Consider the following 56,188-nt stretch of genomic DNA (forward strand, 5'->3'; position numbering starts at 1 on the left):
AAAAAACAAAACACTAAGAGTTGATAAAGATGTGGAGAAACTGGGACCCTTGTGCATTGCTGGTGAAAACAGAAAATGATGCAACTGCTATATAAAATCATATGGGGCTGCCTCAAAAATTAAACACAGAATCATCACATTATCCAACAATTCCACTTCTAGGTATAACCCACAGATTGAGAGCAGGGACTTGAACAAATATTTATATACCAATGTTCATAGTAGCATTTTCACATAACCAAAAGGTGGAAACAATCTAAATGTCCACTGACAGATGAATGAATGGATAAACAAAATGTGGTGTGTACATACAATGAGAGATTAGTCAGCTTTAAAATAAGGAAATTTTGAGACATATTATGACATGGATAAATCTTGAAACCGAATGAAATGAACCAGACACAAATGGGCATATAGTATACGATTCTACTTGTATGAGATACCTAGAATAATCAAATTCATACAAATTGTAGATTAGTGGTTACCAGGGCTGGAATGAGGGAGAATCAGAAGTCAGTATTTAATTAGTACAGTGTTTCAGTCTGGAATGATGAAAAGCTCTGGAGATGGACAGAGGTGACTGTTGCACAACAATGTGAATATAATTAATGTCATGTCACTGAACACTTAGAAATGATTAAAATGGTAAGTTTTATATTATGGATATTTTACTGCAACAGAAAAAAAATCAATCTGAAAAAAGTTTAAAAATGAATATAGGTGTGAAAGATACTATCAGATTCAATTCAGCATTATAAAAAGAATAATACGTCATCCCCAAGTGGGATTTATCCCGAGAATACAAGGTTGGTTCAACATTCAAAAATCAATAAATATAGATAAATATAAATAAAACAGACAAAATTTATCTCAATAGAATGTGAAATGGTATTTGATAAAACTCAATAACCTTTCATGATAAGAGCTCTCAACAATCTAGGAGCAGAATGAACTTCCTCAACTTGATGAAAAGGATCTAAGTGAAACCTACAGCTAATATCACACTGGTGAAAAAGAGAAGGCTTTCTCCCTAAATCAGGAATAAGAAAAAATATAAATTCTCACCATGTCTAGTCAAAACTGTACTGGATATCTTAGCTGTTATAGTAATGTAAGAGAGAGAAATAAAGAGTATAAAAATTAGGGAGATAAAACCGTTTATTATATAGCCATATAATTGTGTAGAATTGTGCACATTCCCAAGAAATTTATATAAAAAAAAGCTACTAGAATAAGTGAGTTTTTGAAAATCACAAGATATAAGGTCAATATATGTGTGTGCATGTGTGTGCTCAATCGGTCGTGTCTGACTCTTTGTGACCCCATGGACTGTAGCCTTGCCAGGTTCCTTTGTCCATGGCATTTTCCAGACAAAAATACTGGAATGGGACACTTCCTCTTCCAGGGGATCTTCCTGACCCAGGGATCAAACTTGAATCTCCTACATTGGCAGGTGGATTCTTTACCTGGGAGTCACAAAACTATAAATATAGTGCTATTTACTAGCAGTGAAAAATTGGAAGCTAAATTTTTTTTGTCAATATCATTTACAATAACATCCAAAAAACGTAAAATTTAGGTATAAATCTAACAGACTACATGCAAGACTTGTTCACTGAAAATTATAAAACAGTGCTGAGACAAAGTAAAGAATACTACAATTAAGAGAGAGAGAAACCATGTCCATGGTCTGGAAAACTCATTATTGCTCAGATGCCCTTTCTCAAATTGATCACTATCTTCAATGCAATCCTAATAAAAAAATCTCAAGATTATTTTCCCCCAGAAATGACAAGTGTATTCCATTGAATTAGCCCAAAAGTTTGCTACAGCTTTTCTGTAATATATGGAAAAACCTGAATGAATTTTTTGGCCAACCCAATCAAATACATTTGAAAAAGCAAAGACCTTAGATAGCCAGAACCATTTTGAGGAAAAAGAATAAAGTTCAGTTCAGTTCAGTCGCTCAGTCCTGTCCGACTCTTTGCGACCCCATGAATCACAGCACGCCAGGCCTCCCTGTCCATCACCAACTCCCGGAGTTCACTCAAACTCATGTCCATCGAGCTGGTGATGCCATCCAGCCATCTCATTCTCTGTCGTCCCCGTCTCCTCCCACCCCCAATCCCTCCCAGCATCAGAGTCTTTTCCAGTGAGTCAGCTCGTCGCATGAGGTGGCCAAAGTATCAGATCAGATCAGATCAGTCGCTCAGTCGTGTCCGACTCTCCGCGACCCCATGAATCACAGTATAGCACTACCTAATTTCAAAGCTGCAAAAAATGTCCAGGAAATTTCCATTCACTTTTCACCCAATTCTACTCAAATCTTAAACAACTGTAGTACACTAATCAAAACCAGCAAAATGGCATTGGAATAACCCACAAATTCAGATTTTTACCAGTTTTACAAGTGTGTATGGGTGTCTGGTTCTACAGTAGCTTCATGCGTAAATGGAGACCAAACGCCTGCAAAGTGGGCAGACAAAACAGCAAAGAAACCCAAGGGGTAATCGCGGGGAAGGAAGCATTTAACACTCTGTGTAACCCTCATCATAACTCTATCCAGGTGAGCCAACAAGCTCACAGACGAGACCGTCAGCGATAGGCTCCGCGGCTACCTCGCTGAGAGCGCACAGCCAGTGTCCGCCCCGGGGACGCCAGCGCCACCGCACGGTCCGCTCCGGGGAGCGCCCCGGGTCTCTGAGAGTTCTGGCCCAACGCCCGGAACGTGCGGTTCGCGCCTCCCTTTCTCCTTCGCGGCTCTTCAATGGCTCGCCGCGTGCAGGGTTCGCCGGGCTCCGTCTGTCTCGCTTAGACGGCCGAGGAGGCGGTCCCTGCGTGGTCTGGGCCTCGCCAGGTCCCCGGACCGGGCCGAAGCGAGTCGAAGGCGCTCGGAGCAGCGACAGGCGGCCTCGGGATCCCGCCGCGGCTCGGCTCCCGAGGCCCCTTCTGCGCCCAGAGCCTGCGTTCCCGCCGCCCCCCGGGGGCCCCGGCTCCGCCCCGCGGTCCACGCAGACCCGCCCGCCGCCCGCGGCCGGAAGCCAGGGCGCCTCGCGCTGCAAATGCCTGCGCGGCGGCGCGACCCTGGGCGGTTGGGCCGGCCGTCGGGTCTTACCAGTCGGCGCGAGCAGGTGAGGCCCGGCAGCGACGGCGGCGGCGTTGCGGCGTGGGCGCCGGGCCGAGTAGCCTTCCCTGGCCGTGTGTCGGGCGGGCCCGCGTCTGCGGGGCTCCCCTCCTAGCGGCGCCGGGGTTTCGCGGGCCGGGCCGGGCGGCGCGGCGGCGATGTGCTCGACGCCCGGGCTGCCGACGCCGGGGGCCTCGCTGGTGCTGCGGGTGTCCTTCGTGGACGTGCAGCCCGAGGTGATTCCCGTGCAGCTGTGGGGGCTGCTGGGCGAGCGGCGAGACGAGTACGTGCGGCTGAGCCGGGAGATCCAGGAAGCGGCGGCGGCCGCACGCGGCCCGTGGATGCTGGGCGGCGCCTCGGCCTTGCCTGGCGAGCTGTGCCTGGTGCAGGTGGGGCGGCTGTGGCACCGCGGCCGCGTGGTCAGCCGGCAGGCGCAGGAGAGCCGGGTCTTCCTGCTGGATGAGGGCTGCACCATCGCGGCCGGGGCGGGCTCGCTGGCTCCCGGGCGCAGCGAGTTCTTCCACCTGCCGTCGGAGGTGCTGGGCTGCGTGCTGGCCGGCCTGGTGCCGGCGGGCGGCGGCGGCGAGCCCCAGCACTGGGCGGCCAGCGCCGTGGACTTCCTTAGCCATCTGCAGGGCAAGGAAGTGCACGGGCGCGTCCTGGACGTGCTGCTGCTCCACCGCCTGGTCCTCCTGGAGGTGCCCGAGCTGTCCCAGCAGATGCAGGAGCTCGGCCTGGCCCGGCAGGTGCCCGACGGCCTCTTCCGCTCCCTGCTTAAGCGCTACCTCTCGTCCCCCACGCCTGTCCTGGGCCCCAGGGCCCCGGTGGTCCCGCGAGTACCCCCTAAGCAGGAGCAGCCTGGCCTGGATTACTTCTACCCTCGGCTGCAGCTGGGCGTGACGGAGCCCGTGGTGGTTACCCAGGTTTGCCATCCCCACCGCATTCACTGCCAGCTCCGCAGCCTCTCTCAGGAGATCCTCCGCCTCTCCGAGAGCATGGCTCAGGTATACCGGGGTTCCCCGGGGACTGGGGACAAGCACTCTACCAGCGCCCTCTGGGAGGAGAGAGAGGAGAGCCCAGACAAGCCGGGCTCTCCTTGCGCATCCTGCGGGTTGGATGGACTTTGGTACAGGGCGCTCTTGCTTGAGACTTTCCGGCCCCAGCGCTGTGCCCAGGTGCTTCACGTCGACTACGGAAGGAAGGAGCTAGTGAGTTGTAGTAGCCTCCGCTACTTGCTGCCTGAATATTTTCGGATGCCCGTGGTGACTTACCCTTGCGCACTGTACGGACTCTGGGATGGTGGGAGAGGTTGGTCTCGGTCACAGGTCGGTGACCTGAAGGCACTGATTCTGGGCCAGGCAGTGAACGCAAAGATTGAATTTTATTGTTCCTTCGAGCATGTGTATTACGTCACCTTGTATGGCGAAGATGGGATTAATCTTAACTGTGTGTTCGGAGTACAGTGCTGTTGCTTGGCTGACCGATTCCTTCAGAGCCAGGGCAGAGAGGAGGAGGAGGAGGAGGAAGAACCGGAAACAGCTTTTCAATGTCAGTCTTCTGCAGAAGAAATGGATGAAGAGATTTCACTCCCCACCTTACCATCTATCAGGTTAAAGATGAACACCTTCTATGACGCCCAGGTGGAGTTTGTGAAAAACCCTTCTGAGTTTTGGATTAGGTTGAGGAAACACAATGGCACCTTCAGCAAACTGATGAAGAAAATGTGCAGTTTCTATGCCTCCGCCAGTAAGCTGGACGGTGTCATCTTGAAACCTGAAGCCGATGATCTTTGCTGTGTCAAATGGAAAGAAAATGGCTACTTCCGGGCTATGGTCACCCGATTAGACGACCAGAATGTGGATGTGTTCTTAGTTGACCGGGGCAATTCGGAAAACGTGGACCGGTATGATGTGAGGATGCTACTCCCTCAGTTTAGGCGGCTACCAATACTGGCCCTGCAGTGCACCCTGGCCGATATTTGGCCTTTGGGAGAAAACTGGAGCCAAGAGGCAATTTCCTTTTTTAAAAAGACTGTGCTCCACAAAGAGTTAGTTATCCATGTCCTTGATAAGCAGGATAATCAGTATATTATTGAGATTCTTGATGAATCAAGAACAGGGGAGGAAAACATTAGTAAGGTGATGGCTCAAGCTGGATTTGCCAAGTACCAGGAATTTGAAACAAAGGACAGTCTTTCCGTAAGTGTCCACTCTCCAGGGCATGTTTCAAACCATTTTACCACAGACAGTAACAGAATATCTTCTGCCAAGAAGGAAGTAGAACAAAAAGCCATGAGTGATGGTAAAACTACAGCTGTTCCAGAAGTAGTGACTGACACAGCAGTTACGACAAACATTTCAGCTGGATTTGTGCAGGACAATGAGAAAAGAGTGTCTGTTTATTCTCCTCTGGTACAGAATTTCTTGGGAATTGAGCCAGGCTCTTCTTGTAAAGGAGAGTTACAAGTTGGAACTACAGTGGAAGTCAAAGTATCTTGCGTTGAAAATCCCGGCTATTTTTGGTGTCAGCTGACCAGGAACACACAAGGATTTAAAGCACTCATGTGCGATATTCAGGACTATTGCAACAACACAGCTCCTCCCCACCAGGGCACTACTCCTGCTTGTTTGGCAAAACGAACAGCAGATGGAAAATGGTCCAGAGCTCTAATTACTGGGGCACAATCTTCAGAGCATGTCAAAGTCATATTTGTAGATTATGGGGACAAAGAAATGGTATCTGTGAAGAATATTTATTCAATTACTGAAGAGTTTCTAAAGGCTGAGGTTCAGGCTTTTAGGTGCAGCCTTTATAATTTAATTCAGCCAATGGGACAAAATCCTTTTCTTTGGGGTGAAAAGGCAATCCAAGCTTTTATTGAATTCATAGATAATGCTCAGGAAAACAGTCTAGAATTAAAGTGCACAATATTTGCTCTGGCTTCCATTCATGATGAAGAACTGTTTAATGTGGTGGATCTGCTAACACCTTTCCGGAGTGTATGTCATTTTTTGGTAGAAAAGAGACTTGCAAGACCAGTAAAACTTCAGAAACCTCTGGAGTTCTCTGTTCATCTCCATTCTTACTTCTATTCTACACATGACATGAAAATTGGAAGTGAAGAGTCAGTGTACATAACACATGTTTATGACCCTTGGACATTTTATTGCCAGCTGGGAAGAAATGCAAGTATTTTAGAACAGCTGTCCCATCGTATTACACAATTAAGTCAAGTTTTGCTGCATTTAAGAACATCTCACTTGGTCCCTGGCACATTGTGCCTTGCCAAGTATACTGACGGAAACTGGTTTAGGGGGGTAATCATAGAAAAAGAACCAAGTAAAGTATTCTTTGTTGATTTTGGGAACATTTATGTGGTAACAAGTGATGATCTGTGCCCGGTGCCTAGCGATGCACATGATGTCTTACTTTTGCCCATGCAAGCCATTAAATGTTCATTATCTGATATTCCTGATCATATACCAGAAGAAGTTACAGCGTGGTTTCGGGAGACTGTTTTAGATAAGTCATTGAAGGCTCTGGTTGTAGCAAAAGATCCAGATGGAAGACTGATTATTGAACTATACAATGATAGCATTCAAATTAATGCTAATATTAACGAGAAGTTAGGGCTCCTGGGTTACAAAGATGGGACAAGTAGAAAAAAAAGCAAAGCACTCCTCTCTACAACTGAAACTCTTGAAGTGAAAAAGGGAGATGTGAAGTTGTCACCTACAGAGTATTTAAGTAAATCAGAGAACAAACCAGATAGTATGGCACTCTTCAGAGAATCATACAAACCTAAGATCAGCTCAGCATGTAGGGAGCTCAAACTTTTACAAAGTTCAACAAAGATAAACTTAGTCACTCCGCACCAGGACTCTGTGGGAAATAAAAATAATCAAGTGTCTCCATTAACAACAGACAAGAAATTAGAAAGTTCGGCGGAGCCCTCTTTGAAAGCCACAAAACTAGAAGCCTCTCTTTCAGAGAGAAAACTAAGAGATTCATGTGACAAAGGTTTGCCTCTAAAAATTTCTGAGTTCCCTCAGAAGGCTATAATGCCTGGATTTAAAACAACTGTGTATGTTTCTCATATAAATGACCTTTCAGACTTTTACGTTCAACTGACAGAAGATGAGGCTGAAATTGATCGTCTTTCAGAGAGGTTAAATGATACTAGAACAAGGCCTGAATATTATGCAGGTCCACCTTTGCAAAGAGGAGATGTAATATGTGCTCTTTTCCCAGAAGATGATTTATGGTATCGTGCTGTGGTCAAGGAACCACAACCCAATGGCCTTCTCTCTGTGCAGTTTATAGATTATGGCAATGTCTCTGTGGTTCACACAAACAAAATAGGCAAACTTGACCATGTTAACACGCTGTTACCAGGACTGTGCATTCCCTGTTCCTTAAAGGGATTTGGAGTTCCTGGGATTTTCAACCATAAGGAAGTGATGCATTACTTTTCCCAAAGGACAGATGAGGCGCAAATAAGATGCGAATTTGTTCAGTTTCAAGACAAATGGGAAGTTACTCTTGCTGATGAACACGGGATCATAGCCAAAGATATGGTGAGCAGATATGCGTTCAGTGAAAAATCTCAACTAGGGTTTTCTACCCAAATAGTTCAAGGGGCCTGTTCCACATCGGTCAGCAAAACAGACATAGACACTTCTATGTTTCTTAACTGGTATAATCCAAAGATGAAGACGATAAGAGCTTATGCCACGGTGATCGACGGACCTGAATATTTTTGGTGTCAGTTTGCGGATACCGAGAAACTTCAGCATTTAGAAGTGGAAGTACAGACTGCGGGAGAGCAGGTGACAGATCGGAGAAGTCGTATCCACTGCCCTCGTATTGGAGATCCTTGCATAGTGAGATACAGAGAAGACGGGCATTATTACAGGGCCCTTGTCACCAGTATTTGTGAAGATTATCTTGTGTCCATCAGGCTTGTGGACTTTGGAAACGTTGAAGACTCTGTGGACCCAAAAGCACTCTGGAACATCCCTTCTGAGCTTTTGGCCGTGCCCATGCAAGCCTTTCCATGTTGCCTTTCAGGATTTAATATTTCACAGGGCGCATGCCCTCGTGAGGGATGTGACTACTTTTATGAAATAGTAACAGAAGATGTGTTGGAGATAACAATATTAGACATCAAAAGGGACGTTTGTGATATCCCTTTAGCCATTGTTGACTTGAAAAGCAAAGGTGAAAGTGTTAGTGAGAAAATGAAGAAATATTCTAAGATTGGTATGAGTAGCAGTGATCTGAGGTATGAAAAAAATGAGGCAGAAATAAAGGGAGCTCTTGGGTTCCCCAGTCCCGAGGTTGGATTTAAGAAATCAAGCAGTAAAGCTGGACGAGAGAGAATACTCCATGTTGAATCCCAGACAGCTGAGCTCTTGGAAAGACTCAACAAAGACTTAAACATCCTTGAAATGCAACCAGGTAAATTCTATGACCCCAAAACTGATAACATTTTTGAAGTTTTTGAAAACCCAGGCGAAGATAAGATTGGCACCAAGTTGCTGGAAGAAAAAGTCAAGGGCCTACTGGGTGACAGAGCAAAGTTTGATGATAAGTACCCAATGCCAGGATTTAACACATTCTTCCCACATGCCACCGAAGCAAAGGAGGTCCTGGAACTGAATTCTCTCGAGGTGCCACTTTCTCCTGACAATGAGTCCAAAGAGTCCCTGGAGCTGGAATCCATCGAATTGCAGCATTCCCTGGTCGGGGATGAGGAGAAAGAAGATCTCGGCCTGGTGCCTCCAACCATTACTCTTCCCCAAGGCTGTGACCCAGAGGTCACCCTGCCACCATTGCCAGGGCAGCTGCCCCTCAACTGTGGAGACGAGAAACAGCCTGAACTAGAACTGCCTACAGCCCAGCTGTGTCTGGAGGACACAATAAACCCTTTGTCTTTAAGGGTTAGTCAGAAAGCCCAAGAATCCATGTGCACTAAGGACATGAGAGGATCCAGTTGTGCGGAAAGCTTTGATGAGGAGCATAGGCTGCGCCTGGGCAGACAGACTTGCGATGCCAAGATGCAGATTGAAATGAGTATCTATAAAGAAGAATTTACAGAAGGTGCAAACAGAGATGCCGTGTCATCATTGACCTCTTCTGAAGAAGAATACAGAGATGCAAGGAAACACAATTACACCTTACCAGATCATATCCCAGGTATGTGCAGTCTTTGACCCCCCGTTCACTTTTATTTAACTTAAGGAAAAACAGTTATTTATCTTAAAGAGAAAAGAATATTTAGTATTGAATTAAAGGGGAGTTGAAAACCTGAAAAGAGAATTAGATTTGGATTTTTATGGAGGGTATTTTAAACATGAAGAAATTAAGGGATGAAATTGTGAAATAATACTTTATATGCTGTGCAAAATGCTGAATTATTCTTGCTTTTAAAAATAGAATGCTTAAAATCTGTGTCTCTAAAATGTAGTCCCATTTCAAATGTAAGCAAATCATCTCTAGATCAAGACGTTATGTTTTTTGGTCAGCTTTTAAAAATATGTAGTGTTCCTTTGCCATCCTTAATGTAGGCATGAATTTACATTGGGGATCATTTTAGCAGATTTTTAAAACAACTGTTTTTCTTCGTACATATACTTTGCCGTTCATTTTGAAACCCTTAAAAGAGTAGAGTTAGGGAGCCTATATTAACAAAGTTAATAACCATGAGTAAATATTGGCGAACACTCATTACCATTAACTTTTTAAATAAGTTTTGTATAAATTATTTTTGCTGCTCTTTTCTTGCCTACTTAATAAGATTTGAAAGTTACACAAAATGGCTTATCTTTTAGGTTTTTTTTAAAAAAGTCAGTGTTAGACTTTTAAATGTCAGTTTTATTTATTAGATTGTTGCATGCTTGCAATATTATTACAGTGTACGAAATAGAGAAAACAGTAGACTAAGGAGAATGAAAATCGTCATAATTCCACCACCAAGAAGTGGCCACTGTGAATGCTGTGATGGTGCATGTACTTCCTTCATCTGTCTGTCACTCTTTCTATGTGTCCACATACATACAGTTTTAAAAACTAAATAGAGATCATGTTATTTAGGGAGACAGACACGCTGTACTGTGCCATGATATCGATGATATGAAAGTAGTAAATGCATGGTAGGGAAATGCTTTGCTTGCATGTCAGACATTAAGAAATTAAGAGATAAGGGTTGACTCTTGCTGTATTCAATCTGGTAGCTCAACCAGAGAACACGTACACTCTGGAAGGATTTACTGTTGGATCCAAATGTGTTGTGTGGTCAAGTCTCAGAAACTCGTGGTCTAAATGTGAGATTTTGGAAATAGCTGAAGAGGGCACAAAGGTATGTAAAATTGCAGTACCTTGTCTCAAAATGTACTTGCAGATTGTTAAGGAAATTTTGCCAAACTGCCAGATTAGAAAATCCCATTGAACAGATTAGTTACCTGCTCATTCCCCCTGATAATTGATACAGTGCAAAAACCATTTAGAAGGTTTATATTTAAGCGTTCAGGGCGTTTTCATCTCCCTGGAATCCTATCAGTCACTGAGTTCCATACTTTCCACTTCTTATCTCAGTTAAAACTTACACCTAATGCCACTATTTTGGTTAAGTTTCTCATTTCACAACTGTTAGTCCAATTCTTTGCAATCCCGTGTAGCCCGCCAGGCTCTTCCGTCCATGGAATTCTCCAGACAAGAAACTGGAGTGGATAGCCATTTCCTTCTCCAGGGGATCCTCCCAACCCAAGGATCGAACCTGGGTCTTCTGCATTGCAGGCAGATTCTTTACCGTCTGAGCCACCAGGGAACCAACCCCAGACTAGATTCCTCTGATAACCTTCTATTGGTTTACTTCTGGTCTTCTAGCAGTTGTTTCTCCACATTGCCAATGTGCTGTTTGTCAAATGAGAATCTGACTCGGTCATTCCCTTGTGTAAAATCTCTTAGAAACCTTCAGTAAATGGTGTTTTTCCTGTGGTTTGAAAAACCACCTGTGTCAGAATCCCTTGGCACATTTCCTAAATGTCGATTCCTGGACTTTGCCCTCACTGGCTGGCTAATGAAGAATTTCAAGGGGGAAGGATTAGGAATGTGTAGTCTTACACCATGAGAATCTGAGAACATCCATCTTTGATGTCTAGGCGTAGATACTCAATATATGTTTTTTTTGGACTGGTGTACCATTGAGTTGAAATGTAATGCTGAAGTTTAACAAAATCATTGTAACTGCCTTTTAACATATTTAATTTGAAAAAGGATACTGTGTAACTAACATAAATCAGTGACAGTGTTTGGAATTACCAGTTTTTATTAATCTTTTTCTTCTGTAGGTTTTGCACCTTTCAAATGGCACAGAGGAGGTAGTGAACCCTGAGAATGTCTGGAATGGTATACCCAAATTGGATAAGAGTCCATCTGAGGTATGAGTATATTTAAACAGTAATTAGTGAGACTGTTCTTCATTTTGAAAGGTTACTTCGTTACTGAAAGATGCGGGTCCCACGGCTCACCGCTTAGAAACCATTAAAGAGGCCATGTTGGTGGAAAGGAAAGTTTGCTTTATTTCAGGTGCCGGCATCTGGGTTGGGGTGAGGGGAGGGCGGACGTCTGTCCAGAGGCCGACTGTCCCCACTGATAGTCAGTAGGCAGGAGCTTTTATAGACAGAAGGAGGGCACTACATGTAGAAACAACACAGTCATCTTTGGCAGTCATCCTGAAACGGGTCATCAGTGGTCTGACCAGAGTCATCTTGGTTATTTTAGGTACAGTTGATCTTCAGTTCCAGGCCCAGTTTGTTTCTGTTTCTTCTAGGCCAGTTCTTGGAATTATGTCTGGTTATGTCATGGCTACAGTCTGATCATCATGTAGTTAATTTCTTTATCTGGTATTTCAATATCTGCAAGCCAGCTCACAGGATATGGCTCAGCACATTATCTACAGCCCTTGAAAAGGAACCTTGAGAAGGTCCTGGACTACGCTTAATGACTACATTGTTATTATTTGGTCTCCTTTGACTGTTTTCCTTTGTTTCTGAATTTTCTCACTTTTCTGATTAAATTTATTTTCAGACAAAAGGCAGGCTGAGGACACAGTGGGGCAGGGACCATAGAGTCCTGCTCTGTTTCAACTTGAACTGTTTTCTAAGCATTTGTGTTTAGGAATAATGGAAGAAAAAACACATGTAATAACAGCAATGGAAAACAGCAACAACACAATCAACGTTTCTGGATTTTATACCCTGTAACTCTTTGGGCAAACTACTTATTAATATTTTCCTCCTTGATTTTCATTTTGGGATTAAAAAAAAGAAAATTGTTGTTTGTGACCTTGATAAAATACATTTGATGCAGAAAATCTGGGAAAATGGTAAAGTTAAAAAGGAGAAAGTAGCAATCACCTGTTATACATCCATCTAAAGACAGATTAATCAGTTTGATTTTAATAATTTCGGGCTTCCCTGGTGGCTCAGAGGTTAAAGTGTCTGCCTCCAATGCGGGAGACCCGGGTTCGATCCCTGGGTCGGGAAGATCCCCTGGAGAAGGAAACGGTAACTCACTCCAGTATTCTTGCCTGGAGAATCCCATGGACGGAGAAGCCTGGTAGGCTACAGTCCACGGGGTCGCAAAGAGTCGGACACGACTGAGCGACAGAACGGAACGGAACGGAAACATATCAGCAATGTATTTTGAACACGGTTAATTTCATCATACATATACACCATACACACATAAATTGTGTTTTTCAGTTAAGATTATATGATAAGTGATTTCCCAGGCTATATCTAGACACTTCAATTTATCCTGTTTGGAGTTTGTTGAACTTCTTGCTTCAAAATCTATATTGGATAGTTCCAGTATCTGGTCATGTCAGGGTTTGTGTCTGCTTAATCAGATACAGACGTTCAAGTGATCTTTGTTAAATATTCTCTTGGAATTTCTTTTGAGAGTTTTTAGTTGATTCAGTTTGTTGGATGTTCCTGGTTATTGCATGATCTTTTTCATAAGTGGCACACTGGTTCTTAGAATTGTGGCATCTGTTCAGTTCAGTCGCTCAGTCGTGTCTGACTCTTTGCGACCCCATGAACCGCAGCACACCAGGCCTCCCTGTCCATCACCAACTCCCGGAGTTCACCCAAACCCATGTCCATCGAGTCGGTGGCCATCCAACCATCTCATTCTCTGTCGTCCCCTTCTCCTCCTGCCCTCAATCTTTCCCAGCATCAGGGTCTTTTCAAATGAGTCAGCTCTTCGCATGAGGTGGTCAAAGTATTGGAGTTTCAGCTTCAACATCAGTCCTTCCAATGAACACCCAGGACTGATCTCCTTTAGGATGGACTGGTTGGATCTCCTTACAGTCCATGGGACTCTCAATATTGAGGCATGTGGAGAATGAAATCAGCTCTTGATGACTTTAGTGTTATATGAAAGTATGCATTAATGAAAGAGAACAAAGAGCTATTTGTCAACATCATCCTAGTAAAATATAAAATATGCCAATTTCATAATCTTTTAGAGAAATTTTATATGATAATAAATACAGTGTGAGGACTAAAATATTTTTAAAAAAATCATATCTGTAGGAATAATTCCCTGTAGTAGTTAGAATACACATCTATTCCCTCTCCCCATTTTTAAAGGACATGAATTTTGTCATGGTGGCACCCACGTAAATAATCTTCTTGGGCACTCCCTGGTGTTTCAGAGGTTAGGACTTCATGCTTCCACTGCAGGGGACATGGGTTTGATGTTTAGTCAGGGAACTAAGATTCTGTAAGCCACAACACATTACCCCCTACACCACCTTCCCCCCCCAATTTTTTTTTTTTCTTATTTTTACGTTTATCAACCCGAGGTTTTTCTCTTTTTGTTTCAGAAAAGAGGCCTGGAGATGATAGAGATTTAACTGTGGATCTGTAAGTGTGGTCAGTCAGTTCAAAGCTGCTCTGAAATAAGTGCCATCTCAACCAGACCAACAAAAATATTTGAGAAAATTGAGAGTGTGTAAATACAAGAAATTGTCATTTTTGAAAACTTTGTGTTGAAAACAAAACAGATCTCAGACTGCCTGTGTGGTGTATTTATAGTACCATTTCTGTATATATGGAGTTGAGATGTTTCCTCTCCCTTTAAATGTGTCATCTTTCTAATCAGTTGGGAGGATTTATTTGGCTAAACAGTTTGCTAACACATTACTCACATTGCAAAAAAAGGAGTATTTTTGTTTCTTCTGAATAATAGTTTAAAATAGAAAATTATAGGTTTCTGACATGCTACTTGGGGGGGATGGCTTTGTTAGCAGTAACTCCTTCAAAATTTTTGTTTTGTTTTTGAAGCTTTGCTGTTCTAGTTTTGACTAATACTCTGTTTGAATTTAGAAGTATACTAATATGACACAAGATTTGAATAAAATTTGTCCTTAAAAGTATAATTTCATTTTATTAAAAATATCTGGGACTTCCTTGGCAGTTCAGTGGTTAAGACTCTGAGTTTCCACTGCAGAGGGCAGGGGTTCAATTCCTGAGGACCTAAGATCTTGCATGCCACACTGTGCAGCCGAAAGAAGGGGAAAAAAAGGAAGTCTGTGGTCATGCAACAAACCACAATTCTACAATTGGGGGATACATAGTAATAATAAATGTTAGCTTTCATGTATTAGTCCCTCAGTTGTCCTTCAATGCCCGTTTTTCATGTAATCCTTGATTCTGAGATGCATGTTAATATTACCCATATTTTATAGGTGAGAAAATTGAAGCTTTTCAGAGAAGATAAATAATTTGCCTGTCAAAGAGCTAGCAAATCTCAGAGGCTTGAGCAAACCTAGACCCATCTAACTTCAAAGCCCATGCTTTTAAAACAGGGCTTTGCATAGGTGGCAGCACGCCAACAGATCCTAATATTAGGAAATAGATCTTACCTGTACGCGGCTTACTAGATATGTGACCTGGGCAGGTTATTATATTATTGTTCAGCCTTGATCTTCCTCAGCTGTAAAATGGGGACAATAAAACTTTTCTTGCAGTGTTTTTAAGATTAGAAATAACTTAATGTGCCAGAAAAGGAGTAGGCATTTGATAAATATTTCCTTCTTTTCCCTGAAAGAGGCTCAGTATGGACTATGGTAGGTTATATTTTTTAAACTTCATTGGATCCTTTCCCATCAGCGTGTGCCACAAACAGGATTTTAAAGAGGTGCTGTTGAATGGAACATCAGTTCTATTAAAATGGTTGTCCATTTCTAAAAAGATGTGTATGAAACATTATGAGAACTCTGAAGCCTAATGAGAAGAGTGAGAATTAAAACCTTAAAAGTTGGGTAAAATTTCAATAAGTAAAAAATGAGAGGGTTTTACATTAAGCGTAATTGAAGTAGATGAGTATATTGCTTGTTCCTAGGATAATGAATAGACAAATTTGGCTCATTCATGTAGGAGTTGTAGTTGTGAATTAATTCTTGGGAGCAAAGGTCAGAGAAGATGTATGAAGACCGGATTATAGAAAGCCATCAGTTTCATGATAAAGAATTTAACTCTTCATTTTAAAATATTTACTCTGAACAGTTATAGGAGAAATCATATTTCTCAAAATGAGTGATTTTGCATGTTAAAACATTAAGGTAGGCCTGAGTGCCAAATCAGAAAACGCAGTTACTTATTAACAAGGCAAAAGGAATAGGCATAGAATAGTTAACCAGGCTTGCTTACTAAGTACTGAGTATCCTTGTTCTCACTGGCTTTCATGAAAGTTAATTATGAAGCATTCATAGGAACACGACCATTCTTAGACCCAAATATACTTGACTGATGAGTGGCAGAAGTGTTTATACTGCTTGGGAAACAAAACATATTTTCCATGACTCCCAGAGGCGTAAGTGTACAAATCTTTCAGTGATCTTTTTACATCCATTTCTTGTGTTTTTCTCCTTTCACTACTCCATATAAAATAAAAAAGATCCATTAAATAAAACTCATGGAAAATGAAGCAGTAAACATTGTGGCCTTTTCAAGTTAGCAAAACTGGAATTTCTTGAAAGTTGAATCTTGATCTTTTTTTTCACTTTCCCTGTTTTCATGTTTTTAATTACTTTTTATTGGAGTACAGTGCTGTGTTAATTTCTATTGGACAGCAAAATGGATCAGCCATACACACACCTATATTCTCTCCCTTTTTATCCTTCGCAGCCTATGGGTGAATCAGTAACTTTCTGTTTGATGGCTCGAATCGAGGGCCACTCATATGCACCTTTCTTTAGTAAACAGAGTGTCTCTATGGTAAGGAAAGTAAATGCAGGCAAATTACCAGCTTGCTTGGATCTGCTGCCTTTGTTTTGTCACCAGCATCCATCCCCATGTGGTCATCATACTGAAATTGTGCTCCAGCACTAATTCCATGGTAAAGCAATGGCTTTATTATCCACTTGGTCTTCTCTTTCTTACTGTGACCCAAGATCAAATGGAAGCGCTGCCAAATCCTACATAGCAGACCATGATGCTAAAACTCAATTCTATAGCCTATAACAGAAAAAAAGAGGCAAGAAAATCTGTTTTTATATTTTTAGGGGTGTTAGGTCACGAACACATTTTTAGTGGCATTGTGCCTGTTTTATTATATGTGTCTGTTGAACTAATGTAAAATCAGTTTTTTTTTTACTGTGAAAAAGGATCACTTTAGTAAAACTAAAATTTAGGCTGCTATGATTTTCATATGTAGCCGTCTTTTTCTAAATTTAAAGGGAAAAAAACTTAATACAACCTTCAGTCACTATTGTGGTATAGCGTACATTTTTTAATATGAGCTATTTGAGAAAATATATTAAAATCATACACTTTTCGACAAGTTTGTAAACAAAACTTTTTAAAAGGCTCTTTAAATTTGGTCTCTCTATTCCTCTGGAGTTCTGCAGAGTGGTTTGGTGTTGGTTGTGTCAATGTTGGTCCCTGGAATAAGATGGTCATCTTCACCTTCAATTAAAGAATCCCACTGATCAAAATCTTTCTCAAGTCCTGTAAGAGAGAAATGAACATACTCAACTTTTGAGAGCATTAAACAGCTCAGTGCCTCTAGGGGGCATCCTAACCTCACAAACCACACACACCATGTCAGGATTAAGGAGTTGACAAGCCCTCTGTGAGCATGAGATAGTTGCAACATCTGAATGGGAAGACTGAGGCCCGGTGCTGTCTGAGCATGGAAATCCCCACTCCTGGCTTCACTGAAATCCTGTTAGCTCTAACAGGCAGGCTTGCTGCCTGTGACACACAGTACACAAAACAGTAAATGGTTTTTGAAGTGATTGCAGTGTTACGTTGTAAACCAACTGGGAACCATTAAAATAGGACTTGAGCTAAGTTAAGATAGGGCTTCCCAGGTAGCTCAGTGGTAAAAACAAAAACCAAAAAACCCCACCTGCCAATGCAAGAGACCCAAGTTTGGCCTTCTGGGTCGGGAAGATTCCCTGGAGGAGGACATGGCAACCCACTCCAGTATTCTTGCCTGGAGAATCCCCATGGACAGAGGAGCCTGGTGGGCTACAGTCCACAGGGTTACAAAGAGTCAGACACGACTGAACACATGCACGTGAGTTAAGATAGTTTTGTCCTGAGAATCATCCGGTCTGTGTCAGGGAAGAAGATGCCATATCTTACCTAAATGTTTTTGTAAGAACGCTAAGGAAGCTTTGTTGCTAAGGCTGATGGCTACATTGGAATCGATGTCTCCTTTCAGTGTGAATAGGTGGCCAATTATTTTGCCAGTGGCAAAAGTGAAGTCAACAAAATTCTGATGGACTGAACCCCTGAAAGAGAAAGGAGTTATCTGCAAATCACTTTGTTAGACAATATTATTTTTGTAGTTAAGGTGCAGGAAAGATGCTGGCCAAAAACTAAGGAAACAAAACTTGTAAATCTGATCTCCCTAGATGTACTCAAAGGTCACAAGACTGTTCATTGAGGGGGATGAGAGGTGGTTCTAGTGGTAAAGAACCCACCTGCCAATACTGGAGACAGACGGGGGTTCGGTCCCTGGGTCTGGAAGATCCCCTGAAGGAGGGCATGGCAACCCACTCCAGTATTCTTGCCTGGAGAATCCCATGGACAGAAGAGCCTGGTGGGCTATAGTCCATGACGTTGCAAGAGTTGGACACAACTGAGCAACTTAGTATGCACACACGAGTATGTAAGCATCCTTCCCTCCAGACAAATAAGGCAAAGATTCCTGTCTTGCTTGGCATCTTGGTTTTAGAAGAGATGATTCCTGCTTTGTAGGTCACTTCTGATTTGAGTAGATGGAATGTTTTTTATATTGAGGGTCTTTAAACCCAGAGCCAGAATCCTGCCCCTTTACCATCACACTTAACTGGATTTCAATTTGCTGTTGAGCAAAACACTTTGTATTTCAGCCTTGGATTAAGTAGATTAAAAGACAAGCAAAAATTTGCCTTGTATTATTTAAACTGCAAGGCACCTCATAAATATTGCTAATTGATGAACTTGTGGCTCAGCTGGTAAAGAATCTGCCTGAAATGCGGAAGACCTGGGTTCAATCCCTGGGTTGAGAAGATCCCCCCGGAGAAGGAAAGGATACCCTCTCCAGTATTCCACCCTGGAGAATTCCATGGACTGTATTGTCCATGGGATTGCAAAGAGTCAGACATAACTGAGCAACTTTCACTTTCAAACATCAAATAGAACAGCCACTTTTAATGCACAGTTTTTACTATCTCTGAGCATTTGACATTTGATTTTCTTGCGTTTTTTCCCCCGCTTTATTTCCTTGACATCACATCTTTCCTTCTTTGCCTGAACTGCTCTGTTCTTCACTGGCTTGTCCCCTAAACCCTCAAGATTCTATTTTCAGACCAATTCTTTTCTCACTTTGCAGTCTCAGCTCCTCCATAGATTTCATTGATAATACATTGAATACAAATTCTATACTTTTCCAATTTGTGGCCAGACACATATATCTAAAGGTTAAAACACACCCGTTCCAGGGACTCCCCTGGTGGTCCAGTGGTTAAGACACTCTGCTTCCAATGCAAGGGGTGTGAGTTTGATCCAGGAACTAAGATCCCACATGTGGTGCAGCCAAGAAAATATAAAATACAGAACAGAACAAAAAACACCTTTCCAGCCCAACCCAATGTCATTCTTCCTCTTTACTTTGCTACTTTTAAGCAAAGCCCTATTATTTTAGTTATCTCTACTCAAAATAGAGCCCAGAACTCTGCTCACTGTTTCCCACATCCCAATCCAAACTTCGAGTCAAAAGTAGAGAGAAGGGAAACAGGGTCAGGACCACAAGACAGCTGAAAGCAGAACCCTGAATGCCACCCGCAGTGGCAAGATGGCCTGAAGAGAAAGAGAGCATAGAGGAGAAAAGAAGGGAGCCGTCCACAGGATGTGAGAAGCGCGAGAGAATGGAGTTGTGGTACCCAAGGGAGGAGAAATGGCGGTAGTCCACAGATGGGAGGGATGCAGAGAGAAGGGCTGGTGCTGCCAATAGCAACGGGGCCATCTGTATCCTTAGTGGGGCCAGCTTCAGCTCATCGCCAAGGTCGGGAAGACAGACTGCAGAAGTCAGAGGAAATGGAAGTCAGGACAGGGAAGCAGAGAAGGGAAAAAACAGAGTGGTAGCCTAATAAGGAAGGTTGAGTATTCTCTACTATTTCTGTTTTAGAATTAAACAGACTTGGATATACCAATAAGCTAAATTGACATCCTTACCTTAAATATCTGGGTGCTTTCTCACCATCTATCTAAAGTCTTTTGATTCTTTAAGACCCAACTGTACCACCATTTCTTCTAAGCAGGCTTTTATGAGCACCTTACTTGCTGGCTCAAAGACTGTAAAGAATCTGCCTGCAAAGGGGAGATCCAGGTTTGATTCCTGGGTTGAGAAGATCCTCTGGAGAAGGGAATGGCTATCCACTCCAGTATTCTAGCCTGGAGAATTCCATGGACAGAGGACCCTGGTGATCTACAGTCCTTGGGGTCGCAAGAGTCAGACACTATTGAGCGACTAACACTTTCACTTAGAAAATAGCCCTCCATTCTGTCTCCAGAGTGTTTATTGCCTTTACAGTGTGTGTTTACTTCCTGGTGCCTCTTCTCTGCCCTTCTAAGTAAATCAGGTTTCAGACAGAAGCAGAAGGAGCTCAGTTTTTGTAACATCTCATTACGAGTTCAAAACCCTATGGGAATTCTTTTTTATCCATGATGTAAGTATATTGTCAATCCTCAAGGGGATCCCATTATAGCTTTGGGAATTAATAAATTCATATACTTACCAAACGAGTAAGCACACTGCAGATCTCAGCAGATCATCTTACTTTAAAAAAAAAAAAGTTCTAAGCCGAGCCTAATGATGGAATACTTCCCCCTACCCCAGTCCTAAAAATGTGTAGGCTTGCTCTCATATTCAGATAGTAGCATGCATCCTGATGCAAATTTTAATTATCAGCATATGTACTATATATATGAACATGGCTCAAGAAAAGTGCATTTTAAAAAGAGGAAGTCTAAATGCACTTGGAAACTGAGATTACCTAATAGTTCCCTTATTCCAAGTCTAAAGGACAAACTGAACAATTCTAGATGAGCTACTCAATGATATTCACTGATTGTGTATCCAAGTTTCAGGTTTCCGTTTCAGATGATGTAATGTCACTTACTGATACTTACCTGATGGTAATCATTTTTCGTTTTCTATCAGGTAAGAAGCATTTTTTCATTTTTAGGATATTAGAAGGATTTTGGAAATGTTCTGAGTTGATAAAAAAGAGGGGTTGAGGAATTCTGGAACATACTTCATCACCCACGGGAAGCATCCATGCATCCAGAGCAATGCCACACCTGATGGAAGAAGGCTGGTTACATGCTGCCTGCATACAGGGATTTCTAATATCACAGGAATTCAGAGAAAAACACCTCACCAGTTTGTTATGGGTGATCTCACTGGGCGGAAGAGGTATCACCCTTCAGTGCGGAAAGGGGCTATCATTAGCTTTGCAAGGCAGCAAACTTGTAATTACATCACCATTTTCTTTAGGAGGCATTTGAGAATTACAGCCCTTAGAAACATTTAAAATTTTTTGTCATCCTTCAAGATAAATTTTAAAATAAGTAATTCTATAGAATTGTGGGGTGTCTGAAAAGATAGTCTATGCACTATTGCCCCTGCCTTTCCAGTTCTTCTGAACCCTGTCATGTACTTACTCCCCCTGGGAGAGTTGAAGAAAAGCATTTGAAAATGTAATTCATTTTCTTTTTTAAAGTTAAGTTATCCAATGTTTCTTGGCCTTTTGGAGACTTTATTTTATGTGCTAAATGGATGAAAGAAGAGAATCTTCTTATGTTGAAGTAGCTTTTAAGAAATGTGAGCTAAAGTTTCACGAATGATCCTACCTACTTTCTACATGGTCGATTCTACGTGATCTCATCAGTTTGGGATGAAACGGTTCAAGAAAGAAAATGTTGCTTCAAGTTAGAAGACTGGGGTCCTGACTTCCACTCCAGTAGCTATGTAATTTTAGCCCATGCTCAATCTTAAAGATGGAAAAATAATTAATTTAAAAATGCCCTGCCCATCTAACATAGAATTGGAGTCAACTTCTGAGAGAAAAGGATGTCAAAGCTGAGATCCAAAGAATAAATTTTGGAGGAGGGTGGTATGTTCTCAGTAAAAATTTCATGTGTGAAAACCTGGAGCTGAGATAGTGCAAATGTGAGTTACTGTAAATAAATTAAATGTAAAACAATTTTTTTAAATGCCCTGCTGATTGGGGAATCTAGAAAATAGTATAAGATGACAACATTATTATTACAATCATTATGTCACAGATAATATGTATATATAAAGATAAATTTCCAAATGAAAATGATAAGCCCTTGAACTGATAAATAATAATGAGGAAAAACAGAGATGGGAAGAATTTTCAATAGCCAAAGTAGATGTGTCTGTTTAGGAAAATTCATCTGAAGGATTTTATGGAGGCAAAAGAATGGACTCCTGAACTCCAAAAGATCTCTTCCTCACTAAGAGCTGGATACATTCTATATTATCACATGTGTTATCACTTCCCCCCTTCCAATAACTTAGCCTTCTCTCTCTCAGCCTTATTCTCTTACCTGAATCTCTGGTCTTCACTAAGAGTCTGAATAACTGTGGCTCCACCAAAAGAATGTCCCATAACTGCTATTTTATCCCTATCAATAGAGTCCTAAGTGAAAAAAGCATGATATAAATGCATAAGTATCTCACAGGCTGTTCAGAGGATAGGCAGAGATTTTGTGAATCACAAGATTATTATTTCACAGGCATGGTTAAGTACCTTGATTCTTAAAAAAGAAATACATACACACTCACATGCACCCACACACACCCACACACCCACACATATACACACACCCATACATATGTACGTATATATACATGCCTATATATATGTATATATATATACACAAACACGTCTATACAAAAACATATATATATACACTTATTATAAAACTTATATATATAAGTTGTATCTATATATATACAAAAACTTCTTTGGTTTCAGCACCAAGACAAAAACCTCAAATAAAGAAGTGAACTTCATGGCTTTCTGCATCACCCACACTTGCAACATCAATGTCATTGCTGATCGCTCCCTCTCCCACACTCCACATTCATTAGTTTGTCCATTCTCTGAGTATTTATTGAACACCTGCTCTGCGCCAGGCACCGCGGTTCATTTCCCACGAGTTCCTAGTCTATTGGGGAAGGAGTTACAGATACACGATGCAGACGAGGTAAGGTGGTGCCAAGGAGCATGTGTGATAGATGGCTAGCCCAGTCCAGATGGGCAGTGGGGCCCGGGCAAGCTTCACGGATAAGGAGATGCCTGACTTAGGTTGATGATTAAGCAGATCTGAGTCAGGAGGATGGGGAGTCAGACCAAGGGGACCTCACGTCCAAAGCCACAGAGATAGGAGTGGCTAGTTGAGTGACGAAAACGACTCACAGTCCAGAGGACAGACCACCCTCTCAGTTTGTTCCCTGCCCTGTATTCCACCCCCCACACGCTTCTGAGTCTTCAAGCACACTATCCACTGTGATGTTCTTCCACCCTACCCCAACATTTTGTCCAAAACTTTTGAGCAGTGTTTCAGAATCAAGCTCAAAAAGACGCAGGAGCTGTCTAAGAAATTACAATACTTCCACTGTTTATATTATATTGAACATACGAAATTACCTTTTTTTTTTTTTTTTGTAGATCAAAGGTGGCTGGTGGCAATTGCACACATAGTTCAACCTAACACATTTCTCACTGTTGGAATACTTTCCCAGTACTCTTTTTTTTTTGCAGCCCTTTATCATGTTGTACCTTGTATTACAGCAGTAAAACAGACAATAATAAGAGCAATAAAGAAGTCCAGGCCAAGGGAAAATGAATTGTTTTAAGCTCACCTTCAGCTGTTCCACATCAAACTCTAAATCTAGTACATTCGTCACTGGCCTCCCGTGATCAATGTCCAGAATCAAACTGAGAGCTTGAGAACATTCCTTTGCTCGTTGCCGTAACTAATAGGATGATTAGAAGTAGGACATGACAAAGTAAAAAGTTGTAACACTTAAAGTTTGTGTAGAAGGTGAAACACTGGAAAAAAATGTGGTTGCCTATAGAACACAACCTAGCATAATGACCAGGCACCAGCTTTGCAGGTAGTTATCGCTTAGTCCACATCCTGGCTCTGTTGCTTACCCACTGTGTGACTTCAGAGGATTTGCTTAACCTCTCTGAGCTCCCATTTATTGTATAATAATGTCCACCTCAGTGAAGTGCGAGTGGGATTAAATGCAGTAATACATATAAAAGCACCCACTATAAAGTTTGGCTTGTTGTTTAGTCGCTCAGTCGTGTCCAACTCTTTTGTGACTCCAAGGACTGTAGCCCACCAGGCTCCTCTGTCCATGGGATTTCCCAGGCAAGAATACTGGAGTGGGTTGCCATTTCCTTCTCCAGGTGATCTTCCCAGCCCAGGGATCAAACCCGGGTCTCCTGGACTGCAGATGGATTCTTCACCAGTGAGCCACCTGGGAAGCCATAAAGCTTGGCACAGAAAATAACATGCTTTAATTCACTTGGTCTTCCTCAAAGCCTCATATGAGATATTGTTAATGTTCATTATTTCAGAACAGATAAAACATGGAAACAAAACGAAAAGAATAAGTAACTTGTCCAAGATAAGCCCACTGCACCTGCAGAGTAATGGCATCAGGATTCAAACAAAGCAAGTTGCATTCCAAGGCCTGAACTCTTAATAATATTCTCCAGCACCTCAGTGAAAAGTAGACTTTAGTTCTAACACAAAAGAATTCTGAATATTCACTCATCTCCTAGGGTTTTCATGTTGGTCTTTGTTTTCACTGTGATCCAGATATTTCATTAAGGGAATTTGATCACTCAGGGAATCTTCTGACATATCTGTTGGGAATGGTAAGTAAGGACACCTCGGGGCACAGTCTGCCCTCTGTAAAATAATTAAGTGAACAAATGTCATCGTTTTGCCTACACTTTTTGGTCAGCATGCCACCTCTTCTCTTCCTTAACGTACCTGCTTATTTCGGAAAGGAAACGCCTCCTCTCCTCGCTTCAGGGTTCTGAAATAGAGCCAAGACTTGTTGCCTATTTCTACAGCAGACTGGTCCTTGAAATAGTATGTCGAGGATGCAGAGCCATCTCTACAATACAAACAGAATCAATGACTTATATCACCCGTGTTCCTCACCCCCATCCTTGACTCTTTCTGACATCCCTTCTTCCCCTCTACATTTTTTTAAAATCAAAGAGGCCCCCAAGGGAGTTCTAAGAAAAAGACATTGTTGCCTGTAAAGAAGGCACTCTGTTTTCACAATTCTGGGAGACCCTGGAGTTGAACACTCTCTCTCGAATCAGATCCCAGCACCACCACTTACTAGCTGTGTAGCTTGGGGCAAATTACCCTTCCTCAGGTTCATAGTCTGCCTCCCTTGAAACAATGATAGTAACATCTTAAAGGATTGTTAAGAAGATTAAATGAGATGGGATATGAACATGACACTCAATGAACACAATGATGAACTCAATGATGGTATATGAACACGAACTCTAGAAATGTTAGCTGTTTTTTTATATACATGACAATCTAATTCAGTCTCTTTTTTTTCTCAGTCATGGGTAACCATAGTTGACAATTCTATCAGTATTTTTTTCTTTCTGCTGAGTGGCACAGCTTATAGGATTTTAGTTCCCCAACCAGGGATTGAACACGGGTCCTCGACAGTGAGAATGAGTCCTAACCACTGCATCACCAAGGAATTCCCTCTAACAGTACTTTGTATAAACCTTTAAGAAAGTTAGCGCTCAGCCACATACCAAGTGACGTACCTGTGTTCTACAGCAGCAACTATAAACCCGTGGGATGCCAGATCAATGCCAATAGCAGAATAAATCGTCCTTCAAAACAAAAATGAGAGAAGCATTCAACTACCAGTCACAATTACAAGGGATCCACAAATAAAACCTGGGAATTGGATGGTAATTATACTCTTGTAGGAGTGCCCTGGGGTAAAGCACAGGGCTGTGGTTCTCAAAGGGGGCTGATTTTAGTCCTCTGGGGATATCTGACAGTTGCTGCTGCTGCTGCTAAGTCACTTCAGTCGTGTCCGACTCTGTGTGACCCCATAGACGGAAGCCCACCAGGCTCCCCCATCCCTGGGATTCTCCAGGCAAGAACACTGGAGTGGGTTGCCATTTCCTTCTCCAATGTGTGAAAGTGAAAAGTGAAAGTGAAGTCGCTCAGTCGTGTCCGACTAGTAGCAACCCCATGGACGGCAGCCTACCAGGCTCCTCCATCCATGGGATTTTCTAGGCAAGAGTACTGGAGTGGCTTGCCATTGCCTTCTCCGATGTCTGGAGGTATTTTCGTTATCAGGAGTAGGGGCGTATATTGCTACCATCCAGTGGGTAGAGATACTGCTAAAAGCATTCTCTGATGTACAGGACTACCCCCATACAGGAAATGATCCAGTCCAAAGCATCCGGGGAACCAAGGCTGAGAAACTCTGGTGCAGTGATTATAAATATTGCCTTTGAGAGTTCTGGGTTTAAATCTTGGCTCTGCCTGTTTCCAGTTATATGACTTTAAATAACTACATTACTCCATTTCTGTCCTCATCGGTGAGGACAGATAATAAAGTCTTGGCTTTAGAATAGTTATAGGGTTTTTTGGTGGTTTTTTTTTTCCATTTTTTTGGCCACACCAAGTGGCATGGGGACTTTTGTTCCCTGGGCAGGGATTGAACTCATGTCCCTGTTGGAAGCACAGAGTCTTAACCACTGGACCACCAGGGAAGTCCCAGTTACTAGGTCGTGATAGGAAAATATGTAACATAGGCAGGTTGTACAATGTGATGCTTAAGACAACAGGACCTACGCTCTGACCACTGCAGGTTATTGGATCCTGGGTCCTTCACTTACTAGCTGTCTACCTGGGATAAATCACTTATCTTCTCTCTGCCTTGGTTCTTTACCTGCAGAAAGGTGATGTTATAACATCTGGGACCTGGTGGGATTATTATAAGGATTTAGTAAGTTAACACATGTTCAGTGCTTATAACCATGTCTAAAACAGTGGAAATACCAAACACAAGTCAGCTGTTAGGTAAATGACTAGACAGGGTGAGATGATTGAAGAGTCATATGCTAATAAGCAACTACATTTAGAATCCGTTCCACATCTTGGTTCTGCACAATCTTCTTCTCCTATCATGTATTTTTTTTTTTTTGACGTGAACCATTTTTAAAGTCTTTATTGAATTCATTATAATATTACCTCTGCTTTTGGTTTTGTTCTGTTTGGGTCACAAGGCGTGTGGGATCCTAACTCCCTGACCAGGGATTGAACTTGCACCCCCAGGATTCAAAGTCTTAACCACCGGATCAAAAGGGAACTCCTGCCTATTATGTATTCCATAGTAAATGGCCATAAAGAAAAAGAAGGTAGATGAGTATCAATTTTTCTACTCCTGATGATGGAAGGTCAACTCAGGAAGGAAAAATCATCTAGTACAGGGATCAGCAAAACCTTTTCTGTAAAAAGCCAGAAAGTAATTGCTTCCAGCTCTGTGGGCCTTACGTTATTTGTCTCAAAGACTCAGTTCTGCTGCTGTAGCACAAGACTAGAAAAGACAATGGGGAAAGTAAATGAGTGTGGCTGGTGTTTCAATAAAACTTTATACATAGATGCAGGCAGCAGGCTGAATGTGGTCCTCAGAGTCTAAGATGCCAATCATTGGTCTCATAGGAATCAAATAACTAGTTGGACTACAATTAAACAAGTGAAAATTTCTCATTGCAGATGCTAGCTGATTTTTTTTTTTTTACCAGCTAAAAGCCACTTTTTCTTTTCTAAAATTCTTATAACCCTGAGGCAGAAGACAGGAAGGGAGTTGAGAAAATGTCAAAAGAAAGCAGATGGGGTGGTAGCCATGAAAACATGCTACCTGTCATGATCCAGAGACCACAGTTGACTAAAGAGCCCACCCAGCTCCTGCCCCAGTGGGTCCAAGTAAAAGCAAGGCTTCCTGTAGGTTGGTTCCAGTGGCAGGACATGGCGTGTGTTTACCATAGGCCCTTTCCTATGAGATGCAGAAATCTGATGCGCAAATCTTGGTCAAGCACTCCCTCCATCAGCCTGGCCCAGTTTTTCTTAGAACTGTACCACACTCACACTCTTCACACCCAGCCCTTCTGTTTCCCATTCAACTGTCCAGCCTGCATCACCGGCTGAAATCTCTCCCCGTCTTCTCTGCTCCTTCCCTTCTGTCCTTCATGGGCATTTCCCAACACATGCCTTTCATAGCTAATCTAATCATAGTGTCTATTTCTTGAAGAACCTGAACTAATACAGTGAATGATGTTGAGAGTGTAAATCCTGTTATATAGAAAGACAACCACCCAAATTGCAACTGCCCCTCTTCTCTGTTGTGAGGCTGATTTCCATGGGCTGGAGGCAGGAAAAGACAGGGCTAAGGACTGATTAGTAGATCACAGCTATTTCTGAAACCCACTCCAGTACTCTTGCCTGGAAAATCCCATGGACTGAGGAGCCTGGTAGGTTACAGTCCATGGGGTCACGAAGAGTCCAACACGACTGAGTGGCTTCACTTTCACTTTTCACTTTCACACATTGGAGAAGGAAATGGCAACCCACTCCAGTGTTCTTGCCTGGAGAATCCCAGGGATGGTGGAGCCTGGTGGGCTGCCATCTATGGGGTCACACAGAGTCGGACACGATTGAAGCGACTTAGCAGCAGCAGCAGCTATTTCTGAAGGAACTCCAAGGACAAGGACCAGCCTGACACTCCAAAATCTGCTGTCCCTTTTTTTGTTTTGTTTTTGAGGGGGAATGCATTCAGTCATTGATCCCTGGAGGCTAAAATTGTTCGGCCCCTTGACATTTTACCTGAGTGCTCCAAGACCATGAGAAAAAATAATTAGTGGGTATTTTTCCCCAGTCCTCAGAGGTGCATTCCAGGCTGCAGGAGTTGTCACTGAACCTAAAGAGCAGTGGGAGATGATAATTAGTGTCTTCTTCTGACTTGAATATCACTGGTTAATTTAACTTACATCTCCTGAGTATAAAAACCTGACCCATGGAATTTATTCTTTTATGCATCAATAGTAAATTCATGTAAACAAAAGTCTCCTATTAGATACCACCAAGCATGGGCATGAACCACTTGTTTTCTTCTTAAGACCATAGGATCGTGAATTATCAGTTCTCACTGTCAGCTCTGAACTTGAGGTGAGACATTTCCTACTGAGAGGTGTATTCAGGAAGGCTGCTCCTTATCATCAATCCCAGATCTTGGCAAAACTTCAAAGGGAATATTCTGAAACCAAACAACTAGTAAACCTCAGGAGCATTATACTGAGATTCAGGATCTTCAAATGGGAAACTCCTCCCACTCTAATTTGATCAAGGTCAAGAGAAAGATGGAGAGACCTTAGATTTCACCCTCAGATGTGGCTTTGGATGAAGTTCTGCCACTGAGGAGCTACTAACCTTGTGCAGGTCAAGAGAACTCTCTGAGCCTCAGAGTCATCTTCAGTAAAATGAAGGAAAATATAGCTCTCTCATGGGGGTTTCGTGAGAATCATATTTAAGTGGGAATATATGTAGATAGCATCACTGACTCAACTGACATGAATTTGAGCAAACTCCGGGAAACAGTGGAGGACAGGGAAGCCCGGTGTGCTGCAGTCCATGGGGTCATAAAGAGTCAGACATGACTTAGCGACTGAACAACATGTAAAGCACACCTATCCAGTCACACAGTGAAGGGCTCAGAATGGAGGATATGGTCTTTTCCTTCACCTCTCACTTATTATGGTCATCATTATCATCAATTATTTGTGTTCCACTTTCTCATCAACACAATGGAGGTGTGCCCACGGAAACTGGATGTAATGATTGCTATAGCAGTGACCCATAAACTGTTCAGCATCATAAAGACATGTAATTATGTAATTAAAGACATCATTTCTCATATAAAGAGGGCTATTATGAAAACTCCAAGGAGACGTTTAAAACGAATGCCAAAAGGTGTAGGTAGTTTTGAGGGGGAAATGTGAAGATGTAGTTAACACCAGGTCGAGAGTAGCAGTATCTGGTGAGACAGATAAAGAAGGACAAAAGCCAATATTAATGAAATGTAGACATACTAAGTGAATGAATGCACATCAGATTGTCTTAGTGAGAGAGGCTGGCCCCTTGGGGGTGGTTATGGGAATGAGAGTGGAGTTTCCTCATTTATGATAAATAAGAAATTAGCTTTCACTCCTTGGTTTAGGATATGGAGAGGTATAGTGGCTTCTGCTTTCTTTCTCTCTTTGCCCAACTGTAGAAAACACTTCGGCATGTAGTATAGAAGGGAAAGGTCACACAGCCCAGTTGCTGTTCTCATCGCATTACTGCCCCCACAGAGAATGGAAGAAGGAAAAATCTGACCACCCATAGAAAGATGTTAGAGTCTGTCTGAAAGTCTGATACTTCCACTCCCTCCACTCACCCTGTCATATTCAGAACAGACAAAACAAGAACCCTTGATTCCCTGATAGTTACCTGGTCTTTTAAGAAATACTTTATCATCTTAGGAGATGTTTAGACTGGAGACAATCTACTTTGGTCTTTTACTGCCTGACACTCTTGCTGTTTTCAAGCTTTCCTTATAGTCTAGAGCTTACAAAGCAGGATCAACAGAAATCTTACCAAAGAATAAGCTCATAATTTTGCCCATAAGCCAGTGTGTTCCAAGAAATTTACTAAGACCCAAAAAATATTCTTTGTTTGGGATCCAAAGGGTGTCAGAGTGATGATCATCTTGAGATGGATAATACAAACGCAAGAAGGTGCCCTGTAGAGGAAGGAAATGAGTGTGCTTTTAGTCAAATTGCTTCTCAAACCTATTCCAACAGCTGTTTTGCATATTTAATTAGTGGGGACCCAAATACCTCTGTTGTGCATGAAGAGGTCCAGACAGCTTTTTTTGATAAGTTGCCATGGTGACTGAATATAGTCAAAAGGAATAGAAATATAACAATATGCTTTTTGAATGAAAAGAAAGTATGAGCAGCCTGGTTTCAGACATTAGAGAAGGGAGGAAAACTGAGTTTATAGATAAGTTAATCTGAAGACAGCAGTGACCTGAGGAATGGCTTCACCAGCCAAAGGCTTGCCATGAAATCATACCAATGACAACATGAGTCATTCTCAGGTGAGAGCATGGTCAGTTTTCAAAACCTTCTTATGGACCATAGCCACAGTCAATATTAGAATATAAGGATAAATGGTATTAAAACATTACCTTTTTTGTGTAATCAAACATCAAGTCTGTACAACCGACGGAATAAAATCCATTTCCTCTGGGGATTTTAGTTTGACCGATGTTTGCAGCACCCATCAGAGCTTGTATCTTACTGACCCATGCTGGAAAACAGGTCAATATTATTTCACTTGTCATCCATGACTCCCCAGACTTGATCATGCCAAGAAACTTGGAGGGAATCAAGTGACCACCCATAGTTTCTGGCCTTCATTTCTTCACTAGTTAGTAAAATACACAAATAGTTATTGAAGACCCTCTGTATGTGAAAAACTGGGTGAGGAAAAAGATGGCAGTCGGTATCCCCCTCCTCCTAAGATGCTTAAGATCATCATCACTTCCTAATGTGTAGCTTTGCCCTTACCTGCTACTCCTATCCAGAGCATATTAAAGACCACTTCCTAAATCTGTTTTTCCTAAATGTGAACTTTACCTGATATTTCAGATTTGGGCTCACATCTTCCCACTGGATATCTGCATTTGCCAACCTTCCCACAGGAACAGCAAAGCCCATGGTCCACAGTGAAATTACGTGACTGTCTCCCAGCTCCCCCACTTCACCCTCCAACCACACAGCCTGCAACAACTCCACAACTCCATAGCTTGGGGATCCCAGGTCAGAAACCTCGGAATTATGCTACTCTCCTAACTATTTCTCCCCTGCCATCTACATCCAACCAAGCTCCAATTTCTAACATTTGTGTTTAGCTTAGCATTCTCTCTCCAGTGTGTCTCTGCTCTGCTAGCTCAACTGTCTCACTGACACCATCAGCGTTTTTGACCAGACCGTCACCATCTCTCCTGAACGTCCTGTTCACCTTGGATCCTCACCCCTTCCACTGTATCCTTCACACAGTTTCTGGAAGGATTTCAAGTATGAATCTCACCAGGCAAGTCTTCAAATCCTTCAATGCCTTCCTTCCACCAGCTGTTTTTCCTTGAAAACAGCATGTATTGGAATCTTTCTGGAAGGCAGTTTGTAGGCTATATTTAAATCTACAATGCCTTCCAGTGTGGGGTGGCTTCTTTTCTCTACTGGAGGGTGGGGGCTGAAACTCAAGAGAGATTCATAGGTGTAGAAGTTGAACCCCAAGTTCCCGGGCACTGTGATAAAAACCCTCGGTGATCTGAAGGTCCATTGCTTCCTACTCTTCTTCTCTTTCCCTGTAAGTTACCTCCCTTCTATGTGCTCCAGCACTCCTGAGCAGCACAGTGGGCTGTTCTTGCATCTGCTCCTTAGTAAATGCTGTTCCCTGCATTTGAAATCCCCATGGCAAACTCCTAGAGCCGCGCCGCTGGAGGATGGCCTCGCTCGGACCAGCAGTTACGGGCGAGCGGGTCCCGGGGGCTGAAGCGGAGCCGGGCGCCGCGGGGCCGGCGCCGTCGACTTCCTCTCTAGGGCCCCTGCCGCCCCTGAAGCGGGAGCCGCTGTACAACTGGCAGGCGACCAAGGCGTCGCTGAAGGAGCGTTTCGCCTTCCTCTTCAACTCGGAGCTCCTGAGCGATGTGCGCTTTGTGCCGGGCAAGGGCCCGCCCCGCATCCCGGCCCACCGCTTCGTACTGGCGGCCGGCAGCGCCGTCTTCGACGCCATGTTCAACGGCGGCGTGGCCACCACGTCGGCCGAGATCGAGCTGCCCGACGTGGAGCCCGCCGCCTTCCCGGCGCCGCTGAGGTGAGGGCGGCCGCCGGGCCGTGACTTTGGGCGAGGGACTGCTTACCCCCCGGCCTCAGTTTCCTCCCGCGTCGGTGATGCTCGGGGAGGTCGAAACTGACATTGGTCAGTCAGGACGGCTGCCCACCTATCGTTAGGGTAAATACTAGTGTTTGGGGCCCAGGAGCTTGTGTATTCCTGACTTCCTGGTGAGTAGCAGGCCATGGCTCCTGAAAGCACAAAAATAGGAGCTTCTGCATCCTCAGAGTTTAGGCCCCAGGCTGGCACAGTGTTACTTCTGCCACGTTTTGTTGATTAAAGGGAATCAAACAGGACGAACCCAGATTCATTATGGGACAGTTCTGTGTAAAGGTCATGGATCATAGAAAGCATGATTTATTGGGGCCATCTTTAGAGATTAGTTATCAAATCATGCCTAATGTATAATGCTGTTATAATTATGACATTGCTTTTTAATCATTACCAAATCATGAGCTTTTTATGGGCAGTGTTGTCTGTGTGTGTATTTCTAGGACCTATCTATTATTATTTAGCCCTCAGTAAATGTTTTTGAGTAAAATGAATGAAGCAGTAGTGACACAGTTTCTTGTACATAATCTTATGATTTTTCTAATCTACAAAGAAGTTTGTACCGTAGTCGTTTAATTTTTAAATTGGATTAAATGTAACCTAAGTTACCGTGCGGAGAAGGCAATGGCAAGCCACTCCAGTACTCTTGCCTAAAAAATCCCATGGATGGAGGAGCCTGGTAGGCTGCAGTCCGTGGGGTCGCAATGGGTTGGACACGACTGAGCGACTTCACTTTCACTTTTCACTTTCACACATTGGAGAAGGAAATGGCAACCCACTCCAGTGTTCTTGCCTGGAGAATCCCAGGGACAGGGGAGCCTGGTGGGCTTCCGTCTATGGGGTCACACAGAGTCGGACACGACTGAAGTGACTTAGCAGTATGGCAAACTCCTATTCAACCTTTAACATCTTGATTGGATGTCAGGGCTTCTCTGAAACCTTCTCTGATTCCCCAGACTTAGTCATTTCACCCTCAGTATTAAATAAATTCCCTGTATATATTTTTTATCTTCCTTCCTATCACATTAGACTAAAATTATGTCTTACTACTCTGTCTCCTAAGAGTATCTCATAAGAGCTGCATCCGTATCTTTGTATCCTTGGATCTTTAACACAATGTCTGGCGCAATGATTAGAGCTCAATAACTATTTGTGAAAATGACCAGAACTAAACTTTACACTGTCACTGGGTCTCTTCTGTCCCTGTTAAATGCTTTATGGCATATATTCTTTTATCCACCCATTCTTGAAATATTTTCTCTCTCTGGCGCCAAAACCCTTCAACACACCTGTTTTTCCTTTCTAATCCACAGTCAAGTCCACATTTAATTTCAGCATGGTGAGACCACATATCAGTGCATCTGGACTCACTTTTCTGGATTCCGCTAGCCTGCTCCATTCCTTCTTCTGGCCTGTGAGAGGTGATTACTTTGCTGGACAGTCTTTCATGCTTCCTATCACACTCTGCCTCTGCCACGTAGACACTGCCAACTATGGTATATATGGCGTCTGACTTCGTAGGGCATCTCTCAGAAAGGTGTTGAGTCATGAGAAGAAGGTCATTTACATCCTCCACACTGGCGTGTGACACACCTGCCAGTGATGAGCCTTTCACTTCATAAGGTCTCGCCACCTCAAGCTGGTCCATGGACCAGCATCGCTGGCATCAAATGGAAGATTGGGAATGAGACTCTTAGGCCTCACCTCAATTCCACTGAATCTGATAAGTTGTGCCCTTTGTCAGAAGCACTGGGCTAAGGTACCAGGCCACCTGGCCTGACACACAGTCAGCAATTTATGTTCGAATCGTAGGCGATAGCTCCAAGGAAGGCAGTGGTTGTGATGAATGGACCCTGGTGCTGAGCTGAGGGTTCCACTTGCACATCTTACCAGCTGTGCTACTCTGCTCTAGGCCCTTTACCCCCTTCTCTGATCCTCATTTGTAAAGTGGGGATACAATCCCTTGGCCAGCCGTCAGGACAGCTGTAAGGATCAAGTGATCATATAAATCAAGGTAGCTTGACTTGACCAGTTCAGTTCAGTCGCTCAGTCATGTCTAACTCTTTGCGACCCCATGGACTGCAGCACAGCAGGCTTCCCTGTCCATCACCAACTCCCAGAACTCACTCAAACTCGTGTCCTGACTTGACTTACAGGTGTGTTATGACCACCACCTATAACAGGCAGACAACTGTGGTTATTTGCCCCTTCCCTAGAGTTAGCTAACTCTGGTTACCCAAATTCAAGCCCGAAGAGGAGTTTTAGCAGATCTACACTAGATCATGGGCTTCCCAGGTGGTGCGAGTGGTAAAGAACCTGCCTGCCAATGCAGAAGACATAAGAGATGCGGGTTCAATCCCTGGGTCAGGAAGATCCCCTGAAGGAGGGCAGACAACCCACTCCAGTCTTCTTGCCTGGAGAATCCCATGGACAAAGGAGCCTGGCGGGCTACAGTCCGTGGGGTCCCAAAGAGTTAAGACACTAAGACTGAAGCAACTTAGCATGCACGCACACTAGATCATACCACTTTTCTCTGTATAGATGTGAAATCCAAGGCATTTCCTCTGAAACAGTTCTTTAAAAAGCTTTCCCTATAAGGCTAACATCCATACATGACCACAGGAAAAACCATAGCCTTGACTAGACGGACCTTTGTTGGCTATGGTTTTTCCCGTGGTCATGTATGGATGTGAGAGTTGGACTGTGAAGAAAGCTGATCGCCGAAGAATTGATGCTTTTGAACTGTGGTGTTGGAGAAGACTCTTGAGAGTCCCTTGTACCGCAAGGAGATCCAACCAGTCAATTCTAAGGGAGACTGATCCTGGGTGTTCATTGGAAGGACTGATGCTAAAGCTGAAACTGCAATACTTTGGCCACCTCATGCGACGGGTTGACTCACTGGAAAAGACTCTGAGGCTGGGAAGGGTTGGGGGCGGGAGGAGAAGGGGACGACAGAGAATGAGATGGCTGGATGGCATCACCGACTCTGTGGACATGAGTTTGAGTGAACTCCGGGAGTTGGTGATGGACAGGGAGGCCTGGCGTGCTGTGATTCATGGGGTCGCGGAGAGTCGGACACGACTGAGCGACTGAACTGAACTGAACTGAACTGATAAGGCTAACATTGAAGGGTCTATTTTGAATTACAAAAGGCTTTTTCTCTCCCATTGAAGACTGTCAGCTGAGTGGCCTTCGTGATGTATTAGCAAGACTTCAAGTCCGGAGGACAGAAGGGTAGGCTTTCTGTGATGAGCAGCCTGGGTTCTCCTGTTGCCCTCACCCACAGGAACCATGGTGTGGCCACAGGGACTCAAACCACAGTTTGGTGAGGAGCCCCAGAGAACCCACAGCTGCCTGGGAAGTACTATTTCTGGAGTTGAGTGTTCAGTTCTGGAGCCATGGGGAGGTTCCATGTTGCACAAGGTTCCTCTTATGAGATGTCAGTTCCACCCAGGCTCTGGGAACCTTTCCACTCACCTCAGAGTAAAACCTGGTCCTCTAAAACCTGCTCTACCAAAAAGCCTTATCCAGCGTTCAGGAGCCCAGGTCAATGTGAGACTGCAAGGCTGCCAGTTCCAGGACACCTGACCCCTGAGAAGGTCTCAGAAAACTTTGAGCTGACTCAGGTTTGAGTATAGGTCTCCAGGGCCCTGTGGCTGGTGAGTGCCAGGATGGTTGCAGAAAAGGTTCACCAAACAACAAGGTCCTACTTTATAGCACAGGGAACTAGTCATTGTCCTGTGATAAACCACAATGGAAAAGAATAAGAAAAAGAATGTGTGTGTGTGTATAACTGATTCACTTGCTGTATAGGAGAAATTAAATGCAACATGTAAATCAACTATATTTTAGTAAAGTTTTAAAAAAGAAAAGGTTCACCAGCCCACAGCTAATGGATAGGATTCTGGATTTCCCATTCTCTAGCCATCGATCAGCACACCTCATGAAAAAAAAGAGACAGGTAGGAGACTTGCCAGGTTGAATGGCCACTCTCTAGATGATACTGTTTTATGGTTCAGAACTTACAGATGCCACTTCCTATTTTTCTTCAACTTCATTTTAAGAGGAGCATTAGAATCTATGGTATGCTATTAATCTTAGTATACATTTTTGGTGATGTTCATTTATCAAATAGTCCCAATGTCTATTTCTGGGGTTGGAGATGGATTGTACAAATGTGAGGAAAATGACCCTCTATGGTTTTATGTCCTCCATTAACAAATGGGACATCTCTAGCCATGCTGATAAACCTTTTAGCTATATGAGCATATTTTCTATGTATTCATTTAGTACAAATGATACAAATAATTATACATTACTTTCATCTTTTAGTGAATAAACTATTTCTAATAATTTAAAACATATTCATGCATTCTTTTTTGAGTATTTAGAATGAATGGGCTGGGATGACAGATGAATCAAGCAGTGTCCTCAAGCTTCTGCTGGCTCAATAACAGCTTTCAAGTTATTTTCAAACATGGGGGAATAGGGAACATGTTTTGAAATTCCCACTCTGTACCAATATAAAGCACATGATGCAAAAGAATCTGCTCATCACGTAAGATGCCACCTGTTTTCAACCTACAGATAAAGTAATGAGAGAATTAATATAATCAGGCTTCAGGCCCCTTGAACTTGATTATGAGCCCTCTGTGTTAGTCACCAATGAGGTATGACTCATGCCTCACCTTTCTGGTAAGTATTGTTGCAGGAATGAACCTGTGAGATAAGAGGCCATTTCTATGCAAACAGACAGAAGACCTAGTCTCTCTTCTGCTGTTGTGTTCATTTCCCCAGCTATGAAGTAGGGCCAGATTTGTAAGGCACTGGGTTATAAAAGATCTTTGGTAAATGTCACAGTCAGGAGTCACCAATCAACCCTGCACATCTAGACCCAGAGAAGTCATGTCTCCCGAAGTGCACGGGTCAGTGGGTACAGACAGTCTAGTACCTTTCAGAGGTCACCAACATTGCTCAGCTGAGCAGACAAGAAAATTCCTGAGCCCAACTCTCTGGAGTCAGCAAGAATTCTCAAGACTCCAGAAGGAATCACTTTGCAATCAAGGTCCTTTTAGGGGTCATAGATGTCCCTGTCTAGAGAAGGCTGTCCCAGTCTGGCCACCACTCCTGGGCTTGACCAAGCCTCTGCCTCCTTTTGTCACTGCTGCTCAGTCGCTCAGTCGTGTCCGACTCTTGGTGACCCCAAGGACTACAGCACGCTAGGCTTCCCTGCCCTTCACTATCTCCCAGAGTTTGCTCAAACTCATGTCCATTGAGTTGGTGATGCCATCCAACCATCTCATCCTCTGTCGCCTCCTCTCCTTCCCTCCCCACAAAAGGTAAGAAAGAGCAGGGATGCACATCCGTTCTTACCTGGGACTCCAAGTGCCTGCTGGTCCCTGCTTTTCCCCGTCATTAGCTAGAAAAGGATGTCTCCCTCTGGATCCAAACTCTGAATCACCATCTTCTATCACCTCCCCACCATCAACCAGGACTACACCTGTTCATCGAGACACCTGCCTCTTCTTCACCATCGTGGGGGCAGGTTTGGGGTTCCTCAGAGGGCACTCCAGGGGAGATGTGTTACTGTACCCAGAGGGCATGGGTCAGGGCAGTGATGCAGAAAAAAGGCAGCGTGGATCTTCTCCCCGGTGATTGCAAACTGAGCTTCCAGCAAGTCTGAAAAGGCCTCATCTGAGCAGTCCTGCAGTCTTTTTCTTTTAGCCATGCCACATGTGGGATCTTACTTCCCCAACCAGGGATTGAACCCATATCCCCTGCACTGGAAGTGCAGAGTCTTAACCACTGGACTGCCAGGGAGGTCCCTGTCTTACAGTCCTGATGTTGAAGAAGAAGGCACTTCTTTCTCTCGTTCAGTAGGAAGAAGAAAGAGTGAGGCCCCTCCACTCCCTCAGGAGAATTAAGGCTCTCCATCAGCATCTTCTTAGACAATCCCACACATAACTTCCCAGGGGCCACTTCGAGTCTGGCAACAGGTGGATAGTTCAAGCTCTTGAACAAATATACCTCTTACCTGATGATTCAATATGGGCAACTGGATTCAGGACTTGCCAGTCAAAAGGATAAACCAGCGCAAGGCAGGTGCAGAGGCAGAAAAGTGCATGCAATTTGGACGGTAACATCTCCGAAGCTGAGCTGCCGTTTCAGCTTAACCTTCTTTAAGGCAAAGAATGACATGGAAAAACAGACATGCAATAAATAGGACTTAAATGGGCTGACCAATCAGTGAGATTAAGGGACTAGTAACATGATTCCATGGGTTATGAAGGGAGAAGACGTTTGGAAAAGACAGCACATGCATTTTCTATGATGGGTTTTGGGGAGGCACTAAGGTGTTAGGGGTCCTGGTCTGGATTGCAGAGCCCAGAAATAACATTTTTAGGCTGGAATATTAGGTTGTTGGCCACTAGTTTCCTAATTTGTAGCGGTCTAGTCGGGTTATAAAGAAGAGCATCCAATTGTAATAATTATAACAATCACATATCATAATCATACACATGGGCTTGTCAAGCACATAGTAAATCCTCAATGTTTTGGCTAATGTTTCCCTATATTTGTAAAAACATCATATTGCAGCAGCTGGGGTTTTTTATGGTGCTGATGATGTTCTATAATTCTGCTCCACTGAGAGTCTCAAGGGGTAGATTGTGCTTGCTGTTCCAAGTGTCTAACAGGGGACCTAGCTGGCAGTCAGGGTGGAACAAATGTCAGTAGAACTTGTAAATAAAGTCTGACTCATGGTAATAATAAATTATATTACAGTGAGACTCTTTGCTAACATCTTATCAGCAAAAAACTATCTTGGATCTGTGCCTCATCTGTCCCATTGCACATTTTCCCCCTCAACTTTTCAGGGTGATGGAAATGGTCCAAGTCACCACCATCTATCTCCTTCTTGAATTTTGCAGTAACCTCTAACTGGTTTCCCCCAAAGCCTATGGTCAATTCCCAATATAGCAGCTGGAGTGACAATGCCATTCCTCTTGCTCAAAGCCCCCAGATGACTTCATATCACACAGAGCAGAAGCCACAGCCCTTAAAGAACAGAAAAGGCTCTACAGCGTGTATGCAACAGACTCCCAATCTGACCACCCCTCCCAGCCCCTCCTGCACACTCAACCACACACCTGCTGCAGCCACACACCTCCTTTGCCATCCAGCAAACATTCCAGGCATCCAGGCACCCCTACTCCTCCTTGGGATCTGAACCTGTGTCCCTCTTCCAGGAAGGCTCTTTGCTCTGATACCCAAATAACTGGCTCCCTCACTCCTAGATTTTGGCTTCCATGCTATCTTCTCAATGAGATCTTCCCAGTTGACTACACAAAGCTGTTACCAACCATCACCAAAGTTTCCCTGGGCCAGGAAAGGAGGTGATCTCTGACCTGGTTCCTCCAGGGTGCAAAAGGAGAAGACACCTCCCAGCTCAACGAGCAGAGCTCACCCATCTGGGCACAGTCAGGAGGCAGAACCACGGGCAGCACAGAAGGCTGTATCCTCCTTGCCCAGCACATTCAGGCCATGCCTCCATCGGGGTACTATCTGTGCTCTACTGCAATGCCCTGTTTACAATGTGCAGAATTGCTTACCCCAGTAAACTGTTAACTCCTCCAAAGCAGGGACTGGTCCCATTTGTCTTTCTATTATTGGTTCTTAACGAAGGGCCCAGGCTATAGTAAGCACTCCTAAATGCTTCCTGAAGGAGGATGAAAGATACTGTTTTCCTTTTGGTTTGGGTCATCAGAAAACAGAAACCCATTCATCGACGCTTCAGCACTAGGTTCCCAATACTGTACACAAAGTGGGCGGGGCCTGGCCTCTTGGACTTTAGTGCCTACGTCCCGACTGCCTGGGTCTGAATCAAGTATGGATTGCGATGTAACTTCTGTGTTATCTGCTCTGAGGTTTCACCCTCTCCCCACCCTTAGGTATTATTTTAGCCATCTCCTCCCTTAAACACAGAAGTTACATTGCAAACCATTCAGTTAGAACCATCTCTGATCTAGGAATGTTACTTCTTCTTAGAATTTAAAATAAAAATGGGACAACTATTCTCTTCTAAGACATTTTTTTCTCTAACTGTAAGGAAGTAGAAGTCAGTCCTCTCTCAGGAGGTTTAACAGTGAAACAGACGATTCTGGATGAGAAGTCCTTCTGAAACTGAATCACTGATGCTGTGGCCAAGGCCAACTAAGTAATAAAAAAGATTTTGATATTTATTTTGCACCAGTTTTACATTTTATGAAAAGCTGAATCAGAGCTTCTTGGACCAGGAAGGGGACTTGATGAGGATTAGATTCTCGAAGAGTGAAACAAACACTCCTGATCAAAGTGTCCTGGGTGTCTAAGAAGAGACTTGGGGTTGGTTTTCTTGCATCTCCCCTTGTTAATTTTGGTTTTGATTGGCTTTAACATTAGGCAGAAACTCCTAAAGATAAAGAAATGTTTTGATTGCAGCTCAGGCCTTCTGAATCCAAACCTTGATTATTGGTTTGGTTAAGAAATAAAAAGAAGGCGATATGAGGCATAACTAATTATCTTTTACTTAGCATCTACCACAGGCCAACACTAGACAGCTGGGTAATTTACGTAACATCGAGTCCTCACAATAAGGAGTAGAGTTAGGCAGGTGTTGTTACCTCCATTTTACAGATAAAACACAGAGGCTTGCATTTGCAGCAACATGGATGGACCTAGAGATGATCATACTAGCAAAGTAAATCATAAAGAGAAAGATAAATGTCATACACTATCACTTATATGTGGAATCCAAAATATGACACAAATGAACTTATCTATGAAACAGAAACAGGCTCACAAACATACAGAATAGACATGTGGTTGCCAACCAGGGTGGGATCAGGAAGAATTAGGAGTCTGGGATTAGCAGATGCAAACTTCCATATACAGGATGGATAAACAACAATATCCTACTGTATAGCCCAGGGAACTGTATTCAATAGCCTGTGATAAACCAAAAGGGAAAAAAATATGAAAAAGCATATATAATTGAATCAGTTTGCTGTATAACAGGAATTAACACAACATTGTCAATGAGCTATATTTCAATAAAATTTAAAAATAAAAACAAATAAAACCCACTGAGTCTTGGAGAGATTGGCTTACTCACCTACTGACTGGTAGGTTTCAGTGACTTCACTACCAAGTCCCACCCTCTGAGGCATGCGAGGAAAAAATAATCAGTATATAGGCTCTACTTTTTACTTAAACATGCACTGCTGCTGCTGCTGCTGCTAAGTCGCTTCAGTCGTGTCCGACTCTGTGCGACCCCATAGACGGCAGCCCACCAGGCTCCCCCGTCCCTGGGATTCTCCAGGCAAGAACACTGGAGTAGGTTGCCATTTCCTTCTCCAATGCGTGAAAGTGAAAAGTGAAAGTGAAGTCGCTCAGTCGTGTACGACTAGTAGCAACCCCATGGACGGCAGCCCACCAGGCTCCTCTGTCCATGGGATTTTCTAGGCAAGAGTATTGGAGTGGCTTGCCATTGCCTTCTCCGGAAATATGCACATTTATACACAAATAGAAAAAATAAAAGTCTAGATGAATATAAAGTCAGGATATTCTCAATGGTTACATTTAAGGGGCAAGATTACAGGTGATTTTAGTGTTCCTTTTTCATATGTGCTTTTCTAATCTGTCAACACTGAACAAGCATTACTTGAGTAGGAAAAAAAAAAAAGGAAACAAAACCCTAGCTCTTTCCTTGAGCAACTAAATCTAAATCGATGCTTCCTCCCAGAAATAAGCTACACTCTTAGATATGTTGGACTTCCCCAATGGCTCAGACAGTAAAGAATCCGGGTTCAATCTCTGGGTTGGGAAGATCCCCTAGAGAAGGAATGGCAACCCACTCCAATATTCTTGCTGGGAGAATTCCATGGACAGAGGAGTCTGGCAGGCTACAGTCCATGGGGTCACAAAGATTCAGACTTGCCTAAGCAACTAACACTTCCACTTCCTTAGATATTTTAGGTCCAATTTAGGGATAACGTTAGATTGGAGACTTTGCTTTAGAGCACTAATTTTAGGAGAAATGTATGCTTTAGTTTCAGTTTAAAAAACTGGAGTAGGTTTTTCAAAGCCAGTCATTGTACTAGGCTTTTAAGGGAGTCCCAGTGTGTGGAATATGAGTGTGTGTGTTCCTGCCTGGGTACAGAGTAGGGATGAGGTGTAGGATGACAAACAAAAGAGAAACATGCTTCAAAGAGTGCCCCGTTAAAAAGAAATAGGGACTTCCCTGGTGGTCCAGTGGTTAAGAATCCATCTTCCATTGCAGGGGACTCGGGTTCGATCCCTGGTCATGGGACTCAGATCCCACATGCTTCGGAGCAACTAAGTCTGCACACCACAACTAGGGAGACCACCCATTGGAACAAACAGCCAAGAAAAAACCCTCCAAAAACAGTGTGCCCAGTTTGGGACTTCCCCAGTGGTTCAGTGATTAATACTGCGGGCTTCCCCTGCAGGGGACGTAGTAGGTACAGTCCTTGGTCAGGGAACTAAGATCCCATCCCACATGCCTCACTGAACAGACAAAAATGTAAAATGTCTAAAAATTTTAAAAAGTGTGCCCAATTTTGTGATCTAGTGAAGATGGAGGTAATTTACTCTGGTTCAGGTGAAGTTAGTTAGTTCAGTCGCTCAGTTGTGTCCGACTCTTTGCGACCCCATGAATCACAGCGTGCCAGGCCTCCCTGTCCATCACCAACTCCCGGAGTTCACTCAAACTCATGTCCATCGAGTCGGTGATGCTATCCAGCCATCTCATTCTCTGTCGTCCCCTTCTCCTGCCCCCAATCCCTCCCAGCATCAGACTCTTTTCCAGTGAGTCAACTTGTCGCACTAATTAGTCCAATTCTGTTGTTTTATAAACAAAGAAACTGAGGCCCAGGGAGGGGAAGCAACTTGCCAGGAACAACACAGTAAATTAGTGGCCACTTTAAGATCAGGGCTTCCCTGGTGGCTCAGAGGTTAAAGCATCTGCCTGCAATGCGGGAGACCCAGGTTCAGTCCCTGGCTTGGGAAGATCCCCTGGAGAAGGAAATGTCAACCCACGCCAATACTCTTGCCTGGAGGATCCCATGGAGGGAGGAGCCTGGTAGGCTACAGTCCATGGGGTCCCAAAGAGTTGGACACAACTGAGCAACTTCACTTTTTAAGATCAGAAGATCTCATTCCCTGATCACCAGTCATCAGATTTGCAGCAGCAGTGAGCCCTGCCCTGTAGGTGAGGAGTGAAGAATGTGGATCCTGTGGATATCTGGACAGGGAATCTGCCCAGGAAATTCCCCTGGGCAATGGGAAGGGCCTGAGTTTGCAATCAGAAGGATCAACTCTGGGCCAGTCATTGGGTATCTGGAACCTAAATTGCCTAATCATTGAAATGAAAGAAACAACCTTATAGGGTTGATGAGATGAGAAAATGCCAGCAAAGAGCCCAACCATCAAGCAGAGTGCCCTTTTCCCTTCTTCCCCAGAAACAAGATTATCCCCACTGGAAGCAAAGCAGATGAGATTCTCGAGATTACCTTCTAAGAAAGAGCCCAGTGACCCGAAAGCCGGTAACTGTGTCCTGCCAAGCTGTCAACACAGCATCAGTGCCGCAGGCTCTGGCTCCATCAGGTTTTCCCACCATCTGCATCACTGACACCTGTGCGTGCGTGCGTGCGTGCTCAGTCCCTTCAGTTCACTTCAGTTCAGTTCAGTCGCTCAGTCGTGTCCGACTCTCCGCGACCCCATGAATCACAGCACGCCAGGCCTCCCTGTCCATCACCAACTCCCAGAGTTCACTCAAACTCATGTCCATCGAGTCGGTGATGCCATCCAGCCATCTCATCCTCTGTCGTCCCCATCTCCTCCCGCCCCCAATCCCTCCCAGCATCAGAGTCTTTTCCAGTGAGTCAACTCGTCGCATGAGGTGGCCAAAGTATTGCAGTTTCAGCTTTAGCATCAGTCCTTCCAATGAACACCCAGGATTGATCTCCTTTAGAATGGACTGGTTGGATCTCCTTGCAGTCCAAGGGACTCTCAAGAGTCTTCTCCAGCACCACAGTTCAAAAGCATCAATTCTTCGGCACTCAGCTTTCTTTATAGTCCAACTCTCGCATCCATATATGACCACTGGAAAAACCATAGCCTTCACTAGACAGACCTTTGTTCGCAAAGTAATGTCTCTACTTTTTAATATGCTATCTAGGATGGTCATAACTTTCCTTCGAAGGCGTTAGCTTCAGTCGCGTCCAACTCTTTGCAACCCCATAGACTATAGCGGGCCAGGCTCTTCAGTACATGGGATTCTCCATGCAAGAATACTGGAGTGGGTTGCCACGCCCTCCTCCAGGGTACCTTCCCGACCCAGGGATCGAACTCACGTCTCCTGGATTGCAGGCAGATTCTTTATCGCTGAGCCACTGGGAAGCCCATCATTGACACTTGGGACCGGGTAATTTGGGAATGGGGTCTGTTTAGAAGCATCCCTGACCTTTACTCACCAGATGCCATGGTAGCACCCCCTCCCTTTACTTGTGACAAGCAAAAATGTCTCCAAACATTGTCAAGTGACTTCTGCGGTGGGGAGGAACTGCCCCCAGTTGAGAACCCTGGGCTACATAATGGGCAAGCGGGCACAGGCATGGGTCTGTCTTACCTAGGAGATGAGACAAAACCATACACTTAGAAACAGTGTGGAAAACCATCTGCATATGTGTGTGTGTGCTTGCTCAGTCATGTCTGACTCTTTGTGACCCCGTGTACTGTAGCCCACCAGGCTCCTCTGTCCATGGAATTCTACAGGCAAGAATACTGGAGTGGGTAGCTATTCCCTTCTCCAGGGGATCTTTCTGACCCAGAAATTGAATCCAGGTCTCCAGCACTGAAGGCAGATTCTTTACCGTCTGAGCTGCCAGGGAAGCCATCTACTTTAAGACAAATAACTATAACTCTGAGCCCTCTTGCTAAGGAGGCAGGTGTATCTAACTATTCAGTGTATGTGCTGGTTTAGATTTATGAAGATACGTGAATTCTTCATCAATGAATTCCATATGTGATATGTATGCAGCACTGCATTTGCTTTTCATCTTATTCTCCAATTAATCTAGTTGGGGATCTTCCCATGATGCCCTTGCCCAGAAGCCCCACCCCTAACAACAATGCCCACAGGACTGTGTGTTCACCTCTGACAGTCCTGACTTTACCACAACAGCCTATCCACCAGACCACCCATTCAACCATCCACCCATTCAAACATCTACAGAGCACCACGTGCTGAGTACTAAGCAACCATAAGCACATGAAACCCCATGTAGGGGTTCTTGTCCATTTTCCCCCAAATGGAATGAAGCTGCTCCCACTAAAGGTCCGGTACCTTCATCTTTTTAAATTTCTCATAGTTCTATGTACTTGGTGGAGGAGGTCCTTAAATATGTTCCTCTGGTTTCTGATTCACTTCTCTAGCTTTATTTCTTAAAGTAAGCTGTTTTATTCTCTAATGTGATTTTATTATAAGAAGCTACCCATCTTCTGTGGAGGTATCACACATTTTAGGTAAATATGACCAAACGCTTCCCATGTTGCTGAAAGGAAAATAGCGCTTCTTGCTTTTCCAAACAAAGAACAACTGTAATTGGCTCTAAGTCACTGGTTTGCTGGGACACTGGCTTCTTTTATCTTCTGATGGTCATTAAGACCTTTGGGAGGATGACCATAAGGCTCTCGTATCTGAACACAGAGGAATAATTCATAAGAAGTCTTTTATTTTTCCCAGTCCTCTTTTCACAGGAAAGTGCCTTTTTCTCAACTGTGGGATATAACTTAGTTAGAGATGTATTTACATTGACCAACTAGGACCCTGAAAAGTCTAATATTGACTTTGGACATTTACAACAGGGAATCCAAAGTGACACACAGTCTTCACAATCACAATGTATGAAAATCCACTACCACCACCACCAGTCAATATAATCTTTCTTTGAGAAATATGTAACCGAACAGACAGCAATAACTAGTAAACAAAAAGCTGGGAACACAGGACTTATTTATTCCTTAACAGTGCCAAATTTACCAAAGCAAAACCAGCGATTCTAATGGGAGTATAAAAGGCATCCTGATTATTGGATGGTAATCTGGCAAGACTTCAACTGTCCATATCCTTTGATCTTTTCACTACATTTCTGAGACAGGCACAGCACACAAATCTTATACACAGGGAAGTAAAGTCCTAGAAATGGTATGGCCCTTCATTTATTCCAACTCTAGAAGAATCAACACACATGGAAACCCTACAGATGTCAAACAGTAAAGGAATACCATAGATGGGATTATATTCAGTTATTTTTCTATAAGTGACATTTTAAGCAACCATATCCTTGTTTGATGGAGAAAAACATTTACTCCATTCTGAAACAGGCTAAAGGCAGTTTGAACATCAGACTACAGCAGAAATTCTCAACCAAGGCAACTTTATTCCCCAGGGGACATTTGGCAATGTCTGGAGATATTTTTGGTTGTCACAACTGGGAGGTGACTATTACTGGCATCTGGAGGGCAGAGATCAGGAATGATGCTAAACATCTTACAATACACAGGACAGACCCACAACACAGACATTTATAGCTCAAAATGCAAATAACGCTGAGATAGAGAGACCTTGGTATAAAAGGATGCAGGTGAAACCATATCCTTTAATAATAAAGCATATTCTTTAATAATAAAGAATATTTATTCCATTCTGAAACAGGCTATAGGAAGGTAGATGCCTGGTCAACACAAGGAAGAACTCTTAACATAATCAGTTCATAGAGACAGCTTGCTATCATAAAAAGGATTCTAATGGAGCTAACTGGTCCCATACCGGGATGCTGAAAAAGGCAGGGGTCCTTGGGTGTAGTTGGACTCTGAGTTTTCACCTTTAGTAAAGATATATGATTCCATTTAAAAGCATCAGCAAACATTTCTTACTTTATACTTATTGAAACTAGGAAAGAGAAAACACAATACCTGCTCTACTAATTTGTTTTATATCTACCATATTAACTAATGGGATCAAAACTTAATATGGACATTATCCCAAGTGTGTAATATGCAAGTGACTTCTGCAGAAAGGTCTAAAGCCTCTTATCCTGGGCACAGCTGATATAATTCTTGTGCAATTGTTTCACAACCTAAGAAAAGAGATATGGCCAAAAAAAAAAAAAAGAAGAAGAAGCAGTTCCCTATTGTGGAACCAATTTTGTGATTCTACTCATATTAAGAACATGGGAGCTCATTTGCCTCCACTTTGCAAATATCCAGATGTTTGCTGCCCTCTGTGGCTTTCAAATTACAAACGGTTAAATTATCTAAGATCTCTGGGCTGTTTGCGGCCATATTGGAAGCATTCTGGTACATTCCATGCCAGTTAAACCACATTTCATTGAACTAGTAGAGTTTTAAAGGCTTTGACAAATGAAAGTTTACTTAAAGGGACAACAACCCAGCAATAACCAGACAGATGAGGGAACAAGGCAACAAGTCACATGAGGAGCTGTTGAAGGAAACAGGGATGATTACGCTGGGGGAAACCCAGATGGCACATGACAGCTGCAGTTCTATGGAAAAGGGATGAGTCCTACATGGACCCAGACTGTAGAACTCTGTTAGCTGGAGCTCTTCGACAAGTACCACATTCTCTCTATCACGGGAGCAGTTTAAGCGCACAGCTGCAGAACACCATCAAGCGTACTGGAGAAGGAATTCCTGCATTGGATAAGGGTGAATGTGAATTGGACAGGCCAGACTAGATAACCCTCACCCTAGGCTCCCAGTTAGGTAACTTAGATGAGCTCAACAGACCCTGTGTAACAGAAAAAATAGTGGTGGGGGCTGCGGCAGATGGGGCCATCTGAAAGGGTCCAAGTCTATCCCAGTTGGTTGCTATCATGTTGGAATGAGCTCTTCAAGTTACCAGATCTTTTTTTTTTTTTCAATTAAAGCCGGAAAACCATATTTGTATGTAAAAAACTATTGATTTTTAAAGAAGAGCACCTAATTCAATATTCCAAAGCATTATATAAGTTAAACAGAAGATGCTCTGGCCTCTGGGAGAAACTGTAATATCGTCCTTAAAGATGCCCTAACCACCCTCAACCCTAAGGGACTCATAGTAAATAAGGCAGGAGAGAAAGCACACAGATTCTAGAATTACGGTCACATCTGTCTGGAACTTGAATCACCAGTCTGGCCACTTCAAGCTGATATTCAGATGAGCCAACCAATAAATAATTAATAAGGTCTGGCAAGGGGAAGCTAACTGGGGAACCACTAAGTCACTAAGAACTGCATTGCACAAGATGTAAATGAGGAAAGGCTTCTATTTCCCTCTAACAGACACCTTTTCTTCTAGTATGCTGCATGTCAAAATGAGGCAGGGAAGAAAAACAGATTTTCTCAGCTGTCTGACTGCTGAGAAGGTCAGGCCTACCAAAGTTGGTAAACAACTTTGAAACTCTTGCCTGGCCCCCAGAAACTATGATCAACTAGGGAAAATTCAACAGTTTCCTCTGAGAGAGGACACTTCGCTAAGGGAAATAATCCTATTCAACCCTGGTACCCAACCCCCTCCAGAAATTCTGCTGTCACGTATAGGTTTTCAGTTGTCAACAGATCTTTGCACACATACATATCTGTACCCAGCCATATCCAGCACAAAGACAGATCTGCTAAATTAAAAAAAAAAAAGTTTCCATGTCTAGCTTCTGTTCTGAATTTTATCTGATCACATTAAAGTTTTAAAAGTAAGCTGGCTAAAATAAATAAAGCAACAATACTCCAATAAAGAATAATTAAATAAAAAAGTAAGCTGGCTATACAGTACAGTATTTTTAACTATAGTCAGAAAATCCCATGGATGGAGGAGCCTGGTAGGCTGCAGTCCGTGGGGTCGCTAAGGGTCGGATACGACTGAGCGACTTCACATTCACTTTTCACTTTCACACATTGGAGAAGGAAATGGCAACCCACTCCAGTGTTCTTGCCTGGAGAATCCCAGGGACGGGGGAGCCTGGTGGGCTTCCGTCTATGGGGTCACACAGAGTCGGACACGACTGGAGTGACTCAGCAGCAGTAGCAGCAGCAGCAAGCTATATGTGATATCCCCAGGGCTTATATATTTTATAACTGGATGTTTGTGCCTTTTGACCATCATTGCTCATTTCTGAATTTTAGTTTATACTGAATATGTTTAATAAACTACTTTATCCCACATTAAAATTTTTGATGGAATATATTTAAAAATTAAACTGGCTATTATGCTAGCATTAATTTCCCTGCCTTCTATGATGGCATGTTTCATTAGTAATTCTTGGTTTAGGTTTTTCAACACCCTGAGCAGAGCAAAATATTTTTTTATGTTTAGTAAATTATATTTATTGAAAAGAATAAAGAAAAAGTCATTGAAAATGGTATAAAATTTTGGCAAGTGAAGCACAAGGAATTCAAAGTAGCATAATATTAGCATATTAGAATAGTAACAAAATCTTACATTACTTCATTTTTAAATTTCTATTGGAGTACAGCTGCTTTACAATGTTGTGTTAGTTCCTGCTGCTAAGCTGCTAAGTCGCTTCAGTCGTGTCCGACTCTTAGCGACCCCATGGACTGCAGCCTACCAGGCTCCTCCGTCCATGGGATTTTCCAGGCAAGAGGACTGGAGTGGGGTGCCATTGCCTTCTCCTACTGTACAGCAAAATGAATCAGCCATACTTATACACAGGTGCTTGTGCTTCATTGCATCCAACTTTTTGCAACCTTTTGGACTGAAACCTAAAGCCCACCAGGCTCCTGTCCATGGGAAGAACACTGGAGTGGGTTGCCATTTCCTCCTTCAGGTGATCTTCCTGACCCAGGGATCGAATCCACATCTCCTGTGTCTCCTGCATTGCAGGCAGATTTTTCACCTGCTGAGCCGTCAGGGAAGTCCACTTACACATATGTCGTCTCCCTTTTGGACTTCCTTACTATTCAGGTCACCACGGTGGATTGAGTTCCCTGTGCTACACAGTAGGTTCTCACTAGTTATCTATTTATATACAGTATCAATAGTGCACAGTGTCAACTCCAATCTCCCAATTCCTCGCACTTGCCCCCCTACCCGCTTGGGATCCGTCCAGCTGTTCTCTATGTCTGTCTGTATTTCCGCTTTGCAAATAGGACGGCTTTACTTTAAAGAACGTATGCACTAGCTTATTTGTTTTTGAAAGATGAGTGGACCAGACATAGCCATGTCATCTCACTATGCAGATGGGAAATTTGAGGCAGAAACATGAAGTGACTTCCCATTCTGCCCCAAAACACAGACTGCTCCCGCGCTCTGGTAAATCTCCATGATGAATATACCTGGAGATAGTTTCATCGCTTCTCCTCTTCTCCTCCTATTATCCACCCCCCACAGAGCACCCAGAGGAACCCTTGAGAGAAATGTAAATCTACCAAGTCTTGCCTCCACTAGAGGCTACCCACTGCACTGGAAACAAAGTCTGAACTGCTTACCTCAGCCTCCAAGTATCTGCCTGATCCGGATTCAGTCTCATGCCTCTGCCACCCTCCTCCTTCCCTTCTGCAGACTCACTGCCCTCAGCTATGCCTGGACCATATCAAGCTAGCTCCCAGCCCCGTGTGCCTGTGGTTCTGCCAAGCCATCTCTCAGGAAGGTCTCTTTTTAAAACCCAATCCAGAAGCCCATCACACACACACACACACACACACACACACACACACATTTTTTCCCCTATGCTTTAGAACATCTAGTCCTTTCCAAATTGACCTTGCTCATCCCTTGGTTCTAGAAAGTGAACTCCATAAGAAAAGAGACTGCACTGCTATACTCACTGCGCCTGACATGTTGTTGGGGCTCAATAAAGATTTCTTGAGGTCAACGAAGGAATGAATGAAGTTTGTACTAGGAATCAACTAGCCCACTTAATTCAACTGACACCTATTTAGATAGCAGAGTTTTTCTTTCTCCTCAACTGCTATGTTTATTTTTTTAAACTACAAGCTTATATATACTGGACTGTTAGACTGTGTTTATTAGTGTGTTATGAGTCGTGGAGTAAAGGACAGGACTCTGAACAGGTGCTTGGCTTCATAGAGAAAGGCAGTAAGAACCCATTGCCTGTCCCTTCAAACTACAAAACTTCCTCAAAATTCTGGAAATTCTGGTAAAAGGAAAGCCTACATTTTCTGCCTGTTCACAACCATTTCATAGCAGTTACTGCCAAGTGTACTTACATTTCCTTAATGCTGAAAATACTGACAAATGGATATGATTAGCCTTTCTAAATAAAAAAAAGAGTTGCTTTCTTTGTGAAAGCACAAAAAAAAAAATCTAGAAATTCTGGAACAGTATGAAATTAGAGCTAAATGTTCCCCATCAGCTTCTCTTCACTCATTACTTTGTCTTCAATGCATCACATTTATGGAAATTTCTCAATGTCTCCAGAAGTCCACCGTCAGTTATCAAAAGGGTCTTGAAAAAATTTCAGGCTGATCCTCAGGATGCTCCTAAATAACCTCAGGATGATCTTTGTTTTCAGGAAATATCCATTTTCTAAGATGTCAGGGTAAGGAATACAGATTCCTAACACCAGCTGGCATTCTCAGGGCTCACTCCAGTTGCCCAGGTACCTAGTTAGCTCTTTTCCTTGATGTTCTACACTGAGAGCCTCAAAGAGGGTGGTAAACTGTATCCAATCACAAAGCTAACTGGGTGATGGAACACGTGAAGTTTAAAAGGTACAGAGATACACAGTGGAGGAGAAATGAGGAACCAGTTGCCCAGGGTTCGGCTTGCTGGAAACTCCTCCAGATGCTGGGCAAACCCTTTCACACCTCAGTGAGAATTTCTCAGCTGTAAAAGGAGTGAAGTGAAAGTTGCTCAGTTAACTCTTAGAGATCTCCAGGCCAGAATACTGGAGTGGATAGCCTTTCCCTTCTCCAGGGGATCTTCCCAACCCAGGGATTGAACCCAGGTCTCCAGCTTTGCGGGCGGATTCTTTACCAACTGAGTCACCAGGGACGCCCACGTAAAAGGAGTGGCTGAACCAAATTAATCAGTGTCCCCCTCAACTCTGCTAGTCTTCACCCTCAATGGCCTGAGTAAGGGTCCATTTCCACGCAAAGCATCATCACCTCAGCCGTGGCAGGAGTTCTTGCAGAAATGGCCGAGGATGGGGGTGATACTCAGTGACGATATGCGACCAGTAGCAGAGACAGCGAGAAAAGGCCAAGTCCGGGGCTCTCTCAACAGCTTCAGCAGGTCCAGAAAAGCGTTTCGCGAGGAAATCGGAGGATGCTGGCAATTCACCAGTGCCTCCTGGTGGCCAGAAGGCCATCCCCTTCCCCTTTCCCTTCTGCCTCTTCCCCTTCGTACGGTCCAGGCCAATACTTAACGCCCAGATCCCTGAGTTCTGTGTTAGCCCAAAACCACGTACTGTGGCGTCCGTAACTGTCAACACTCTGAAGCATTTCCAGCTCCTACTCAAAGAGACCAACCTCCCGGCTCAGCATTCTTACCGGGGTCAAAAAGGAGCAACACTCCCCAGAGGGAGGGGTGTGTGTGTGTGTGTGTGTTTCTTTTGAGCACGCGGGTGACCCACGGATAAGAAAGCTGCCGGTGCTCCTGGATCCCGCGGCCGGCCGGATTCCCTCTCAGTACCAAATTCTTAGAGGTTACTTCCCGGGGTGAAAAGGTATGGGAGAACTGGATTCAAATTCCATCACCCTCCCCGCAAAGATCCCAGCGCTGCTAGAGGGGCGGCAGGGACCACGAGTCCAACTCCGGCTTGGGGGTGAGTGCGGGCTGAGTTCCAGTCGCCCAACCTCCAGCACCCCCATCGTCCCATCCCTACCTTCCCAGCGCACCAGCCTCCCAGCACCCCCATTTTCCCATTCACCCCATCCTCCTATCCCCCAACATCCCAGCCACCCACGCCCACCCCACGCCCAGCCCGCGGCCGCACGGGGCTCCGGGCCGCCCCGGGGTCCCTCCTCACCCGGACGCCGCGGTGAACTGCTCGCGGGAACCGGGGCAAGGCTCTCCTCTCCCGCCTGCCGCCTGCTGGCTGCCGGCAGCGCGGGCTCTGTGGCCCGCAGTCGCCGCGTCACCCTGGCCGCGGGGCGCCGGGGCGGGGGGCTGCGCGCCGGCTCTGCGCACGCTCGGCTCCGGGCGGTCCGGTGGCCCCGACCCCGGCCTGCCCCGGCCCCGCGGGAGGAGGGACGGGGAGGAGCTGTGTGGCCGCCGGCCTCCCGCCCGCGGGGCCCTGGGACGCGCCAGCTCCGCGCACGCCGCACTCCCCCAGGGCCTGGAGCCCGCAAGCAGGACCCACGGGTTAACTTATCCCTCCACCCCCCACCCCCGGGACCTACCCACACGTGGAGAGGGCAGGTGTTGCGTCCCCTGTTCCTGTTCTCAGCCTCGATTCTGATCAGACCTTTCCCAGTTTCATTAACTCCCTGCCTTGTTTATTTCACTGAATCCCTGGCTACTTTTTCCATCTGCGATCCGCAATGCCCCGCCTATCCCGCTTTCCTCTCTGTAGTATTACCGCATTGGAGGAAAACTCAGAAATTATGTGGAAGATGCTTCGGCTTGGAGACCTGCCCCTGAGTTAGTTTCATTTCTCCGTGTAAATACAGTGAAGGGCAATCAGTAAGAGCTTTTACTGGGGGAAACGGTGTAAAAAGGAGCCATCCCAGTTCTTTGGGGTTTAACTGAAATCCCTTCCATTAGTTTCCAATGCTTTCTCCTCAATCCACTTTCTAATTAATAATACTGTTCATTTAAAGCTTCAGTGAGAGACGCAGAGAAAATAATTTGAAATACATAAGCAGTTAATTCTTTGTATTTTTTATTTTTGGCAAGGTTGACAGGTCTGTAGATGAAATTTATTTTATTTTTTATTTAAGGAGAACTCTGAATAAGACAGGTTCGGTCCCTGGATCAGGAAGATCCCCTGGAGAAAGAAACGGCAACCCACTCCAGTATTCTTGCCTGAAAAATCCCATGGACAGAGGAGGCTGGCGGGCTACCATCCATAGTGTGGCAGAGTCGGACACGATTGAATTGATGTAGCACACACACACTGGATAAGAAGGCATGGACTATAGTTCCTTTCTCACGCTTATTAGTGGCCAGTGAATTTGAGCATGTTCTTTATCCTTTTTGCTTCTCAGTTTCCTCATCGGTAAAGTGGAGCTAATCAAAATACATTAGTCAGAGGCACCTTGTGAAAATGAAATGGAAATATACATGAACTACTTAGGAGGGAACCTGGCATGGGAAAAACATTCACACTGGTATTTAACAGTGTTATCTTTAAAGAAGTTGTGACATTTAAATCTAACAATAGAAGCAAATTTAAATTAACCTATCTCAGCTTACAGTTTCCTGTACTTCCTGGAATAACCTCCTATGATACAAATTGCCCTAGAATATTAATCTAAAAGGGAACATGATACCCTATTCAAAAGGTCTCAGGACCTCCTCCCTTTGCCCTTAAGACTGGGTGAAGATTTAGAAGACACAATCAGAAGATTCATCATCCCACCTAAAAAGGCTTTGAAAGCAGGTCTTGAAGGCTAGTATGAAATAGTTTATTTCTTTGTTCAATGCCAGCTCTATGCCTTCTCTCATTGTAATCAGTTCACACTCTTTGAGGATGTTTAAGTGGCTAGCATTTAGCAGGGTAACATCCTGAGTTTTCCAATGTAGGGGTGCCAGATTCAGTAAATGAAACACAGGACACCCCGTTAAATTAGAATTTCAGACAAACCACAAAAAGGTTTCAGTATAAGTCGATTGCATGCAATATTTGAAACCTACTTATACTCAAAATTATGTGTTGTTTGTTTGAAATTCAAATTTAACTAAGCTTCCTATACTTTTTCTGGCAACCCTAGTCCAGTGAAATGAATAAATAAGCCTCAGATTCCAAATGGATGGCAAGTCAACATAGACATACAGATTATAAGGTGGGTCTGATAAGGGTTTTGTTTTTGTTTTTAATATAAGAACTCAAAGAATTAAAAAAAAGTTTTTTTGGCCATAATTATGAGGCATGCAGGATCTTGGTTCCCCAAGCCAGGATTGAACCCTCACCCCCTGCAGTGCAAGTGCAAAGTCTTAACCACCCCCATAGCCATGCCATGCCATGCTAAGTCAATAGTGTCCAACTCTGTGCGACCCTATGGGCTATAGCCTTCCAGGATCCTTGTCCTTGGGATTCTCCAGCAAGAATACTAGAGTGGGTTGCTAGACCCCCTGGGAAGTCCCTTATTTTTGTTTTGATATGGTGAAAAAAAAATTCACTTCTGTTTTTAAGTT

The 56,188-nt window shown here is 43.7% G+C and overlaps 2 protein-coding genes across 3 annotated transcripts; one reads left to right on the forward strand and one right to left on the reverse strand.

Moving 5' to 3' along the window:
* The first annotated feature begins 3,282 nt into the window (after nucleotides 1-3,282).
* On the forward strand, nucleotides 3,283-14,352 carry TDRD6 (tudor domain containing 6). Of its 2 annotated transcripts, XM_055406689.2 has the most exons (4): nucleotides 3,283-9,322; nucleotides 10,360-10,484; nucleotides 11,476-11,565; nucleotides 14,019-14,352. In XM_055406689.2, the coding sequence occupies exons 1-4, from the start codon at nucleotides 3,283-3,285 to the stop codon at nucleotides 14,046-14,048; spliced, it is 6,285 nt and encodes a 2,094-aa protein (XP_055262664.2). In that variant the 3' UTR covers nucleotides 14,049-14,352. The 2 variants fall into 2 exon arrangements, with proteins under 2 accessions (XP_055262664.2, XP_088687160.1); XM_088831034.1 differs by lacking the exon at nucleotides 11,476-11,565.
* A 2,552-nt stretch (nucleotides 14,353-16,904) lies between these two features.
* Nucleotides 16,905-54,149, reverse strand: PLA2G7 (phospholipase A2 group VII). The gene is given in 12 exon segments (XM_088831035.1): nucleotides 16,905-17,059; nucleotides 17,062-17,145; nucleotides 17,788-17,936; nucleotides 20,821-20,991; nucleotides 22,267-22,358; nucleotides 23,588-23,701; nucleotides 24,736-24,862; nucleotides 25,548-25,616; nucleotides 28,627-28,720; nucleotides 30,436-30,580; nucleotides 31,031-31,152; nucleotides 53,859-54,149. Coding segments are annotated over 11 exon segments (1,263 nt in total). The 5' UTR covers nucleotides 31,127-31,152; nucleotides 53,859-54,149; the 3' UTR covers nucleotides 16,905-16,937.
* Nucleotides 54,150-56,188: the final 2,039 nt, after the last annotated feature.

The sequence above is a fragment of the Moschus berezovskii genome, chromosome 23 (assembly GCF_049115385.1).
Source record: "Moschus berezovskii isolate FMDL1 chromosome 23, NW_MosBer_1.0, whole genome shotgun sequence".
NCBI classification, from domain to species: domain Eukaryota; kingdom Metazoa; phylum Chordata; class Mammalia; order Artiodactyla; family Moschidae; genus Moschus; species Moschus berezovskii.

Coding starts and splice junctions, on each gene's coding strand:
- TDRD6 (XM_055406689.2), top strand. CDS start 3,283: ATGTGCTCGACGCCCGGGCTGCCGACGCCGGGGGCCTCGCTGGTGCTG. Junction 9,323..10,359: donor CTTACCAGATCATATCCCAG/GTATGTGCAGTC, acceptor TCAATCTGGTAG/CTCAACCAGAGAACACGTAC. Junction 11,566..14,018: donor TGGATAAGAGTCCATCTGAG/GTATGAGTATAT, acceptor TTTTTGTTTCAG/AAAAGAGGCCTGGAGATGAT.